The sequence below is a fragment of the Ixodes scapularis genome, unplaced genomic scaffold (genome assembly GCF_016920785.2).
Source record: "Ixodes scapularis isolate PalLabHiFi unplaced genomic scaffold, ASM1692078v2 PGA_scaffold6__148_contigs__length_123643588, whole genome shotgun sequence".
Classification (NCBI taxonomy): domain Eukaryota; kingdom Metazoa; phylum Arthropoda; class Arachnida; order Ixodida; family Ixodidae; genus Ixodes; species Ixodes scapularis.
In genome coordinates, this window is record NW_024609881.1 from 88,529,189 (window position 1) to 88,601,277 (window position 72,089).

Below are 72,089 nucleotides of genomic sequence, written 5' to 3' on the forward strand. Positions count from 1 at the left end.
TTTTTTTGACAATAACTTATACACAATATGGTTTCCAATGTGCAAATACAAAGCTTGACAAAAAAAAGAAATCTGACTTCGCAATGACGTTTTAATTGTGTGTGGCGTTGCTTCTCTGCTCTGCGTCATAATATTGTATAAAGTCTAGTTTCTAGAAATATGGCGTCGGCAAATCTATTGACAAGTGCGATAGAAATTCGACTTCATTTCCATCGTCTGTACTCTAAAGATTTTGATTCAAAGAAGTCTACAAAAATTCGAATGAAAATTGTCGACCCGACGTGACTGGATAACAAGTTCAGTCATTAAAATGTGGATAAGATTTTTATAAACTGCATGACTTTTTTTTTGTAAGGGCATTTATAAGATTTATGCAGCGTGTGCAGCAGAACTGACATGGAATGTGTACTTCCATTTTACTAACAGTTTCTTCAGCCGTGCTAGTCGTGCGTCACGCATATTTCTACATTAAACCGTGTCCCGCAATACTTATCAAACACGCAATACTTAGCAAGAAATGTCTGAGCTGATATTTAGGGGTATATAGAAATTTCTGAGCTGATATCTAGGGGTATATTTAGGGGCAGGATATTTAGCTGATATTCATTAGAAATAAAAGGTAGCTCCTTCAGGATTTACGCTAAGGAGTGTGCCAGATGACTGAAGTATAATTGACAAAGGCGCCACAATCAAATACAATATATTTTTCTTTTATATTTTACCAGTTGTTGCTAACACAAGGAATTTTTTGCGAATAAGCCGATGGATCGCGCATCCAATCCATCTTTTCATCGCCTTGGATTCCTAAGTAGCGATATAGCTTATCCAGAGTATGCTCTGAGTGCTCTGTGAAATATCTTCCACGTGCCGACCTCTTCGGTGCCCCAACACCAATAAGTTGTTGACTCGCCTTATCCAGAGATTATCTTTAACGCACTTTTTTTTTCTACCGCCTAGCGTGATCCTTATTTTTCTTTTCTTTAACCTCGTCTTTTTTAGGACACGTGTGTTTGCGGTACCACTGTTCAAACAAGTATAAATGCACAAACAGTCGAAGAGTTAGGTAACGTGCCATTGGTCAGCTCTCTCCATCCCAATGGCGCATGAGCGCTTTCCTTCCTATCAAAGGGCCGACTGATGCCCGCCCACCTACCTCATGGCATGCACTTACACAGCAAGTCACGACGGCAGTCCAGCGGATCTTTCGCCGCCGCTATTCCTACACCATGATAAGTTGACGGCGCCGTTTATGAACAACAGAAATATTTAACTTGATGTGACTGATTCGTTTCTTCTGTGCACACGTGCAAACAAGCACTATGATAGGTTATAGTATCCACGCGTATTACGCCGTGGAATGCTTGCAGGCATTATTAATACGCAAGCATTAACTGCCCCATGGAGCGAAGCCTGTGTCGTCTGTAACCCTCTGTAGCAGTAAAGTGGCCCCTAACTTCCCATTCCCAATAAAACACAAAGAAAAGCACAGCAACTCGGTTGCTTCGTCACGGAAGCTGGAGGATGCGCTCAAGGTCAAAGCGGACGCACTTCAGAAATAAAACACAAAGAAAAGCACAGCAACGCAATGCTTCGTCACGGATGCTGGAGGATGCGCTCAAGGTCAAAGCGGACGCACTTCAGAAATAAAACACAAAGAAAAGCACAGCAACGCAATGCTTCGTCACGGATGCTGGAGGATGCGCTCATGGTCAAAGCGGACGCGCTTCAGAAATAAAACACAAAGAAAAGCACAGCAACGCAATGCTTCGTCACGGAAGCCGTCGTGAAGCCGACAGGGCTCGCCGCGCATGCGCAGTGGGGGAGCGTAATGTCACCGCCGGAGCGCCGTGTGCGAAAGGAAGAGGCGGCGCACTGCTTGTAGGAATGCTTTCGCATTCCTACACGTAGGCAATCTTAACTGTCTCTACTGCATTTTTTATTGGATAATACTGTCATCTTATCGGCTGCAGAGCGATCATAAGATGAGATGGGCTAACCTCGCCAAGCGCTGAATAAGCTGTTCGTGGCTAAAAAGCTCTACAACCCTGGTGCGTATCAGTGTGGTGGGCCGGAACGCAGTCGAGCTAACTCTCTGTCGTCTTCAAACGCTTTGTTTTCGAACAAGTCAGGCTTGCCGGTCTGCATATGTGAGTCGTGCTTGAGCAGAAAGCGCTGCAATGCAAAACGCATTGCGCCGAGGTGTTTGAAAAACTAGCACTAGGGGAAAGATTCAGATGTTTAACTTTCTAGCATAATGAAAACAAAAACTCAAAGAAATGTCACCATCCGAATCACTTTACACCAAAATACTAAGCAAGTAAAACGTTTCAGCGTGTGCTTCATTTCTTTTCATGTCTAGGTTGTGTTGTAGAGCTAATGATATATCATCGTCCCGTTTCTGTAAAACTGCAGCTTGCTTTTAAAATAATTGAAACTAAACACAATAAACTCAAACATTGTTATCAAGTTTATTTTTTCACTGCGATTACTCGCGGTTCCAGTCAATTTCTAATATAAATAAAGTTATACAAAATTAGTTTCTCTTTCTAGAGCATTTGGAAAAGTTTTTTTTTCTCGAAATTTTCGGATAGAGGGCGTTTATGATAATCCAGGCCTTTCATGAACAATTCTGAAAATTTGAATTATTCATGATGTTTTCCATTTCAAAATGAACACATTGGTTGCATTCCGATATCATCTTTTCTCGCTTTGTAATCGACGTTCGTTTTTCATTTAGTTCACAAGATTTTTCGTGAACCTAAACAAATATGTTCAAGTTGCTGCCTAGTGCAATGTTTTGACAGCAATACACTCTAAGAAATGCCTTCGCGTCTAATTACCCTTAAACACTCGAAGAGCCAATCTCTGCGTTCTACGAAATCATCTCAGCGAATGATGACACAAACGAAACATTCGTTTAGAGCTAAAAATGAAGTCTGCGCTGTGGCATTACGCAATGCAGAGCGTCAGACTTGCACTGCGTAATGCCGCAGCGCAGGCTTAATTTTGAGGTCTAAACGAATGTTTGGCCTAGCATTCGCTGATCTGATTTCAAAAAAATGCAGAGATTGGCGATTCAAGTGTTTCGCGGGTATGTTGACGCGCAGGCATTTCTTAGATTGTACGCCGAGCAAGTTAACCGCGACACTTCCCTTTGCGCTTGATGAGGGAGACAAAATCTCGGCCTTCAGTTTTTCGGTCGTTTTAGCGCGTCTGGTAGTTCCTTGAAAACAACCTATCCTTAAAAATATCAGGTGACCAATACAAATCGTTGGGCCTTTGAAATGTACGTTTCTTTGCATGATTAAAAAAAACGAAGTTTCCCGAAGATAATTATTTTTTGTGTATGCAGAATTTTAAGAATTTTGTCTCATACTGTGTGAAAGAAAACAATTGAGAGCATAAAGACGTTGCCTACGGCAACCGTCTAGAACGAAGGATGTCTCTGATTGGCGAAAAAACCGACAGATGAAGTCAGGGAGCAAAAGGCGCGCAAAGACACATCTCTGATAGCAGACGATGTTTTCGTGCAAATGCGGCGCGGGCTTTCTCAGTGCATGCTTGGTTTTGTTTTCCTTAGTAGCAAAACACACTGAATCTACATAACGCAAACGCGAAAGATTCGTTTTGTGGGCTGTTTCGGCGATGTGTCAACAGCTGCCGCCCCATCTCGGCAACTCAGTCCTTCAAAAGTATTTGCCTTGCAGACGGCGGCCGTAGGCATCGAATCCACGCGCCTAATTTTCTGCTTAGAGTCAAATAATTTTAGTCTCTCCATTCTTGATACGAAAAACAAACCATGTTAGGCCATCTCTGTGCAAAATCCTTACGCGTTTTATTAGGAAACCCCCGACGCATGCAGTTTCATTAAAAGGTCAACAATCTCTTTCACGGTGTAATCAAAAACGCACAAAAAACAGTGCAAAAAAAGAGATTACATGTACCACACAAAATGTCTTGTGCGTCGTACGCGTTTTCCCCCTTTGCCTTGCTTTTGTTTAGCTTTTTTTTTATGAATCGCTACCGATTAGCCCAGCTGTCAACCCTCTGCAATTTCTTTCCCTCACGCAGTATTACTTTTCATTTCTTCACAAGCTAGGCTAAGTCTTGGTTTGAGAAGAACCGGTGTATTTATGAAAAGTGTAGAAAAGGCAAGACAGCCATTGGCACGACTAGCAGCCGATGCCGGAGCTCGCTAATTAACCGTCGGCACAAAGATGGAACTAAGTTGGTCACTTTGATTGGTGGATACAAATGGCACACCATTGTAGAGGACACACAACGGTGTGTCCTCCACATACAAGTGGTACACTGTTGTGTCTAACCGCTATGTCCTCCAATCAGAGCCAGGCATCTTGACGTCACCTTATCTTTGCGTAAGAGGAAGACAACATTGAGCACCGTAGAGTGTGCCACATAGAACAAAGAAAATATAACATAGCTTTATTTCCATGAGTAATGACGTCCAAAATACAACTAACTAGCCAATATAATCCTGAGGGGCTTGTGCACGTGGCGAGGTCATGGTATAGTTCAAAATTGGGTATATCTATTTACCCTCGAAAACATGCTTCAGAAGAATCAAACAGTTTTGAAGCTATAAAAGGGGAATAAAGAACACTACATTTTATACATTAAAACAAAATGAAACAGAGAATTTCAACTCACTGTTCTAAGTTTCGCAGTGCTTTTTTTAAGCTTCTTTTAGATGTTATACAAAGAACTGACTCTTGTGGGTTGTTGAACACAAGTTACACAGAACATTCGCGTATGCTCTCCATACCTTGTTCTGGTGCGCAGTACTTTGAAACGAAAGGATAGTCTCATTGGTCGCCGTTGCGGGTATGGCGTTTTAATCACAGAATACCAAAAGTGCCTTAGGATGACCGTTTCTTTAGAAAGTTCCACGAAAGACAGGAGTTGAAGTTCGTGAAATATACATGTCTTTAAAGAAACATCTGGCCCATCAAACGCAGCACTTTTCCGAATGCCTTTTAATAAAGCATTTCCTCTAGCGCGCCAATAAAGGGGGCAGGCTGAAAAAAATTGGTTATAGCATACCATAACTATATGCCAAAACTTTTGTCATCATTTTTCTAACAGAAATGGGCAAGAACATTTTGACATTGGAAAGACAACATGACACGCTTCTTAGCAGACTTGTACGTAGTTACACTACTCAACTCAAGTTACTGAAGTTTAACTACTTTTCTAGGTAGTGTAGTAATTTTTAATTACACTTTTATTTCGGAAATCAGCAGTTTACTTTAATTACTATTTCCGAATAACTTCTACTCAAATTACAAATTACTTTCCGATTTTAGTGGCAGGTGTGCTTATCAACAAACATTCCTGCACAACAAGATATAAGATTGTAGAAAAAGACAGACGAAAAGCGACTACGTCTGTCGCATTCCAAAATCTAACTGGTCTGCTTTTTTAATTGCACGCGATCTCCTTTTTTCTGTGGCTATCGCCACATAGCCCCCCCTTTGGAGGCGGAGTCGTCCCAGTGAACTGTCCTGGAGTGTTTGATGCGGGTTGCGGGTGCTACTGTGGAGCTCGAGGTGGCTTGCACACTTGGAAGATGAGCCGGCTGAGCGATTGTATCGCTCTCAATAAATGCTGGCTTGAGGCGGTCAACGGACACGACTGTCTCGCGGCCATTAACTCGCAGCCTGGATGTTTTTTTTTTTCGCCACGTGCCACGACGAGGTGGGGACCAGTGTAAGGTGGCTGGAGCGAGCGGCGGACGCTGTCGACGCGCAAAAACACGTAGCCACTGTTGTGCAGGTCGCGATGGAAGAAAGGAGGCTTGCTCTGGCGTGTCCGCGTCGGTGTAGCGCGCACGTCACCGAACAGACGGGCTGAGTCCTCCACGTAAATTAAATCCTGCAGTCATCGTGGGACCGCCGTCAAATCGGAGTGTAGGGTTGACCAATTCAGCTGGGAGTCGCAGCCATGTTTCCTTAACTAGATGCGATGCGGCACATCCGAGGTCTTCCTTTATGGCTGTGCGCAACCCTAGGAGGACGATGGGTAGAGACGTGGCCCATTTATCTGGTGTGGCGTAAGCCATGAGGGAGGCCTTGAGATGGCGATGGAACCGCTCGACTAAACCAGTTCGATTTCGGAATGCGTCAGACGTAGTCGCTTTTCGTAGTCGCTTTTCGCTTCTCTACATTGGCGACCCGGACGTAACCTTCTTCTTTTCTCAGTGGCTATCTCCACAAGATCCTCGAAGATCAGCTGATATTTGAAACGAGGGGGAAGCATGTGGCGTAGGAAAGTGGGGAGAGGATTGTTTGAAAGGTCCGAAACCCCCAAATTTTCATGAGCCCCCTCCCCACTGCAACAACTTTGTTTCGAGGCACGGGGAGTGGACAGATATGTCGCAAGTGAGGCCGAGTAACTGCGGGATAAACGCCAAAGGCGGGCGTTTCTTTGTGTCCCGAAGCTGAAGGAGACATGACGCCTTTGAAGAAAGGGCTTGTCCCCGGCTCTGTGTGATTCCGGATATGCAGGTCTTCGAAAATTGAAAAACCGTTCGATAAATATTTATAATTTCCCCGCCGTTTTTTTTTTTTTTTTTTTTTTTTTTTTTTTTTTTAATATACAATAGTGTTGGAAAGTCCTATAAGTACATGGTACTTAAAGTGCTACCTCAAATAGGTTTAGAAAACTACTGCTTTACTTAAAGTACATTCTCTGAGCATGTAATTTACTGAAGTATATTTTCTGATACTTTCCGAAGACAGTTAAACTACCGCCTTAAAAATACATTCCCCAAATTTGAAAACCAAAAATGGCGTATTTTGTGAAAACGCGCTGTGGTCTTTTGAGACGGCATCTGGCCATTTCGCTGAGTGAACTAATGACGGCTGTAAGACCGATAGAAATAAGTGCCCTATAAGTTGCTTGCGTTAAATAGTTCGTCAGCGACAGTAAAACAATTAATTTGTGGCGACTTGACGTCATCCGAAATTTCCCGCCGTTTCCGAAAAAAAAAAGCTGATGCACCTCCAATTACCCCTAAAGCAATGCATACCAGATAAAATTTAAAAAAAAACTTGCACAGCGGATGAAAGGGCTTCATAAAATATTGCGTTAAAATGTACTTGTACTTTACATTAAAAGAACATTTTATTTATAAAACGGCAGAAAGATAGCCAAGCTTCTCAACCCAGAGGGCAAGAATGATGCAGGGGACATCCCACCACCCGCACCCCCATGGGACCTCATCGACCTCACACAGTCCCAGCCAATCCCGCGCAACATGGACGCGCAGAAACACGCTAAACGAAGGGAACACTACGCCCGAAAACACGCAGTCGAAGTTCGAACGTTACTGGCGGACCCGTCCATCACTATCACGTACACTGACGCGGCGATGAAAATCGCCGGCCCAGAGACTGCCACGACAGCCGCCGCCATCTTCTATTCTACAGACAACCCAATGGGGACATCGATCCCGACCATAATCCAACCACGAGGAACCGATCCTTACTCTCCCGAACTCGCCGAAGCCAAGGCAGTGCTCTTCGTGATGGAGAGCCACTTAAGACACTTAGAGGTGACGCAAAGACAGCACGACGCAAATCAACTATACATATTTACGGACTCGCAGCACGTCATCCGAGAATGCAAAAGACACGGAGCCACGACGTGCAGAACCATCAAACGCATTTTCCACACGGCTCTGCACCTATTCCGTGTACACCAAACAAAGGTCTGCATCCGATGGATCCCGGAACACACGGCCATCCACGGCAACGAGGCGGCGCATGACGCGGCCGCGAGGGAGCTAAACAGTCCTCACCCCTCGCGTGTCGACGGAGAATCCGACCCCTCATCGACTAACAGTGAAACTGCCGATACAACATACGACCCGGTTGAAGCTCTACGAATGCACAAAAAAGAATGGAAGCACTGACTAAAGAATCCTGGAACCCCGAACCAAATCCCATTCCACCGAACCACTTCAAACGCAAGGAAATAGTGATATTACGACGAATTCGTACGGGTGGCGCAATAACACCATATATGACTCAAATATTCGAGACCATCAAGAAACGCAAGCTGAACCCTGATTGCGAACCCCCCGACCAAAGATGTCAACTATGCAAAGGAGACGGCACACTCCCAAAACTTTACCACCTGATTTGGGAATGTGAGGCCCTCGCCGCACACAGAAGCGATGCTTGGGCCCCGCTGGGCCAAGACACTCCTACCTCCTACGAGGAGCGGATCAGGCCATTTGGCGACTCTGAAAGACGAGTCCGAATCTTACGGACACTGCTTGATTATACGATGTCGAGCAACCTAAGTCAGGACATTTAGAAGGGAAGGCTTTCTAAGGGGAAAGTCTCGAGAAAGAAGTCACGCGTAAAATGCGACCACTTCCTTTTTTTTTTCTCATTATACGTTTTACACACACACACATTTATAAAACTTTACTTTAAGTACATGCACCATGTGTACTTACTACTTTGCATGAAGTGCATAACCTGTCATTTACTTTGTATTTTACTTGAAGTACTTGTTAGATGTACTTTACGCAACCCTGTAAACAAGCAAACACTATCTGGAAAATCAAACTCAAGCAGTGCTAAACCTGAAAGCAGAATTAATACATCCGCAGCACATCGTTCACCAAAAAACAATGAAGTGCAAACAATTATGCATGCAAAAGTATAACCAGCTATTAAAACAAATCTGTAGAAACACAAGCTGCTTTATATTTGGCTTGCAGAATTTCGCTAACAGATCAAAACCTATTTACTTCCCAGCTTGTTACCATAAAAATAAAAGTAACTTCAAAAGTAATTCGCTACTTTTTTACGGTAGTTAGTAATTTACTAAATTACTTTTCATTTGAATAATTCTACTCTACTCAAATTACGTTTGAGGCCAATACTCAGTAACATAACTTTAATACTTTTTTTAGTAACTTGTTCATGTCTGCTTCTTAGTCGTTTACATATGTACGTCACATCAGTAGACCATGACAAGTCACTGTCGAAGTAAATTCCCATGTATTTTACCAATTTCACATACTAAAGAGGTTCGCGACCACAAGAACTACAGGTAAAAGTATGCAGTGCTACAGTATCTGAGAGATCCACCTGCCTCAGCGGGTGCCTAAAACAAACAAATGTGTTCAAAGCATTCACCCTAATGAAGTAAGCAGGAAACCAGTTCACTGAGGAAATGATATATATATTTTTCTTAATTTTTGAACGGCAACGGTGATAATTCGCGTCACATGACATCAAAACCATGTCATCTTTATTTATTTGTGTTTAGGATAAGGCAGAAGGAACATTAAAGACAAATAGACAACACGGGCATTCGACTTTTTATGGTATATTCGGAGACAGCATTCGGAGGATAATTTACATTAAGGTTAAACAACAAAGGCGACAAAACTGGGCCTTGCGGCACCCTGGCAGCGAATTTAAAGTCTTCTTTTGAGGGTTTTCTAAGATTAGCAACAGCTGTGCTTGAGTTGCGTGTTGTCACATGTGGCTGGGCAGCCCTAAAACGATGTCGTCAGGGTTGCTGGTTCATGTGAAAGGAGGGGGGCAGCATGAATCATTCGGGTCTGTCTGAGTGTCCGGCTTTCGGTGATCTAGTGGAGAGGAGGTGCTTATTTTCTTATTTTTTGGTGGTTAGGGTCTTGACGTATATACGAGAGCGTTCGTTGTTTCAATAAACTAGAAGCTGTGTTTGAGTCATGTTGTTGTTTTGTCCCTTTTTTTTATGGCTTCGCATCTCCGGTTACTATCTAGGTTCTAATGCTTTTACGATTTTCAAATGTCACTACTTGGGATCGTCCTGAGAGGTAACATTTTGAGACCGAAAGCAATGGGCCCCTGAAACCTAGTGTGGATAATTTAGAACACTGTGTTTCGTGATTTATGCTATCAAACGCTTTTGACGCATCCAACAACACTGCACAGGTGTAAAAATCATTATCAAAACATGTGTGCAAGCAGTCGGCAAATATAGTTAATAACGCTCCAGTTTCCCTTTCTGAGACGAAACCATATTGGTGAGCAGATAATAAATCAAACCGTTCTGAAAAAAACTGCTCATTAACTTTATCAATTGTTTTTCTAGTAATTGTGCAATGCACGACAGTATACGTATTGGGCGATAGTTTCTCGCTGAAGCACCTTTATACAGGCCTTTCAGAACAGCTGTTTTCATTCCTGCTGGCCAGTTTCTTGTCTCAATGACATTATTCAGCACTTCTAAAAGTGCATGTTTCAGTGCATGAAAGTTTCTTCGTAGGCGACATATGCAAATTTCGTCGAAGCCCGGTTAATTTCTTTCTCTTAATGAAAATAAATACTCACATAGCTTACGTTCAGATATCAAGGAAGAAAAGTTAAAGCCTCATATTAAGCACACTCACTCTAACATTAGTTGTGTCGTGACTATCGTGGACTGCCCCGGAGATACGATCAAAAAAGTGTTGAAGTCATCAATCGTTTTTTGCGTACCAGGTGCAAATGAATTGCATATCATCTCATCAATGGAAAGACGTTTTGTTCCCCCTCGAACCCGACAAGGCTAACTCCCAAGTTTTCGCGGTATCAAAACGATTGTTTGAACTTTATTTTTGAAATATCTAAGCTTAAAGGAAGCAATAAACGTGCACGCTTTATTTCTCGCTATTTTAAACTCGTGTTTCAATGATAAATTTCTTGGTGAATGTTTGCAACATTTCCAGGGAAAGTCCTTATAATTTATTGCAGAAAAAACGTCTCGTGTCAGCCATTCTTGGTCAGGTTCACGTTTGTTTATTATCGCTTTTTTTCTACACAGGGATGAAAATTTCGAAAATTAGTCAACTAACGTATCGTAAAGCCTTGGTGTCTCTACTGAATTAAAAAAAAAAAAAAAACATTCCTGTCGTAGGTATTTATTATTTTATCGAACTGCACTTGATCTCTTATTGCAATTCATTTCATCGATTTACTTTAGCCGTTCACTTTGTTGTTGGAGCTTATCTGGCAAGCGACAAAGTAGTAATCCGCTAATGTTTCGAATATCACTGCGGATTTCGCGGTACTCTTAAATATTCTGATATTAATATACCTGTGGTATACACATTTCTCTGACACTGTTAAACATTTGTCATCTAGCGCCCTTTAACACTTCAAAATAGGCTGTTTTTTACTTTCAGTATACATAAGTTACGGTATCTTCATTTCCTATAAGAGGGCTGCACTTCTTTTCACCTTAAGTCTGTAAGAGTCTAGCGTTGTATAAGCTGATTGTATAAATTGATCAGGGTGGAAGCACACCAACACGTTGTTCGTGATGTTTCTGTGCGTTTTGTCGTTGTTGAGCCAATCATGGAGACGAAAAGCTCAATGCTTTGCGACTTCCACGATGTTAGATTGGTTCCATTTTTCGTAGCGTAGGAAACGTCCAGTCTTAAGGTGAAACGAAGAACAGCTTAAGAGGAACGTACCATCTAAGTTCTTAAATTAGTGCTCTATCGACGGAAGTACGGGACGCATGCGGACCTTCCTTTTTGTCACGCTCTCCATACAGTTGCGTTCATTTGTGGAACAAGATATCTCATATTATAAAGTAGACAGGAAACACGTCTGAGCTTTTTACATACAGTTATCATGTGCGTACTCCATGACAGGTTACTATCGATTTCAATACCTAGATATTTCACATGGTCCACATAACCCACTGGTGTCCATTCACACGAGGGACAGGACACGAGGGATGTAAAAATAGTGGCGTATCTGAAATTGAGCACTGCACGGGCCGGACTTTCTAGGCCCGGCCCGACGCGGCCCGGTAGAGGCACGGCCCGGGTCCGGCCTGAGCCCGATAGAATATTTAATTTCTTGGCCCGGCCCGACCCGGCCCGGAGGAGAAACTGCCGGGCCCGGCCCGGGCCCGGCAGAATTTAGACAGAAGCTTGAACCCGGCCAGAGCCCCACACACAAAAATATTAACATAAGCCTGAGCCCTGCCCGAGCCCGACACGTTATATACATGAGCACAAAAAAGTTTGTAGACTTTAATCTAAAAACTGTCAAAGCATAAAGACAGCATATTTGACTTAAATTTATTTTAAACTTAAACCGAGTTATTGTTGCTGTTATTTTTGTTTTTTGACACGATAAATATTTTGACTTTGACGACGTATTTTCGAGAATAAGGGCGATATACGTACTTCATAAGTGATTTAGAGACAAAAAAGTGGGCAATATTTTATTTACTGTATGCATTTCTTGAAGAGATATTGGACTTTTCGTCGTTGAATTCGTTTCACACCGAACTTCCCACTCTACATGTTTTGTGAAGAAACACTCAGAATCCCGCTAGTGCATCTTCAAAAGGCTGTATTAGCATAAAAGTGTCTATGGCAGTTAGCCTATGTTTGGTGGCATAGTAAGGCCCCCTGCACAAAGTGAAAAGTCAATCTCACGTTTTTTTTTGTTTTTTTTTTAGTGTGAAAGGCAGAGGAAAAGGACACTCCTGTTGCACCCTGCGATTGGAATACCCTCGTCTTGACCGCACTTTGTCACTATGCTGGTGGAATCCATACGTTTCTTTTTATTCAAGTAAAGGCCTTCAAAAAGCAAAACGTCTTTTCTTTTTTGAACGGCGCCAAGTTATTTTGCATTTCGCTTGTTTCTAAAACGTCTTTTCTTGGTTGAACGGCGCCATAGTTACTTTGCATTTCGCTTGAACCTAAAATATCAACCAGAACTCCTTTTGTTATGAACAATTAAGAATTTGCAGCGAACAACTGCCCAGCCAGGGCCCGGGCTGGCCCGGGCCGCCACGGCCCGAAAAATATTTTGTTCAAGCCCGAGCCCGGCCCGGGCCCGAAAAAAGTTCGTGCTACCCGGCCCGAGCCCGGCCCGCGGGCCGGGCCGGGCTCGGGCTTTCGGGCTGGCCCGGGCCCGTGCAGTGGTCTAAATTCTGAAATAAAAACTTTTAACAGATTCCGGAAACACCCCAGACGTGTCTTTGTGTTGTTAAAATTAATGCATTTTGCTCAAACCTCTCAATCAAATGGGTGGTTGCACATTGGAGAAGAAAAGTTGATTTTTCGTTTTCTATATGGTGTGACAAGAGTACGGTGTCGTCAGTATACTTATACAGTTTGCAGCTAAGTATTGAATTTTACATGTCATTGACAAACCCATTAAAAAGTAACAGAGACGAGAGTGATCCTTGTGGATCTCTGCATTTCAAGTCGACCTTTGAACTTTTTTGTGGCCTATGTAACCATTTTGAGAGCGTCCAGCTAAATAATATTTTAGTAGTTCCGGTAATGGACCTTGGAGGCCACTATGCTAAAGCTTTTGCAATAGAATGCTAGGGTTGACGCTGTCAAATGCCTTTGAAGCATCGACAAAGAGAACACATACGACCTCGTTTTTTTGTTTGTTTTTTTAATACGTAATGCAATTCATCTGCAAAATATTCAAGTGATTGCTGTGTACCCCGTCCGCTGACAAAGCCATATTCATTATTGAATATGATGTAGAACTCATAAAGGAACTGACTCATCACTTGGAACAGATAGTTCTCTAAGATATAGCTTATACGAAACAAAATCAAGATGCGACGATAACTTTCGACCTTATGACGATCTCCTCCTTTATGAAGAGGCTTTACTTTCGCATTTTTCGGGTAATTAGGATTATTTTTCTTTGCTATGAAACTGTGTAACATCTGCAGAACGACGTGTTTAATTACATCAAAATTGGAGATGAGATCATTTCCTCTGAAATTATCAACTCCTGGTGACTTTCTAAATTTACAACTAAAGATCAAACTTTTCCGATCGCATTCTGATAACTCAGAAAGGAAAGGTGACGCCATGTTTGAATCCCTCGAATTAATTGAATAGGCAACATCATTCTGCGAGACGCCCGAAAACTGTGCAAAAGTTGCGTTAAATTTATTGACAACTCAGCATGTAAATGGGCCCAATGCTTTTTTAAGCCCCTCATCCACTGATTTTGAAGGCTTATTTCCGCCGAGTAGGTTGAATAGAGGCCAAGCGTTTGGTGCACTTAATCCTGAAGGAAAAAAATGTTTGGAAGTGTCTCCTTTTGGCGGCCTGGAGGAGCGCATTTGCACGATTCCGAGTGCAACGAAATTCCGTTTTAAGTTTTACATTTTGGGGAGAACGCTTACCTTTTCTCCATAAAGTATCCGGAATGGCTTGTAGAATATCTGCATCCAACAAAACATACTCCTCGCGGCGTTGTTAGATTGTAAGAACAATTTCAGACTCTCCCGTAAAGAATTTCAACTTAATTTTATATTAAGTAAGCCTGGTCGTAGTTCCACGTTCCGTAACAAGTCTTGCCACTGGTAAGCCGACACAAGTTCGTCAAATTTTTTTCATCTACCATCTTGATTTCCGTTTTTATAGAACTTGTGTTGTTATCGTCTTTTCATAAATAACTTGACACGTTGTGAATTAATGATCCGCAGTTTTTGCAATATTACTACTGACGTAATAATACTAGATGACGCAAACAAATGAATATGATTTATGCATGATGATAGTAATATATCTGCCATTGACACTCCCCGTGTTAACGAGTTAGTGAGGTTCACGAATCCTACGTTGGAAAGCAATGTGAAAGTGTCGCAGACAATTCAACTGGATTTTTTCGAAGAACTGATATAAAATCCCCTACTAGGCAATTTGTTTCTGCTGATGAATCCCGCTGGTATGCTTTTAGCTCGTCCACGATAATAGTCCGATTTGGGGAAGGGGGACTATAAAACACCAAAAGAGACCAGGAGGAGTTTCTGATCCTTAGGTTAAGAGAGTGACTCTGAATGAACAAAATAAATATCGGTATCCTCACTAACCCAAACTTCCCTAACTAGAATACCTATTCCACCACACCTGATGCCTTGTAGTGCACGACAGAAAATTTTGTACCTAGAAAGAAAAAAGAAGTATCACACAGGTTATCGTCGATGTTAATTTCAGTTGAAACCAAAACATCAAAACTGTGCAACTCTACTTAAAGGGACAATGAAATGATTTTAAAATCGAGTTTCATCCACCGCACGTCGTAAAAGGTGTGAAAAGAAACACAAAAACACAAAAATAGGGAGCCAAAAAAAATTATTTGCTATAGAACTTTTAAAAGAAAACTGGACTCTTTTGCGCCTTCCTTCCTTCGCCTGTTCACTACGATGCATCCGCGGAAATGGAGCACGTCAGCCAAATCCAGGTCGCCTATTGGGTACGAACCTACCTCACCAGCACCGCGATCGTAAACAGTAAATAGCCGGCGAATGTTTCCTAAAAGTTTTGTTAAATAATATTCAGATCCACATTTGTAGCATAATTAGAGATGTGTGGCGAAAATTGCCAAATTTGATAATGCTGAGAGCCAAGCGCCATCTATCGTGTGGTAAACGAAGCAACTACTGCGCGTGCGCAGTAGGGCAGGGCCGACAGTTACTTGGGTGGCGTTGGCCAACGAACATTTATTTTCTTTGTTTTCCTTCCTCTCAAAACTCTGACTGACTGAACGTTTATTTTTCTACGTGCTCTTCCCGCGCGTGCCGACTTCAAGCAGCAAGAAAACAGTACTTAAAACAGACCACGACGAACAAGAACGCTGGATCCACCGACTCCGACGAAGCAAGCTGCTCAGAATATAGGCCCAGCAGGCATTCCGACTCGGCGCTGCGTTGCTTCGTCGCAAGACCGTCTGCCTACGACCGGCTGGCGTGCTAAATGGAATATGCCCGCGCGACCCTTGTGGACCCTTCCCGTATTATAGTTTGATCACTGACCTCAATTCTAGATTAAGAGGTGAGGTCAATCTCTTCCCCTTGTTTTCCGAGGCAGTGTTGACGAACACTCGTCGAAAAGGGACTCTCGTCGATTCTATCTTCTTGTTTTGTGTGATATAGAGCTGAAATAAACGCCGTATGGATTACCTTCGTAACACGGTATGTACACTTTGTTATTGGTATGCCATTTTTATTCTGACAGACTGCACGTCACTGTCGAGCTATAACAGTTCGTGGGAGGTATACGTACAACCCCGGTCCAACCTTTCTTTGCCGAGTGTCGCGTCAGTATCGAGTTGCAATCGTAAAAGAACGGTCCCGAAGCGCTTACAAACAGCGCGAATACAGCACTTCCATCAAGCGCGCGCATCCGCTCCGAGTGTAAACAGGTATTTGCGTGGCTCTTGCTGACACACGTAGTTCAAACGTATCTTTTTTAACGTCGGCTCGCTCCTGCATCTCCGAGGCCGCGAAAAACGCCATCTACGTCGCTTTGCAAACGACTGACACGGGCCGGCCCTTCTGCCAACAATGACAGGGTGGTTGACTTCTGGAGTCTTCACCAGAAGAATCGCTGCACTTCCCAACGGGCATACCGGCGTATGGGACTAGTCCCATGCTGTCGCTGTAGCGCAACATATCTCATTGAATTTCGCTCAGCTGCGATGCGGCGATGAGAGGCGCCGATTCAGGAAATACGTCGGTGACATCAGCGCAGTAAAACCTACCGGCGCACCCCAACTCGTTGCCGCTAACACTCCCATTCTCCTACTGCCGAGAGAACTTCCGGTTCCGGAAACGGCCTACGTCACGGCTTGTTTTGCGGTCAGTTGGAGAGAATGAAAAAGTCGATATTTCAATATTTTTTGTGTAGAAGTTAATAAACCGAGACGAAAACGGATGCCTGTTCGGCATTTAGTGAACACTGACGGTTTAATGTAAAAGGTATCTGGAAAAAGTAAAAAGGTCATTTCATGGTCCCTTTAACGAGTACCGAGAACTGATCTTACTATTTTCTTAGGCTTCTGATTTTTACATGCAATAAGGCAAACGCCTCTACATAATTAGGGCATAACTCTTGCTGCAAAGATAATAAGTCGGGACATTAAACAAAAAAAGTTCTTCCATCACTCTGGGACATCTCGTCAATGTTATCAACGCTGTTGGTGGGAGTAACTGGAGCACCTTATCTTCTTTGCGAAAACCTTACCGTTTTTACCACACGAACTGATATTGCTTCTAAAAATATTAATAAGAATAACAATAATCAGTAAATCAATCAATCAGTCAGTGTTTATTATATTGTCCAGGAACAACCAATAGGTCTCACTGCTAACACACTTTACAAAAACAAACAAAAACACACATTCAAACACACAGAGGAGTGCAGAAGGCGAACGTAGACCGCCAGTCTGAGGCTAAATATATTAACAAGTAGGAAAGACACTCAAATCAACAAGGCGAATGAAAAGCACAAAACAGAAACATCGCTAGTTGTGTGAGCGAAAAGAAAATGATTGGTTATCTCAGAGACAAACATTAATCGTTCAACTGATCAGCCCTTTTCTAGCACGAAGAAGCTTCGAACAGCGTTCCCGAACTTGCTCTTGCATGAGTTAAAAATATCAAGTGAATCAAGTAACAGTTATAACGCTCAGGCGATCTTTGGATCGGGTTCAAATGGCTAAAATGTCGAACATTAAAAAAATATGATTTAAGTCGTGTAGACACACGTGGAACTTTAAGGCTCACCTCGGACAGAAGGCTGGCAGAGTTAATCAAGACTTGCAGGGTCTTAAACAAAAGCAACAGGTCTACCTTCACCCGATGCTGCTGCAGGCTCCACAGGCTGACGAGTTGCGAGTTACACCCGACGTTTAAATAATTATCACTTTTCTCGTGGTAACGATATCTAAAGATGAAAATAAATATGTTTCGAACTTGCTCGAGAGATAAACTTTTAGCTTTTGAAATGCCGTTCCAAACAACCGAGGCGTACTGTAGCGGGGATATAACTAAGACAACAGGACAGCGTGAAAATCACGCGTTTTTTTTTTTAATTGCTTCGTTATGCGAGACGTTGCACCTAACGCAAGGCCGATTGAATTGCTCTTGTAACGTGAGTGACAAATTTCAGGGTTCAATCAAAAACAACACCTAGGTTCCTCGGTTCACTTACACGTGACAGCAGTTCGTCATGATAACTGTTTGGAAAAAAATATATCGTGGGTCTTGCGAGAATATGTCATTACTATTGTTTTAAGAATGATTCAAACGGAGGTGATTGTCTGAAAACCAATAATCAAAGAAATATGCGTCATACTGAAGAGTGATGCAATCCTCTAAGGTAAATATATTTTGTGAATTTTATGTCATCAGCGTACTGGAGAAATGAAGAGTTTGATGCAACCTGAAAGGCGTCATTTACAAAAATATTGAAAAGGAGGGGAGACAAGACAAATCCCTGAGGCACTGGAGAGCTTGCCTTCTACTAGGACGAGGTAGTATTATTGATACGGACATAAGCTTGCCTATAGGATTTGCGATGACATCAGAAAGACGCCGAGCTCTGATTGGCTCTGAATGAAGGATAGTGGGTAGACCTTAAAGCAAGCTGCCTTAAGGTCAATCCACTATCCTTCATTCAGAACCAATCAGAGCTTGGCGTTCTGACGTCACCACAACCCCAGCAAAAGAAGCAGACGAACTTGCACTCGGCATAGCTTTTTAACAAATTGTATACCGAACCACATACTCAGTAAGAGGAAAGCTTGAATAAGCGGATGTTGTGGCTGACTACGTCGAAAGCCTTACTCAGGACAAAATAAAAAAAACCTCAATCGTGTGTCTACTGCAAACTGCTTCAGATGCAGCAGTCTTAAAATATAGGAGATTGGTAGTTATCGATCTGCCATACAAGAAGCCATGCTGATTATGAATGATTATACTACAAACCTGGAAGGAGAGGAATTGATGGATGGACATTTCAAGGAGTTAAGAAAAAGAAGAGAAGAGAAATCGGTCTGTAATTAAGCACGTCATCATTATTTCCAGAGTACAGGGCCGGAACAATCTCTGCCACTTTCCAGTCGTCAGGAAATATTCGTGACGTCAATGAGTAATTAAAAATTGTGCACAGTATAGGCGTAAATAATTCATGATAACCCTCAACATATGCAGCGGGTATCCCGTCATGACCTGCAGAAAATGTGGGTCTCATTTCTTAATACATAACCTAACACACTCCTCATCGACAACAACAGAATCTAATGGATCCCCAAATTCATCCCTGCAGTGAGGCGAAATATTTGAGGAGCAGTTATTATTATTATTGGAGACTGACTCAAAGTATTCCGCAAACAAATCTGCATCAAGGTTCAGAAATCTGCCTCACAAATGCACTTGGGTGCTTGTGCGTGAAAAAGGGCATCCATTCAGATACGCACTTGTATAAAAGAAAAGGTAAACAAAGACAAGAAAACAATACATATGGATTTAGTCTTTGCTCGCCATTCAATCTTGAACAATAGTTACAACGGACACTTACTTTGTACTCCTACGATCATTTCCTTCAAACATTTATCCCACATTAGGTCTAAAATAAACAAAGCTGTCTGCATTACAACGCAAACAGCACGTTGCAAAGTATAGCATAAACGAAATAGTAGGAGAATCGTAAAAGGGATCCATATACCAAAATATTCGAAAATTTCAAAAGAGCAGTCACGATTCCCAACAAATTACACATGTGAGAACGTGCTATCGCAAGAGACAACGCAATGGCAATCAATATACTACCACGTTTAATCGATATAATCACATGATAATTCGTAAGTAGCTATGTGATACCTTACTAAGGAAGTTTAAAGAACGCATTAAAATTTCAATTCCAAGTGCATTTGTTTATAGACTGAAGAGACGTAATAAATAAAAAAAATAGTGAGAACGACTTGTTAGTCTTCATTTACTTGAGTACACCATGTTCTCATTTTATTTTTACTGAAGTTAAGGGGTGGAGAGTTCGTAGATATTCATAAATTTGGTATGTGGGTACAAAAAAATGTCGCACAAGTGTGTAAATAGCCTTGAATGATTCCTATCATCAACTAATCTGGCGGTTTTGTCATACATACGATTTCAGATCTGCGCATTAGCAATGAAAAATGATCGCTGATAACACTGCCAGAACATTTCCCAGATCGTATTGACAGAATGATAGTAAAAAAACAATACGGAAGTATACTTAGACCTAAAGCAGGACAACGTTAACCAATAAACGGCGCCGGTGTGTTATCTCGTAGTAAGCGGTAAGAAGCGGTCATAACGCACGATTTCACATTCAAACCGTAGTGCTTGAACCAGCTTTAAGTTAAAAACAGTGTAGAAGGTGCAAGAATTCTGTAAAGCATCGTCCAGGCTCCAACGCTGCGTTCGAGCACACGCGTGGTAAGTTAATAATGATTCAGAGCCGCGTGAATTTTATCCAGGGCCCATTGCCGGGAGCAGCCATCATACCCGAAGAACGCATCTCAATGACACCCTGAAACGAAAATAACGGCATGTCTTACGTAAAGTCTTCGGAGCCGACCAAATGCTTGAAGCTCATGAAGTACTTTATACGCATCTTAATATTTTGTACATGATTTAAGATGATGAGACATGAATTGCAGTGGGGTTGTCTACTGCGTTCAACAGAGATCATTAAGGCTAGGAGCAGGCTTGTCTCCTAATTTGGGCATTTCTTACTGCCCTTTTGCGAATCGCCTATAGCACTTCAACCTACTTGGTTGTGATAGCTGTCAAGCGGGATATCAGATAGATTTATAAATGGCGACTGTTTTATTTTATGTAAGGTTCGCCGGCTCCCTGATTTTCTCACGCATATCGGGTAAGCACATCTAAAAAATCTTGCCAGTCAGGATGCCGAAATTGGCCCGTTGACTAACTTTTCGAGCGTTTCCGAGTACGCGTCCAAGAGATTAGGGCTGATTGTAGAGTGTAACACAAAAAAATACCTTTTGTGCTTCTCCAAGTTCAATCTTAAAGTCGGCAACCATCCTCGCCGTGATGTACAATGCTTGCACGAGAGCCAACTTGTAGCCGACACAACATCGTGGTCCAACACCAAAGGGTTGGAACGCGTTCTTGCGGTAACTTCCTTTGTTTTCTGGACTAAACCTGCAAATTGTGATTACGTTCAGGACGCGACACAGTCTCCCTCAGATTAAGTGATGAAAGGGTCTTACTAAACTCGAGTATTTTACGATCGCTCGCATCGGCCGATAAGAGTAGCAAAAAGAATCACGAAGCAAGAGGTGTGAACATGACCCACGCCTTGCGTTTGATTTACGGTGTCTGCGACTATAAAACGAACTGGTTTCTTTTTTCTTTTGTTTGTTCATGTCTAAAATTTGGTCACCAGGCATCATGAGCCGTTGATAATACATGTTTTCACTTTAGCAAAACTTTCAAATGTGAGGTTCGATACAGAAGATAAACTATATATAAACAACATTTTAAGGGTAGAAAGAAAACTACAATAAAACGTGCAGTAATATTTTTTAAGTAACATTTTGGCAAGTAGTTTATTGGCTTTCAAATGTCCGGATTGGTATGTCAGAATCCTTCCCTCCTGAGGTTGACTTATTTTGTTGGAATAAATAATTTTCAACTTGCCGGCACCACCTAAAATGTGAACTTGTGAACACTCGAAGGCGTTCAACTCAGTTCCACTTCCTGTCACCATATCTGGATTCCAGAAAACTAGAACTTTATAATGAAAGGATGTGTAGAGCCAGTTTTTAAAAATCTATGCCTATATTTTCTCTTTTTAAATCCGCTGTCAGCTTGCTTTCTGCATTTTTGTGGTCGTTTGTTATGAAAAGCTGCAGTATTTTCAACCTAAAACCTGCAACGAAATATTTTTTTTTTCATTTTTTTTTTTGTTTTATAAAAAATGGTGCAATTTCGTTGAGGTGATTGCGAACGCACACCGGGGTAGAGCGCCATGACTATGCGTATTTATAGCTGCTTGCTTAGCTCGACGCAGCGTCGGCAGCGGTAAGGCTGAAAGTAAAACAGAGGAAAGAACAAATAGACTATCGTAGCTTTTTTTTCCTGCTTGCTTATACAACAACTTATAAATCAAGCATCATGTGCTGATGACATTAAATCATATCACCTCTTTATATGCGGCAAACTGTGCCGATCAATACTTAAAAGTACTAGTAAAATGTGAAGAAACTCAAAATGTCTTGTTTCTTCTAACAGTGGCGCCCTGTGCATATGGTCATATTCGAGTTAGGAGGGTTAAAAACCGCTTCACTTTGATTAGCGCTCGCCCCCTTAAAATATTTTAACCTGGTTCTAGATCAACCAAAAAAAATATTTGCTGAGTTCGATAAAAAAAGATACGAAGGAGTAATGAAATAAGTACATATTGCAAACGCTAAACAGTACGCAGGGGAGCTAATACTAGAATGTATACAAGTAGACGGTGAACGTAACGGTGAAACACTTGTGCACCTGTCAGGGTCAAACTTGTTTGGCTCGGGCCAATACTGCGGGTCTCTATGTATTTGGCTGACGGGAGCAAGGATGCAGGTCCCGGCCTTGAACGTTGTGCCGTTGTATTCAAAACTTTCTTTTGCAATTCTTGTGTGAAACCTGTAAACAAGAATCATGGTCTGGAAGAATGTAGTAATTGTGTGCACCCACTGGGTGTTGAAACGGAAGCAAAGGGATGCTAGAAATACAGCGACTTGAAATTATAAACGTTAGGAAACAAGCCGATTTTAAGATTGCCAAATACCTACACCAATCATTCTTCTCACTTTCCATTTTTTTCTGTTTGGTGAGAGCGCGACGTTATTAATATCGAAAATGAATCTGTTAGATTAGGTTTAATTATGTTAACCAGTATGTCTTATTTCTTATTTACTAAAATATACTAGTATCTTTGAGTGTATAGGACAATATATATTTTTGGGGCATAAATCCTACCCTAGATGGTGTAGATGAAAAGTATAGAGTGGCCTTCGTGCATAGTAGACACGTAAAATATAAATATGCGTGCAAAGAATTCTAGTTTTCGACAGTGTCAGAATAACTACACGCATAATGTATACAATGCTTCAAGATATGTCATGGCTACATTTACGACACACCCTAAAGGAGCAGAAATTAGAACAATATGATAAATTGATCTGGAATAATTGTGCACCCTTTTGTTACATTTTCATTATAGCAAATGGGACGCCTGAACTCTGTGTATATCTTATCACTTTAAAATTCAATGTTGAGTTCATGAAGTTGTTTGATAGGATTTATCAAAAAAGGAATATTAGCCTATTAATGCCAACTCACGTGAGTGATGGTGGATATAATCTCAACGTCTCGTTCATGACCTGGGTTGTATATTTCAGTTTGTGTATAGTGGTATCGTAATCCCAGCATCCCTGTTTTAAAAACAAAAACAAAAAACAGTAGTATTAGAAGATTGCAGAAATGTTCTAATAGGTTACATAACGCTAATGTACCAGCGCGAGATAATACATCAGGAAGAAATATTATTTTTATTTAATTTTTTTTTGTATATGGTTATCCTCTAAAGTAATTCATCTAGGTACCCACTATCAAACAAGTGAGTAATAGGGCACGCGTTTCAATAAGAAGCCAAGAGAGGCTGAATCAGCATTAATGTTACCCAAAAGACAAATGTTACAATGATTGAAATACAGACACATATACACTTACAGATATTGATTGCTACCCATTTGGGAGAAATTTTATAGACGTATGAATTGCATGCTTTATGTGATTTTCAAATTTTGTACACTAAAGCGGAGCGAGCGATTAGTATATGTAAACGAAATAAAATCAATGGTTTAAAGAAAACACAACAAAAATATTCAAGGTGTCAAACGAGGCGCTGGTAAGACACCGCGTCATGTCCAGTTCTCCCTTCGTTTTCGTCATGTTGTTTTGGCGTATTACACCATGATACATTAGTTCACTTCAGTAACATTATAGAGTATTTGTTGATGTAGATTATCCTTAGACATCTTTTCTGGGCACCCGAGTTGTATGCCTCTTATAAGTAAGTTACGTAGGAATTTCAAATTTACATGGAAAACATGCAGCCCGTTCGAAACCTTAGACATTTTAGATAGGTGAACGAATACACGCTATGATGTTGTTTTGTTTTTTTTTTTTTCTTTTTTCTGGTATTTTATACTTTTGAAGGTATGGCGCATTTCACGGCATCAATAAAAATAAGCGGAACAAACGCCACAACTATAACTATAGACAAGAAATTTCTAATTTATGCGCGTTAAATGAAAGACCAGAATCACGCTAACATAATCTAAACGGAGCAGTTTGTGGCGGATTTAAAGGCGTTGCGACGAAAGAGGCGGCTCTAGCGCACCGCCAGAAGGAATCGTGGAGCGAAACAAATTAACATTAAACAAATTTAATTTAGAGCCCGCGGCAGTTGAGCCACGGCGTGGAGGTCGCTTAACATCGGTGGTACTCAGTTTTATATTAGATTTTTTTAGGCAACTGTCTTCGGGCGTACAGTATGGTACGATGGGCCCTTCGGTACGAACTGTGCTTGTGCTATATACCGCGGAAAAGTCGCACACGCAAACTTTCTAATAAAAAGCTACAAACCGATGAGTGCCTTGACGGTTCCCTTTTGACGCTGCTTTTTAATTGGCTCCACTAGTACATACTGTGGGTTGTGCTCGGAATTGAATTAAAAGGGAGTATTGCCTTAAACGATGTAGTTAAGGCATGCCTCGTCTCTCTAGACGATGGGGGGACCATGTGTACCTCAAGTCGCGCATTATGATTTTTTTGTTCTTATTGTGCGGAGAACTAATAGAACAGCATTACCGAAGTTCCAATGGCAGCCTTCACTTCCTGCCTCACTTTCTCTTGAACTTCCGAATGCATAGCCAGTAGCAAGGACATGAAGCTTAGCGTTACCGACGTGGTCTGAAAACTGCGGGAACAAAATACTTTAGAACGAAATTACTATTTACTTAAGCCTTTAACATTTCAGCATTAAAAAAATACAGGCTTTCAAAATTCTTTGCAACTTTGATTGTTCTCAAGTTTCATAAATTTTGGGGATTTGAGCTTTCGATCATGTGATTTTAAGCTTTCAAAACTTTTGCGCGGCTACTATATTACGAATTTGTGTATTTAAACCAATGTAAGAAAGAAAGAACAAAAGAACTACCATCCTACTTTTTCTCGGAAATGTTTTAATAAAAGGCGCGAGTTCAAATGGTAAAACATCGAACACCTCTTTGAAAACGGGGTACGAATATGCCATAGTTTTGAATTCATGAATTTACGCAAGGCTGAAATGTCGGTTTTGTTTTAGAAGCAACCGGACCATAGTCACTGATAAATTAAGAAGAGCGGGTTGTTTTGAAAATCTGGTGCATTCTAGTACAACCCCACTGTCAATCACTCTGCCCTATTGTGCGATCAGTACGATCAACAACCAATCAGGAAGCAAGAATCGTAAACCTAACAGGCCCCATCCGGCGTTTCTTTTCACGCAAGGAACAAAACAGTTTATCAACGTGCTTCATGCGATACACAGCTCATGATTCTGTACAATACCGAATTTCAAGCCGCAGTCGATCAATCATTGAGTGCATTTCCTCGTCTGCGTTCTCAACCACTGGCTTTAAAGTGGTTTTCATTTCGCAAGCAAATGTATATAGTCACTGGCTGCTTAAAAGATGCGGAGCGTGGTCTCTCGCGTATACGTCGCTCGCTTCCTGATTTGTATTCTGGCGTTCTTATTTGCTGATACCAAAATTTTCATTAGCTGCGGAGCGACATTTGCTTGAACGTGTCACACGCCTCTTTAACTTTCCGTAACAGTTTTCTTTTTTAAATAAATTTTTTTTTTATTTGTGATTGTCAACGACGCATACAGAGGGCACGGACACTGGCAGATTGTGTTTTCTAGATTTATCTATCAGGACTTTCCCAGTCCATATAGAACAATCGAAAGGACAATTAGATTTGATTTCGTCCTGATAGAGTAAAGGCTACATGAAGATTTTCCGACGAAGAGGCAATTTTCTCGCTACTGGATCCGTGCACCGTATGTCACTTTCATGACAGAGTGCTAGATAACTACAAAATCCAACTTAAATTAGTCGGCTGCGGCTTCACGTTTGGCAATTTCCGCCATTTTTCATTTTCATTTAGACGTACGCGTAGTGTTTGTTGGTAGTAGAACGCTGAAGCAAGCAGGCGGCTTTGTTGACGATACGCCCCAAGATGTACGATCCGCAAGGTTTTTTTGACGCCAGATATAAGCTCGCCTTGTTCATTTTCTGTTCGGATTTCCCCAGCGGCATTCACAGTGGGTGATTTCGTCACCGACGAGCCGACTTCTCGACCGCCGTCTCGGATGAAATCCAAATAAAGACCGATGGGTAGATTAATAAACAAACCGACCTGCAAGAATTGGTAGTAGAGAGTCGATTGTAAAATAATAATAATGGACTCCTTCATATAAGTAACGTCATCTCATTGCAACCGCCTTCTAGCACCTCTGGTAAAGACACCATGAATTGAAAAATGTTAAGAGGAGTTAAACAACCACCTTTGCTAACACGCCGGACTATAGGTATTTCATAACAAAATTGGTTACTTTATATGTATTCCCAGGTACACACTTGCTTGGTTTAGCTAGGGCCGGGATTGTCACTTATTTGTGATAGCTTGGCGACGACTGCCCATCCGCCTGTATGCCAGCCTGGCGTTTCAGTCTTTCCTTGCTCCAGAAAGCCACGGAACTACCAGCGAACGTCTTTCCTGGTTCACCAATCAATTTCCTTGGTCATTGATGGCCAGGGTAAACAGGCCGCTGCCAGTATTTGATGCACCCTGGCTGTCTATTGATTTTCCTCGATCAGAGATGGCGAAGGTTGATATGCCTCTGCCAAGCTTTGAGGTTCCATGGTGGTTCATGGGTATTCCCTGGTCCACTCAATACGAGCAACAGCCATTGTTCGGGCATGTTGCCAGATAAAAGATAGAGTGAGCCAAGGAATGGCAGGGAACTGCCGCTATGCAATGTTCCTTGGCTCAAGCTCGTATTTTATTGGACCCAGAATTCCCGCTGAAAGCTACTGTTACTCTATAGTTCGTTTTACTTTTTTTTACTTTTTTTATTCGTATGAGCGTTCTCTTAACATATTTTTGATGCTTTGTGGCACGAGCCCTCGCACTAGAAAGCGACGTTTCAGTGCAAGAAGTCTGTTTCAGCTAGAGACACAAAAATGAACACGTTTTTCTCATTGAGAAAAACGATTTGAAAACGGTTTGGATATGAACAGGCCAAACCCGAAATGAACTGGTTGTAGTGGAATCGTGCCGGGAAAATTGGAAATCAAACTATCGATATTGGTTGAACTTGTAATATGAACAGGCCAAGGTGGCAGCTGAGTTGGCTGAACTGTCAATTGTACAGTTCAAACTGGTAGTTAGCCAGGCAAAACTGGTAGCTTGAACTGGCGACACTGGTGTCATAAAGTTCAAGTTGTCAGCCAAACAGTTTCAACTAGCAGTCGAACTCTTCTAACTGGCAGTCAAATATTTACCAGTGGCAATAAAACTGGTTTCATGGTATCTAAAGAAGTCATACCAGCGGAACTGGAGAAAGTGCTCGTTCTACTGGTCAAGCTAGTAGCATGTCGAGTTTAAAATAATTAACCATTGGAATCCATCCAATTGGCCTTTTCCATTGGGATGGAGTTGGTGTCACTCTTTCAAATCTAACTCCCAAGCTGGAAAACCACATTAATCACATTTTTTCTCCATGAACGAATTGTGCTTTTACACTCCAAACGGCTCACACTGAAAAAAAAAAAAGAAACAATCTGACAAAACAAGTTTTTACCAATTCCGCAGGCAAACTTGTGTTTCTGTAATGAAGCATGCCACAGCTACCAGAGAAAATGTCTGGATTTTACAGTGCATTTCTTCTATGCGGATGTCGCATCACAGATTAATAGGACAAATAAAAGCTTTATTTTGACGCATGTACAGTTGTACGCAGCTTGCAATAATAGTTGGTGAGGGGTCAAGAATTCAGTCATGCAGTCGCTTCATAGGGGTTCATATTGCTCTCTGCAAATAGTTCCCACTTGAACTTCATAACTTTACCGCTTTTACCACGGCCTTTATCCACCCTGGCTTGCACCGAGAAGCCGCTTCCAGCGCAAGTGCCCGAGGCGGGGAGCCTCCCACGTGATGTTGGAAAAGCGCGGGAAAAAGCCCGCACCCCCAGATTAGCCAGGCGCCTGGAATGCGCCAATGCCCCGGGACCGGAGATGATGCAGTGTCCCCGCGCGGAGCCCGGATGCCTTAAAAGGGGAGAGCTGCTCACGTGCCAGGACAGGGAGCGCGCGGGCCAATCAGCGCGGCCCTCGCGCCCGCTCGAAGCGCCAGTTTTGAGTCGGCGGCGGCGGCAGTTCCGGGAAACAAAAAAAAAAAAACTGATCTGGCGCGACGGTTGGGTCTTCTTTGTTTGCGATTTTGTTCTGCTTGGGGAGCTTACAAGTTGTCTTCAAGCTGTGTTTGAATAAGATAGTTTGCCGGAGCCTTGAGTGCTGTCTCTGCCGATGGTTCCTGTCACTGGTGACGTCATCTGCCTGAGTTCCACCCGCTCGCAGGCGAAATGGCTGCATCCCAGAACGGCGTGTTCGGACTTCGCTCCGTCCTGATTGCAGCGCGGGTAATTGCTGTCTCTAGCCTCGTTTACATGAAGGCTACTTCAGTGCATCGGCTCCACTCGTTCTTCTAACGAAGCCGACGCGGCAAAGTTTACGTGAATGCGCACCAAGCCCTACACGAAGGTGGCGCCACGCCGTGTCAAAGCTCGAAGTTATGCAGTGCCGGCACCAGCCGCACCACGTTTCCCGGGTCATCGCACGTGGAGGCCTTTCAACGCGTTCAGTGAACAAAACATCGTTCCCGCTGTCTTCGGTGCTGTGGAAGAAGTTACGAGACGGAAGAAACATCAAAACCCAAGCGTTTAGGGGTCCAGGCTGGGCCGCCGGGTCACTCTGGACCAGAGGCGACGTGTGTACCCACGCTTTGAGGACACGCGCTTCGCCGCGCCAGACCTCGCCGATCGCGGCCGGACCAACCGGACCCCGAGTCCGAGAGGCTCTTGCGCAGCCAGGAACGCCACCGAGGTAGGAGCTGCTCGTTCTGCGCTACCATGCAGTGCTGTACAGTGCTCGGAGCTCTCGGTGTCGTTCGTGCTTGCGCCGAAGCTTTTGGGACCCCTTCGGACGCGCAAGTGGTACTTCGCAAGGCTAGGACGGGGGTCACCCTCACCGAGTAGATCGGCTATATTCCGCTTACTTGTGACGGCAATAAAAGCTCGCGTTTGTTCTCGGGAAAAAATTACGGGCCACCATACGGGACCGCTCTCCGCGCCGCCGACGAGGTTGGCCGCCGGCTTGTTCTCAGCTGTTCACTCGGTCCCGCAGCGAGCACCTTCCCATAATCCTCCCGTTCCAAAATGCGATGCGACCTCCGTCTAGATGGGCTGAATGAATGCGCACTCGCCATCTCGATCCATCTCTGTCTAGCGACTTGAATGCGATGCGCTTTCTTTGCGCATTATGCCGTTTACATGACCGCATTGAATGCGATAACTGGATTCGATGCGACTAAGTCGCATTCATGTAAACGTGGCCCCTGTCTCCGCGCCAGCGAGCCAGGTAAGCAGGCTCGACCATTTGGATTCATTTTCATAATCACGTGCATGTGGAACTGAACGTTTCTGCAACCCGATTCGGAACAGCTATGCTAGTAATACAACCGCCAGTGTACATGCAGCTTCAGAGATCCTCTACCACAGTGGTTGCGAGTAGCACAGCGGACGACAGACTGGGGAGGCAGGAAGGGGGGTAGCAACAGCAGGATCTTTTCATTCCTAGGCGTTGCTTTGCGTAAAGGCTGAACCGCTTGTAAGCGATTAAGCGAGCGACGAGAGTCAGCGACGAGCGGCGGAGATTTCCCCCGGCCGCTCGTCGCGTCTCTCAATTTTTGGATTTCTAGAAATCGTCGCTCATCGCCTTGGTCGCTTGCTCCCGTCGCTTTCATGTGGTTTGCCGCGTCGCGCGAGTGACCGAACGACAGCGAAACGGATCGTCGTCGCTTATCTCGTCGCTCGCCAAATCGCTTACATGCGGTTTATACTTAATTGCCGCGAGACTGGCACCACACGTACGATTGACACACGCTTCCATATTCCCTCTAATACTGTTTCTGATAATGCATATTTTTTATTTGTGGCATTAGTTTTATGCTGTTTTAGAACAGACGGGTGCAAATAAACCTGCCATGGTTCTAATTACTGATGTTTATTCTTATTTCAGATGCCGTGGGGTTACTATGTTTGCCGCCACCGGAACCCCGACACTCCAGAAGGCGTGGAGAATCTCGCGAACCGACTGGGACACATGAATAGTATCATGAAAATTTTTTTGCGTTGTAAATATGTTTTATGTTTATTTTTGCGGTCTGCAGTATTATTTTTTTGTTGTTGAAATAAAGTGAAGTTTATTAGTTGACCACCTGTGTGGTCAATATGACCGGTTAAACTTGTTTAAGTGCATGGTGTGGACCAGTGTATACAGTTGTACAGTATTACCAGTATGCACATTTTCGCAGTAAGACCGGTATGCACAGTTTCGTTTCATAGTAAGACCAGTGTGCACAGTTTCAGTTTGTCCAGTTCAACCAATTTTACCAGTGGCAATAATTTCGTTTGAAGTGGCCCAGTTTGCAAAATTTTGCAATAGGGCCGGTAGCTGCCCTGCTGGTCCGGATTGAATTTCTATTGTCTAGCCAAGCTTGGCTGACCACTCTGCCACTAATCTGGCCCATGCTGTATGTACAATAAAGAGCCAAGCTTGGGGTACCACTGGACTTCCCGCCTGGCCCAGGCCATAATTCCAGCGGTGAGCCAGTCCATGGCTATACGGGGAACTGCCGGTGGTCACCAGACTAGTATACCAGGATGGGGCTGCCTAGCGCCATGGGGCAAAACAATCTAGGCCCAGTGAAACTTCCCCGGCTGCCCAGTCTGGCTCAAGCTTGAGCCGGTCATAATGTGCTGCTTGGGTTCTTATTGTGTTACCTTTTTCAATTGTAATTTGTGTGTCCTCCCCCTCTCTATTGCACTATCGGTCCTGAGGTTATTTAAATAATTAAATCCGTCACTATTCGATGCTCGCTTCTCTTCGCGATTATTTTGGCTTGCGACGATCGCCGTGAAAAAGTACTCGGAGGATCTGGAAAACACTGCGCCCGTTCATAGACAGATATCGGACGGATGTTACGGACAGGCATATTCCGGCAAGAACTCAAACTGTATGTTGCGTGGCATAGGAGTCTCGTGCGGCTCGAAATATCGCTGTACGTCATGTTGTTGAACGTACGCCCTACGAGTTTCTATGCGCGGAGATTGTGATATTTTTTTTCCTACTCACTTTAATTTTTTGGAGTCGTGGTTGACTGTGTCTTGAGGAGCACTCGGCAACACAAACAAGCGTAATATGGATCCCTATATTTATAGGTGCCCGTCTTTATTAAGAGTCCAGACGAGCTGGGTCTCGAGAGGTCGACCCGCCGGTAACCCAAGTAGCAACACTATAGTCACTGACAAACTTAGAAGGGAAGGGTGTGTTTCTAGCGCCAGGTCCCTGTCACGAGCTCCAAGTATTCCGCCGTGCTATGTCTGCGTGCGCACTATTGAGGTACCGTGACGCCGCAGCGTTATAGAAGGCAGAAAGCTCGGAGCTGCAGGTGGCTAAACAAAAGATCCATCCTGCCGTCTTCAGCTTCTCGCGGTGATTATAAACCCCCCTAGAGCGACTCCAAAATCAAAAGGAAAAAAAAGGGTAGTTTAAGCGTGGGTTCAGTCGGGCCGAACACGTCGCTGGTCGAACTTATCGAGCTTTGCCGTCGACAGAGTCGCTTGCCCGGCATCTGCGTCTCACTGACACCAAAAATGACGCCAATATTTGATCGTCTGCATGGGAACTAAATGGAAAAGTCGGGGGAGCTGTTATTCAACATGGAAGAACATGGCTGAGTGGAAATAAAAACACGTGCAGTCAAAGCGGTCTATATATTGGTGCTTACCCTCCGAGAAAAAGAACAGTCATCAGCAACACCACCTCTTCTTCGGAGAGACGACGAAGGTTTTCTTGTCTGCCTGTTGGCAATGTTTTTCATGTATGTAAGATAAGTGCTTTGGGTAAGGTCATCAGTAAGATAAAACTGTTGAAGCAAGATGGTGTGAAACTCCGTGCAGTGAACTCAGCAAAACCAGCGGGGCCTATGTGAAAAACACTGGTTTCTAGTTTTCTCTAAAAGACTACCACCTTTCTTTCTTCGTCCTAGAGCTGTAAATATTGACCATTTAAAAGGAACTCCGAAAGCAGTGAGAGGGCTTAGAAAATTATGTGAATACCTTAACATTTTCAGTGAGATCAATTTCAAACTTACGAAGGTGGACAATCTCTGATATATAAAAATTTTTAAAAAAAAATTATGTTTTTGTTGTTTGGACATAGAACAATTCGGAATATCGAGCAAGTCTTTACCACGCAACCATCTTATTTCAAGGTATATATTAATTTGATTAATAAAAAGTGGATATTTAGAGGGAAACGCCATGGTTATTCGAGTGCTTCCCAATTATCATTCGCCTGTATCATACAGACATTTTTTGTGAAAATCAGCTTTTGTTTTCTAAATTTTCAATGGCCTCAAAAATAAAACGAAAATTAAACTTGCCTTCATCATTATGATATCCCCTAGGAACACAGAGACGGTGGTGCCTGTATTATGCCTGAATTGTGATTTGCTGTGCTTCGTTGCAGGGAGGTTTGGGTGTAGTAAACTCGTAAGCTGGCCGAGTTGGTGAACGTTGAACATAACGGAAAATTGCACACAAGAAGACAAGGGCACACGAGGAAGGAACATTAAACACAGGCAGGCCCGCACTCACAAGTCTGGTATATTAGGTGAAGAAAGGAAAGATGAAACAGGATTCATTCATGACAGGGTGGGCACCAAGAAGTATACAGTTGAGTCACAGTCAAATGTTCGCAAAAAGGCAACTTCTTTTTCTCTGAATGCAGCCGACGTCTGACTAACGCAGCGATCGGCCAGACTCGAGATGGTAAATGTCTAGAGCACCTCGCGCGTTTGTTTTTCTTTAAAGCGCCCAATGATTGAAGATTTTCTTTAAACATGGCGTGCACGTACAGGTCTTACAACGCACTGAAAGTTGACCTCCTACAGTATATGTTAAAGACAGATCGTGCTCTTACAGCCGGTCATTCAGACACCGCCAAGTCTGTCCGACATAGCTTCTTACACAGGAAAGAGGAATGCTACATACAACCCGCGACGAACAGGGCACGAAACATGATTGTAAACCTGAGACTGGGGCAGAAAAGAGAACACAACAGAAGGTAGTAAAAGAGGAGGCAACGTTGCCTCCTCTTTTACTACCTTCTGTTGTGTTCTCTTTTCTGCCCCAGTCTCAGGTTTACAATCATGTTCAACTTACACCAGCTCGCCTGCACTCTGACTATTTTTTCGTTAAGGGGACGAAAGGCCGCACATGTTTTTTTTTTGTGTGTGACACGTGTTTTTTGACAATTTGTCCACTTTGGGCGAACCTTTAAACAAATTTGTCGCATGTGTTTAGTGGCTGAGGGTGCTACGGGCACACCATACCTACTTTCCACTTAGATTATGCGATATTTTGTGTAGATACGGCATAACCGCCACTCGCTTTTCGTCAACAGGGCACCTAGTTTTCCCATCCCCTTTTGCCTTCTTTATTAGCGTTCCTATTACTTTCATTAAGGTCAAATCGATAGACTAAAATCTTCAGGGTTCCTGAATAACGTCTTAATGGAAGTGATTGGAACGCGGGTAAAGAAGGTAAATGGAGGTGAAAAAACCAGGCGCCCTGTTGAGAAAACCGTGTGCTGGTTATGCCATATCGACACAAAATATCGAAAAATCTAAAAGAAATAGTAAGTAGGTATGATGTGCCCGTAGTACTGTCAACCCCTAAAAAATGCGAAAAGTTTGTTTTAAGGTTCGCGCCAAAGCGGAAATATTATCAGAAAACACGTGCCACAAAAATATGTGCGGCCTTTCGTTACCTGTTCATCGGGCGTTGTATATAACAATTTCCTTTCTTGTGGAAGATGCTATGTCGGACAGACTGGACGGAGTCTGAATGACTGACTGCGAGAGAACAATCTTTCTTTAACATCAACTGTCGGATGTCACCTTTCAGTGAATTGTGAGACCTGTAGTCCACACCGCCTTTAGAAAGACATCAATCATTCGGCGCTTAAAGAAAAAAAACGCGCGAGCTGTTTCTAGGCGTTTGCCATCTTGAGTCTGGCCGATTGCTGCGTTAGTCAGCGCTCGGTTGCTTTGAGCGAAAAAGAAGTTGCCTGTTTGCAAAATTTTGACTGTTACTGAACTGCATACCCTCTTGGTTCCGGTGTCCCCTGTTATAAATGAATCGTGCTTCAACTTTCCTTTCTTCACCTAATATACAAGAGTTGTGAGTACGCGCCTGTCTATGTTCTGTGTTCCTTCCTCGTTTGCCCTTGCCTCTTTGTGCTCCATTTTTCATCATGTTTGAGGTTTGGGTGGTTTCGAATGAGCTGTACACACAACACACTCCTTTGATCTCTGGGTTCTTCAGAATTACCCAGGCAGGTTTTAGCTTCTTCAGGAACAGTGTGTGAAGAGCATGTCTTAATGATAAGTTCTTAATAGCTTCTGTTTCTGTGTAGGACTTTGAATTCTAAGTACTCTTGCATTTTTAGGAACCCCTTGTCACAACTGGAGTTAATCGCAAAGGGGGAAGGTTTATCGTGCCCTTCACTTTATCACTTGATTTTTTTTTCGGAAGCTGTGAAGTCATAGCCCCGCTGCGCTATTCCTTGGCACGTTATGATTAAGGTTCCGTGTTTTGGAGATAAATGCGATTACCTCAGGAAAACACACGCCGGTAAACTTTTCGTACATTCAGATTTGTCCGACAAACTGCGAGTTTCGATGCACCAATGCCAGTCAAAATATAAAAAAAAAAATATGCCGCATTTTAAGTTTGGCCAGTGCACAGATCAATGGTCACGACAAAATGCCACCCCAGTTAGTTTTCTTTCAAATCTCGGACCATTGACAAAAGGGGACTTGCCGCTTATCTCCTCAATGTTCATTCAGAACAACAGGTACTTTCTGGTAATGACAAAGGGCACTGTTCCGGGTCCCAGTTTAGGCCCTACTATGTCTTCTTGATAGGAAGGACGAGTTGTGTTTCTGTACCACTGAAAGCTATGATCGAAATATCTTACAGAACGGGGAAGATCGGTTGGACAGTTGAAGCTTCTACATTACACCCTTTACTACACCACCCTCGAGACCGCGGAATAGGTACATGGATAGGATGGGATAAATATAAGGTTCCCAGCGACTATCACGAACATTTTATTGCTTTTAAGATATCGACATTTATCGAAGTTGCCCTCGTGCACAACTTTTGTCGTGGAACAAATTACTATTGCCAATGGGAATGGCGTGAACGCAAAATCCATCTAAAACCAAATTGATACAAGCGCTTTCTCTTGAATGTAGCATACGTTTACACCCGGATATTATTTATTCATACTGAAACGAAATGACCAAACACGGCAAAAATAAACTGAATTTCGGAGAATTGGGAATCTAACGAAACGTAAACTCCGATGGACTCCAAACTTTCGCCAAAAAACGAACTCCGAAAAAGCACCCTCAAAATCGAACGGTATAAAAATCCCGAAAACGCGGAATCCTAGTTATGATTCAACCCTTGATGTCGCTGGTCTACAGTGGAACTACTGTAAACGACTTATTTTTCGCGGGCTGAATTTTTCGTGGTTTAGGTTGTGGGGTCATCCCCGTCCAGCTCCCCACGCCCCGAGTGACACAACACCACTCTCGATATAAACATTTAATGACTCACATTGATGAGTTGTCGTGTCTATGCTGGTCGCACCCCACAATCCACACGTCCGTCCAGCATGCAGTCCGTCGAACCACTCCTAGTCCCCACTAACCCTGCGAGCACCGCCGGTTTTTCCCTCGCACCCCTTGTTTCCCGGCGCCAGGCTGACGGGTGCCTTCATCCCGATGTGGGTGTCCTGCCGGCTCCCTATTCACGCCGTCCAGGCCCTCAGGGGTCGGGCTCCTTTGAAGGGGGGGGGGGGGGGGCGAGGACGTTTGCCGCCGCCACCAGCCGGCCACGACAAGCTCCGATCGGTCACCGAGGGTGCCAACGGCTCGCCCTTGAGCCGCCCTCGGGCGCCGGCGTCTGGTAACAATCAGGCGGCGGCAGAGTGGGTCCTCCCCCCCCCCCCCCCCTCAATCCTCAGACCCTGACACCGCCAAGAAAGAGTCCAGGTCATCTAGGACGGCGACGGCGGGTTCCGAGTAATAGGCCCTCCGGGCCCGGCGGCAGATGAGTCCGCCGGGGAGGGGCAGATGAACTTGGCAGGCCGGACTAGCTCGGACTGCCTCAGCGGCGGTAGCTCCAGGGCCCGCGGGATCGACGCGGTAGGGGGCACCAAGACTGGGGCCGAAGTCAGAAGCTCCGGACGCTCCCTCCGTAGCAGCTTGAGGGCCGCCTCGATGTCCCCCGCGGTGGCAGCGGCCATTGCCGCTGCGTCTTTCTTCCACTGATCCCTCTCCGTGTGGAGCTTGCCCCCGGTGTGGGCCTCCTGGCACACCACCAAGACGTCGCAGACCGGACAGAAGGCCGCCCCCTCCTCCGCCCTGTAGACGGCTGGTGGCTCGCCGTCCAGGTCCGTCAGGGTCAAGCCGCGGAAAGGTGGCCTCACCTCGGACGGGTTGGCCCCTCGGTAGGGGCGGTACTGGTCCTTCTATCGTGCGTGGGACGTGTAACCCACTGCCCCCTCCCGGAGACCACCGTTCACGTGGCAGCCGACCGCATCTTCTTCTTGGGCTCCTCCAGGAGTTTAGGCCCAGCCGGAGGCGGTTGCACGGAGTGGGAGCTTGAGCGCCCTCCCCGCCCGACCGGACGCGCCTGAAGTCCTCAGGCGTCCGATTGTCGTCCCTCCGGTTCCAGGACCCGCGACCAGCCCTGGACCGTGGGCGGGTGTAGTAAACCCTCTCTGTAGTCCATGAATGAGTTTGGCGTTCGCTGCGGTGGGGCGGCCCCGTGCACCGCCGGTGGCAGACGTTCTGTGCGGGAAAGAGAGGTGGTTAAATTATGCGATACACTAGCGCCTTTTGGCCCTGAGATTGTATCTCCGAGGACTTTCCCCAGGGTTGTTTGTCCCGCCTGCCTCCCCGTCGCTATCTTCGGGATCGCGGAGGCAGTAGGTCTTCAAGTCGCCCACGTGCACCGAGCCGGACTCTTCGCCCGTGTCCAGGCGAGCAAGTCGGCAGGTCAAACGTGACAGTCGTGCCGCGACCCGGTACGGCCCTTCCCACCTGTGTGCCAGCGACGCTACACAACCTTGCGCCGCGCTGCTGAGAGGGTGTGTTCGCCTAAGGACCATATCCCCAACGGCGTAAACCAGGTGGCTGTGCGTTTTGTCGTACTGGGCGGCCTGCTCCAGCCGGGCAGCGTCGAGATTCTCCCTGTCCGTGCGGAGGGCATCCTCGAGTCGGCCGCGGCGTTCCAATGCGTAGCGAGAAATGGGGCGGAGGTCAGCATGCCCACACTCTCGGAATCTGTTTTCCAAGGGATACGTCAGCTCCTTTCCCAAGTTCAGGTACGCGGGTGTCAGTCCAGTCGATCGTTTTACCGTCGTTCGGGTTGCAAACCCGAGCTCGGATATGTTCGCGTCCCAATCCGGTGAGTGTCACCAGCATCACCTTCAGGTTCCGCTTCACCCGCTCGGTGATGTTCGCCTGTGGATGGTAAGGCGTTGTTCGCTTGTGTTGGATATTGAGTGACCGGCACGAGTCCACAAAGGCCTTACTTGTGAACACCGACACGTTATCCGTGATCAGAGAAGCAGAGAAACCACAGCGACAAATTGTCTCTAACAGTCGTTCCCACATTCTTGCAGACACTAGCTTCCTGAGTGGGAAAAGCTCGACCCACTTCGAGAAATGGTCCGTGACGACGAGTAGGTACTGGTTTCCGCGTGGACTTCGGGGCAGTGGTCCGATAATGTCACACGCGGCTATCCGCGTCCAGCTCCCCACACTCCGAGTGACATAGCACCACTCTCGATGTAAACACTTAATGACTCACATTGATGAGTTGTCTTGTCTGTGCTGGTCGCAACCCACAATCCACACGTCCTTCCAGCATGCAGTCCGTCACACCACTCCTAGTCCCCACCGACCCTGCGAGCACCGCCAGTCTTTCTCTCGCACCCCTTGTTTCCCGGCACCAGGCCGACGGGTGCCTTCATCCCGACGTGGGTGTCCTGCCGGCTCCCTATTCACGCCGTCCAGGCCCTCGGGGGTCGGGCTCCTTTGAAGGGGGGCTGCGGACGTCCGCCTCCGCCACCAGCCGGCCACTACAAGCTCCGATCGGCCACCGAGGGTACCGACGGCTCGCCCTTGAGCCGCCCTCGGGCGCCGGCGTCTAGTAACAATCAGGCGGCGGCAGAGCGGGTGCCCGCAAGGTCAAAGCTGAATTGTTCTTAAATAATTCACCGGTTCTAATTTTTGCGACGCAGTGGGATCTTAATATAGATTCCAATCCGTTAACATTTTACCGGAATGGTTCGCGGGACCTATTTTTCGCGAATGGTATGCGATTCGCGAAAGTTGCGGAAATTAGTTCCTCGCGAAAATTAAGTCCTTTCCAGTATACGCCTCGTCGGGAACTAAAGCACTGGATATAATGACTTATCCAAGTACCGCAATCGTTCGATCGTGCCGCGGGCGCTCCCATTGGATGCCGGTGATGCGTCGCCATTTTTGGCCCATGGCACACCCACATCCAGACCCGCATGCTCCCATCGATCTGCTGTAACCGCCGGTGACGCGCCGATGTTCGCGAGCACTCGTCCGTTGGTATCTTTGTAGGTGACGACGCCGCGCCGCCGCGACTAACACAATTGGCGGCGAGGCTCCGCTATTTTTGACTCGAATGCGTCCCAGCATGCACTAACTTGGCGGTACATGTTTATAAAATTCAAACTCATCCACCGCTTTGGTGGGAGCTAAAGTCACTGGATCTGGGAAAATAGCGTCCTTGCCTTCCCACCTGCTAGCCGTACACAATCAAATACCAACAAACAGACGACAAAACCTCTCAAGGTTATTCGCTCATCGCTGTCGGTCGCCATGATGATCGCCATTTTGAACCCTTGCGAAGCTTCGAAAAGGTCGTTAAAACCAGTCGCACCAAGATCGCTATGGAGCATCAAGCTACTGAAAGTGTTCCTCGGGCGATGTGAGCGTCCTTGGCACAGTGCATCCAATAAACGAATCGCTCATGCTTATTTCTCCAGATCTCTTTCACTTATGTTGCTCTGCTTGCGTGTTTCAAGACAGTAACATTATTTTTCAATGCCTTGAAGCACTGACGTTGTGTGTGATGGCTGTAAGAAGGTGTACGGCATGCAGAGTCCCGTACACCTGTGCATGCACAGTGCCAAAGACGCTCATATCGGCCGAGGAACGTTTTCAGTACGATGATGCTCCATAGCGATCTTGGTACGACTGGTCTTAACGACCAGTCGTACCAAGCTTTGAAAATGTCCAAAAGGGCGATCACCATGGCAACCAACAGCGACGAGTCAATCACCTTGATAGGTTTTGTCGTACGTATGTTGACATTTGTTCGTGTCCGGCTAGCAGGTGGGAAGGCAATGGCGCTGCTTTCCCAGATCCTGTGACTTTAGTGGGAACCAGCTGCGCGCACCGACGATAATCTCGCTGCGAACTAAGGATATGCTGGACAAAGCACCATCACTCGCCGCCGACAGTCACTTCCATACCATGCTCCGTTTCACGACCGCCGCCGACGCTACGATTCGATGGAGACAATGAAGGAGTGGCAAAGGTGCGTCGTCACGGCGTTAATCTTCTTTGAAGATTTGCTCTCACCGAAGAAACCAATCGCGCACAACGAAGGCGCCATCCTTCTGCGTTTTTTTCTGGTGTGATTTATTTGGCCGGCGAAAGCAAACACAGAGAAAATAATCGCCGGACGTTGCGCTTTTGGCGGTGCTCGATTAACTCGATCTGTTAAAAGCGTTGGCTGCGACAGGATTTAGGCATAAATATCGTCTGGGCTAAGCATTAAGGCCCGTTCACACTCTTGCGACCGACTACGACTGAGAGAGACGAGATCTCTTAAAACTTCTTAAATGTTTTTAGAATGAGGGAGCACACTGGCATTGTGGCGCCATCTATGCGGTGACCCTGGAACTGCATTTCACAAGAGCGAAGGTTTTGCGGGATTTCCGAGGTCAAATGTGCGTAATACCCATAGAAAGGCTCGTTTATAACATTGAAAAAAGTTTTTACAGCCAAGAAAAAAAGGATAATGCGCGAGAAATAAAAAAAATATGCCGGACCGCCGAGTTTACACTGCTCCCCAATAGATGGCGCCAGTGTGTTCTCTGGTTTAAGAAGTTTTAAGGAACCCAGGTTTAAAGGCCCGTTCACACTCTTGCGACCTCTTAAACCTAGGTTCCTTACAACTTCTTAAACCAGAAAACACACTGGTGCCATCTATTGGGAAGCAGTGTAAACTCGGCGGTCCGGCATATATTTTTTTTTTATTTATTTCTCGCGCATTATCCTTTCTTTTTTGGCTCGAAAAACTTTTGTCAATGTTATAAACGAGCCTTTCTATGGGTATTACGCACATTTGACCTCGGAAATCCCGCAAAACCTTCGCTCTTGTGAAATGCAGTTCCAGGGTCACCGCATAGATGGCGCCACAATGCCAGTTTGTTTCCTCATTTTAAAAACCTTTAACAAGTTTTAAGAGAACTCGTCTCTCTCAGTCGTACTCGGTCGCACTTGGTCGCAAGAGTGTGAACGGGCCTTAAGAGGTCGCAAGAGTGTGAACGGGCCTTTACTCGCTGCCGCCGATCGTCTACGGACTAAGTGCGATGAACAAAGTACGAGTTGTCGGCAACTGTCACAAACTCGGTACGCTGAACAAAGTATGACTCGCCGCCGACGGTCCACTGCAAACCAAGTATGCTGGACTGGGACTAACACGCCGGCGAGCCGGCAACTGTCGCCTGCGTACTAAGTATGCTGTACTAAGCACCCCAGACACCAACGGTCGTCCGAGGACCAAGTACCCTGCACTAAGTATGAAAAACCGCCGATGGTCGACTGCCGACACAGTATACGCTGGACAAAGTATAGCTCACCTGCGACTGTAGCCTGCGGACTAGGTATTCTAGAGTAAGTAGAATTCGGTGCCTACTGTCGACTGCGGATTTAGTGTGTCGGACTAAGTACAACTCTCCCCCGATGGTCGACTGCGGACTAAGTATTCTGGGCCTCGTATATGGTGTACAAGGAATTACTCGCCGCGGACAGTCGCATGCTACCGCAGACGACCGTCTGCGACAAATCCTACTTTGTCTCGTTGCTTGTACTCTCGTTCCTCTCTTACTTGTATCGCCGAGCAAATGTGTCGGACTGCGCGTAGTACGGGATTCTAATTCCGCCGAGTTCATCGGTTAATTTCTCTGGTTTAGGTGTTATTCCTAGATATGAACATGGATTAAAGTTTTTGACTAATGATGCATTCTATATGCCTTGGATCAATATGCACATCCTGCGACGTCCTGCCTTTGATCAATATGCACATCAATAAGCGTGTAACATTTTTTCGTCCCACTCAAGCGTTACACGTATCAATTGAATCTAACCCATAAGCACATTCTCTAATAAAAAAATTACTTTCGGTGTTATAAAGTCAGAAGTTTGGAAGAACAATAGACTGCTTTGTGTTCATCCTTAATGTTGCATTTTATAACGCAACATCAAGGAAGCTGTTTCAAAATTAACGTAACTTGAACAAGCCTAAGCGAATAGATCACTTCAAGAAAACCAAGGAAGATCTTTAAAGACTCACGCCAGACAAAAACAACATCTCCATACTTTGAGTAAACTCAAGGCCAGGGAAGAAATTCTAGTTAAAACCCGCGCTGTTCTCAAATTTATATTTGTACTTTTGTATAGTATTCAGACTTCTGTGAACGATCGTGCAGTTGAAACGTTAGAGTCTTGTTTCTTGATAAATTATTTCTACATTACTTGTTGGAACCTTTTCCAATTGAACTTCTAGTATAGCAGCGATGGTAAACAGTTTGAATACCTAAGAATCTAGTGCCATGAGCCACATTCGTCATATTTATCGTGTTTTTTTTTTATTTTGCTTGATATTTTACACACTCGGATGTTAAATTGCTCAAGAAAGGTCATTGCTCTGTGATGTATTTATTAAAAATAAATATTATATTTTACCTTCTGAGTTCTTGGCGTTCATTGATGCGATTTTATTGAAGGGGTACTTGTTAATCACTTCCGCTTCCAAGAAATTTTGCAACATATCATTTCTTTGCATCTGCAAGGAATATCGCCGTTTATTACAAGTGCTCTATATATTACACTTAGGTAGAAAACTCAACCCGAAAAACTATCAACCTAGGTAAAAATGCATGTAAAACAATTACCAGGTTATACACAATTAAACTAAAGAGATTAGATGATCCTTAGTTAAAAAAATACAATTTACAAGTATCAGGATGCTAAACAGAAATGAAGTCGACCTGCATTTGCTTGATTTGCGGAACAAAACGTTTTAATTGGTACCTATAGATCATTACATTTTAAAACTGATAATTTAGCATATGAACATTTATGAAGCAAAGGATTGGTGGTGAAATGGCTTAATCTTTTGTTAATTTAGGAGCGGCTTGCTTGTCTCGGCTATAGCAAAAATATATTAAACTGTTAAGACCTAAACACGTTTGGGGTACAGTCGCAAGCTCCTTGATAACGGCAAACCAGACATGGACGTAGTTCGACTACTCTACTCAAACTACTGTAGTTTAACTACTTTTCCGAGTAACTTGGTAACTTTCAATTACAACTGTATTTGAGTAATTAGTAGTTTAATTTAACTGCGTTTTTCAGGTAATTTATACTCAAATTACTAACTATTTTCGAAATGTAGTGCTAATGTTGCTCATCGCAAAAGTTTGAGTGCAGAAATAAGTAAGACGCCGGCAGATGAAGTGGCATTCCCGAGCATGGGGCAACATCACATTCCGTTCCCACGCACTTAAACTCGGCAGCCGCAAAAACTGTATCACAAGCGTCCTTGGGCCAAGGTAGCGACGAGCAGCCAAAATATAACACCGGCGCGCACGAACGCAGGAAGAAATGCTTATACTTCGTTTCAGCCTAGGCCCGAGCGCGGACGATGTTATGAGCCGAAGGGCCAATCAAACAGCGCAAAAAGCGCAACGTCATGGCGTGCTCTCCGCGCTTGATAGGACTAGCCGGTGGAGGAGCACTGAGAGAGACGGCGAATACCGGCTGGTACTTTTAGCTGCAGAACACGCCATGACGTGATGCCTCTTTCGCTGTTTGATTGGCCCTTCGGCTCATAACATCGGCCGCGCTCGGACCGGAGCTGAAACGAAGTATAACAAGCCTTGGTCGGGTATTGACCTAATCCGGTAATGCACGCTGGCGCCGCGGCTCCAGCTGCAACCGTGAAAGACGGGGACACTCCGAGGGTTGTTGTTGTTTTCATGTTGTCTGCTTTTAGTGAGTTCTGCCTCAAGCGGTTTGGAGGTTCCACGGGAAGCGCGACTGAAATGACCTCGCAGCTGGGCGCCTGTTCCCATGGTCGCCTCGTCGTCAGCGCATACTCCCTTGCAAAGCCGGACTCCCCGCGCACAAACGCAGACACGGATAATCCGTTCATGGGAGCACGCTCCCGCTTCGAGCTGCAACTGTACGAGCGACGGTGCTTGTTCACATAATCCTTCGCGTCCTTCCGACCTTCCACTCCAGGGAGACCTCCTCTTTGTTGAAACAGATTTACTTGTCAGGAGTGTCAGGATACCCTAGTCGCCGGCGAGGCTTGCGAGCCACTCTTGAAAGATGCTTTTGTTGGACCCGGCGGCAGCGGCGAGGTGTACTTCGTTTCATTTTCTGTTAAACCACAATAATTTTCTTTTTAAAGTAGCGTAGCACTATCACTGCAACGAGACGCGCAGTCGTCCGGATGATCTCATCGTCATGGCGTGAGACTTGAACCCTTGACGGTTGGGTGCACTCGATCAGCGTAGTCTCCGAATGTTGTAAGATTAAAGCGGGGCCAGTCATAACAATTTCAACTTGCCTAAGAAAAAAAAAAGAAAAAAAGGAGGAGAGTTTGTTATAAAGACCCTCTAGCCGAGGCAAACCTCAAATGTTTCGTGGTGGACACCTAAGATGGCGAGACTCGCTTAAACGACCCTGCACAGCCTGTCTCTGAAATTCAACGCTGCCGTTCCATCCTGTGCGTCGGTGGAACGTCTTTTTAGCTTGACCGGGGACGTTTTTAGGAGGAAAAGGGAAAAACTCTCCGATAAAATCTTTGAAAGTCAATTGCTTCTGCGAGCGAATAAACTATTTTGGTAAAACCGTAAGCCGTAAAATGACTGCATTTATTTAGGCTCGCAAGGTTTTTCAAAGATCAAGATTGCTGTTCATTTTACAACCCCAAGCATATAAAAAAGTAACTTCGAAAGTAACTTCAAAGTAACTCGGTACTTTTTTACAGTAGTGAGTAGTTTACTCAATTACTATTACAAATGCGTAATTTTTACTTTACTGCGATTACTTTTGAGGTCGATACTCAGTAACTTAACTACCTTTCTGAGTAATTTGTACATGTCTGCAGCCAACACATCATGAGTTGTCAAACATATTTTAGCTATTAACATCGAGGTTAAACAATCAAAGTGCATTTCAATTTAATTTAAATTCCGTAGACCTCTCAGGTAAAAGCTAAACACCTTCGATTTCCAAGTCTTAAAAATAAATTTTAATCAGTGGTGCGACATCTTTAACTTATTATGCATATACGGAGAAAAAAGAACACATGCAGCTAGATTTCGCGTTCTTAGTTTCACAACCCAATTATTTTGCTGATAACAACAAATATACTATATTAACTTCTTAAGTATAGTTAAACTATTAGCATATATTAAATTGGCCGACAGAAGTGACTTCAGATTTAATGTCATTACCATAAACTTTATCGTTTAAATAACACACGCCTCTATTTGGTTATTAAAAAAATTCAAGTCTTTGGTGTCACATATTTGTGACATTTTAAATATATAAATGCCACGAAAAGGAACACATACACCGTGATTTTGCGTTCTCAGTCTTACAACCTTCTTCATCTCCCGAGCAAATATTTCCATGGTGAAACTTCCGAGTATTCGATTCAGCCATGATAAGGGCTTAATTAATCGTCCAAATGTTGTCGTGCACTCTGAAAAAGAAAATGGATGCAAAAGAAATTTATCGACGGAACGTTCTGATTTTACACGGCTAGATACAACTCGTTTTAACTTTCTTAATACCCTCTGTAAAATATTGAGTGGTATAAATGTTAAAAGCCACATAGGCTTTTAACCTTTGTTTCTCGGAATTTTCGTTCTAGAATAGCACGTTTTTACAATCATTCATCTACTTTTCAAGTTACATGCTCTTTAACATCGAATAGCGTTAATCATGCAGATAAAGGCTTTATAGCTTAGCCAGAAGTGCGACAAAATTTGAGATGAAAGGAGCATTTTGTTGCACGATCGGTGCCTTAAAAGTGTTGAACACGGGTGATGGAGAATTGGGTAGATTTTGTTAACAACCAATTTTAAGAATGTAAAAAAGCAAGTTCCTAATCATCGCTACAAATAAAACACTATGTTTTAAATAGGAATACCATAAAAGTTATAACAGAGGACGAGAACGAATGCGAATAAACACGAATACATGAAGGGATAAAACATAGAGGACGTCCTTGTTGTCTATGTTTTATTCGTTCGTCTATTCGTATTTAATATACCAATACGCTCGTTTTCAATTGATGTTTTAAACCCTTCTAAACTCAAGCGACTTCTCGATCAGGTTCGATTTCACTCATTACCTGTACTTAAAAAAAATAACTACTTCAGGATAATTTAATTAATGTAAAGGTGCAAGGATTTCTGGAAGAGAATGACGATATTAATCTCTCGAGAAGTGGAACAGGGGCCAAAGACAAACACAAATTTCCGAACACAGCTATGTGACTGGAGCGCGACCGAAAAAATCCGTCTGGTCATGGTATCGAAACAGGGACCTCTCCCAGTGGAGTGGTCTGCCGACTGAGCTAGCCAGGAGCTAGACGTCAGTAGAGCAAATAGGTTTTATCAGCTGCCCCCTGTCTAACACTAGCAAGTGTGAACGGCCTGTGGTTTAAGGTTATGCGCATAATGCATTTAATTCAAAGGTGCAGAAGAGCTGGATAAAAATAACAATATTAATGACGAAAATTTAATTGCATTGCATTCATAACCTTAAAATGCAAGCATTTCACCCTTGTTGGTGTCAGACAGACCGGTGGCAGCTGATAAAACATGTTTGCTCTACTGACGTCTAATCCCTGGTTAGCTCATTTGGTAGAGCGCTCCGCTGAAAAATGAGAGGTCCCTGGTTTGATACCCGGACCAGGCAGATTTTTTTGGTTGCGGACCAGTCACCTAGCTGTGTTTGGATATTTGTGTTTGTCCTTTGTCCCTCTTTCCACCCAACAGAGATTACTCACCCAAAAGTTTCACCCAAAAGAGATTACTTATCCTTGGCACTTGCGCAATAGACAAAACATTTTTTTTGGCTATGTCCTGCCACATAAAATGTAATATGGAGGAACAAGGTGCGTATGCCTAAATAAAATATCTTACGTGCTACGGCGTGAAAAGGGCCTTTCATCATCCCTGGAATAACACCTTCAGCTTGGACGTAGAAAGGATTTTTGATGTTATGCTGAAAGTCGGTGTCTATTCCGAAAGCGGCTCGACATATGAAGTCCATGGAAAGAGCTTGGAAAGCGTCGAGCATTGATTCCTCCCTTCTTTCATCGGCAAGTTTACCCAGGTCATTGATGAATATGTCTCCTTGCTCAACGAGATAAGGCATCATCTGAAAATGAAGATGGAGAGCCAGCAAGTCTTCACATCCGGTATGACGTTACGGGTATTGCTACCTGGACGTGGAAGAGTGATAGGGAGAAAATATACTGATATATATCAGTCTTATATAAGTAAATATAATGACGCGATAAAGTAAATATACCCTGCTCATCGACTTACATAAACAACTGAAACTCCGTGCGAATATAAATCTAGCGATTCTGATAAAATACGAAAATTTTAGAAGACTCTACCTGTATGAAAAATAAGAGAAAAACAGCGGTATTTATTTTTGAACCGAGGTCCACCCAGGTCCAATATTTGTCGACACAAAAAAAAAAAAACGTCACATTGGAAGAACGTTACATATGTTTTGATAAAATATTCGTATCACAAAGAAAAAAGAAAACAGGACGTTTTCCTTGATGAAATTTGGTTCACAGAAAGAAATGCCGCTTGCGCCAACAACGCAATTTCTTTGTTTCTCAGCACTAGATCTATGTGGACGCCGGTTCAGAAAAATTATATTTTTCCTATTAATTTTTTGTCGGGGTGGCGTCATATTCTTAAACATACGAATTGAATAACCACAATTATCGTAATAGTCAGACGGAGTTAAAACTTCTGCATTGCTTAGTCTATTTACGAAAGCCGCAGAACTGAATATTATTTCCGATATTGAACCAAGTAGTTCTTCTTCGTTTCCATCCAGAGCGGAGGTCTTCTTTTTCCGCGTGGCTTATGCGATGTCGTTTCTTATAACCTGGACATAGGAAATCTACTTCTGCTCCAGATACCTGTTTCAGTTTGTGCGAAGTAAACTCCGGCGAGGTGCAGCTTCGAAGAAATCGCCATTGCAATCCCTTGGCGTGAATCAAGGACTCTCCAAGTGATGAATGCACTTGATCCGTTCTCATTGTAACCTGGAATAGAAACTTTCTTAGGTAAAGTATTTAACACTAAAAAGGCAGGGTACGGCGAGTCTGGAGCATCCAATTATTGGAGCTTAGCCAATCAGGTTCAAACACTAGCCGATAAGGACGCATAAGGACGAATCGCGATGCAAGAAGCGCGATCATAATGAGCCACACTCTCGGTTTCTTAAGTTGTTGGTGACTCTAGTATGCGTCTTCGGAATGTTTCAAAGAGAAGAGTTGATCTATTGCATCAGAACAAATGTGGCAGCCATCTTTACCTTCAAAGTCCTATGCGGAGAACAAGTCGTCTGCTTCTTGCGGAAGAGTTTCGGTGACGTCAGAAAGACACCGAGTTCTGATTGGCTCAAATCGAACGATAGTGGGTAGACCTCGAAGCAAGCTGCCTCTAGTTTTACCCACTATCCTTCATTCAGAACCAATCGGCGTTCTGACGTCACCACAGCCCCTGCAAAAGAAGCAGACAAACTTGCGTTCCGCATAAGGCACGAAAAGCATTATATGGAATTGCTGCGGGAATTGGTCTCTCACGTTGCGCTATATCTTCCCACTAAATTTAGCAGGGATTTCGAATGGTTGTTGTTAAGGTCACGCGACGCCAGGTCACGTGATATCCATTTCCCCCGCTAAATTTAGCGGGGAATCTGAATAGGTGTCTAGGTCACAAGACGTGTAAAACATCAACTGAATTGACGTTTTGCCATCAAGTCATAAATTTCCCCGCTAAATTTAGCGCGAAAGCTGAGTTGTCGTATAGGTCACGTGACCTCACGAGACATTTCGTAATGCCCCTTTCTCCGCTAAATATAGCGGAAAGCGCACGAGTGGACGGACGGACGGACGGACGCACAATATTCTCGGATTGGCGGTTAGCGTTAAAAGTCATTTCTTGGTTGAAAAAATGCTCTCCTTTACTCTCTGTTGTGTGTCTGACGGTTTAGGAATCTTGCAAGTGGTCGCATAAGTAAAGTATTTTTGGAAAAACATGCGGAGGCTGACAAATGATGGTGATCATACCAAGGACAACTTTCCTAAAATGCCGCAATAAATGATGACAGGATGTTTTGTTCCGTAGCAACACAAATCCAAAGGGACGTGCGTTTTTTTAAATATATTAAAACTTACGCATATAAATATAAAGTTCAAAAATAATTACACATCCCAAAGGACATGATATTCAATTATTAATTTGTTCTTATTTGGCATACATCCCGTCAACATATTAATTATTGCTGTTCAAAGGCTTTCGTCGTTATTTCGATTCGCCGTATTCGATTCGCCGCAGCACGTTGCGGCGGTGCCCTAGAAATTTAAAATAAAGGAGAAAATAAAGTATATCTAAACTGGCGCGTGTAATATCGCACTTAAAAAAATTAAGATCAAATAATAAGTTGAATTAAGGAATTTGGGAGCTTACGGTGGACCGAAAATAATGTGGTGAAGTTACTAGAAGAAAACAGGAATATATATTCCTGAAAAATTCTCTCCACTCTTCATGAACACAAATTCCCAAACGAACCGTTAATATCCATCAAAATAAAGTAATCAATAAAAATAACAAATTGAACTTCCTAACCTATTTTCGAAACCACTGTCACTTTTCCGTCTCAAAGTACGTGAGACGAATGACGTAGTAATAATGCAAGGTCATGATAGCTGTAAAGTCTTTTATGTTATTATAAAAACAAACGCCTACATCGGTCAGAATTCTAATCATAATTAATCTAATGACAAAAAAAAATCGCATGGTGACAGCTATGCTATCCGTGCGCTCTACTTAGTGAATACTTAGAAATACTGCTCTTTAATACCTTTATGATTATGAATTTCTTCTTAAGAGCGTTTTACTTAAGTCCTTTTCAAATAGAATATTCGAGCGTGATCTGATTTTTTTGCACAGGGTGGTAAATAGTTGAACTGATGCTAATCAACTTTTGAATTCTGTCGGCTACTATGTTCCTTGTCGCGTTACCAGAAATTTTACTGTATTTTATAATGTAATAAAAGAACAGGCGAGGAAACAAAGAATAACTGGGGAAACTGAAACGTTTAATGGGGGCAAACTTGTGCCCAAAAATAAAAAGGAAACAGAAGATAACAGCAGAGCGTCGCGGGCGTCGAAGTCAGCGAAAGATCAGATTCGCTGGGGCGAAAACTGACTCGACAAGGTCACGGGCGGCCTCTTATCTAGAGTGAGTGATTATCTCGAAGATTCGGCGGAGAAGGTTCGAGCGTAGCGCGCTCGGGGCGAGAATGAACACGCACTTTCTAGAACAACAAAAGCAGGGATAAACGATAGAAGTTATGTCCTCAGCAAGAATAAACGACAACCTTCTACAACTCTGTGACCCTGCGCGCGGCAATATTCAATTCATGTCTAAACTTTCACCACTGTCCCGTATGCAAATTTCATTTAATACAATCGCATCGTCTAGCTTGGACATGTTCACAAATCTCCTAGTTTTTCTCCAGAACTTGGCAAGTCTAGTTGAATCTTGAAACTCTATTACATTTTGTGTGAAGTGTGCGACCTATTTGTAGTCATGTTAATTTGTACATTTTAAGCGGTGCGTGTGCCGTGTTTCTTCTTTTTGTCTTTTGTGCGCCAACATGAAGACCCGCGTGGTTGTTTTTAGGCACGTTAAATAAACGTGCCTTATATAACACCAAATCGCTTATGCCTTTTTCTGTACGTAAAATAATCGCCCACACACTTGCATATAGCGTGTTAAGGTATGGGATTACAGTGTTTGGAAACTGTTCAACCCAGTGGCATGGTAAAATAGATAGCATTTAAAAAAAATATTTTGAAAAGTGTATCTTACGGCTTGCAAATACCTGACGACAGTGACCTGTTTCATTTCCTGCAATTCCCATGTCTCAGAAGTCTTTTTACTCGAACTGTTGTCCAACGTTACTTCTGGTCTGATGATTTCAAGAGAGAAAACGTACCTACTCATTCCCTTCGTTTTCAAGAAACATTTAAAGTCCCTTTTGTCCGTACTCGATATGGTAGGAATACGCGCGAATATTATGTGCCTGAGACGTTTAACAATTTGCACTCTGAAATTCTGCAGGCTAATTCTTTGAGCCAGCTGAAGAAAAGTATGAAAGTTCATCTTTCTGGAGGAGAGACTACATAATGTTTATATTTAGTTGCGTATGTATTTGTGTACATATTATTCATGTTTTGTGCACTCCTAACTGCTTTATTCTTGTTTTTCACGTCCACGTTGCTTTATTTTTGCGAATTTTTGTACTGACTTTGTTCTTGGTCGTTTCACAATTGTGTCTATATTTACTACATTTGCATTTGTGTATATATTAGTCATCCTGTCTTGTGCACTCCTAACTGCTTTATGATCGTTTTCTTTCCCGTTTTCTGCTTTCTTTGTGCTAATTTTTTACTGACTGTGTTCTTGGACATTCAACCTTTGTCTCTTTCTTTTTTCTTTTTTTTTTTTTTTGGGCGGCGTCACACAAGCCACCGTTGGCTTTGATTGCCCCCGCACTCCTGTATGAATTTATGAATGTTCCTGAATACAAATTTATTATTATTATTATTATTATTATCATATTGGAACGGAAAGGCAGCGACATTATGTACTGTCGGAATATTCATTAAACATCCTAAACCTTGGTTCATGTATATCGACCGGCTCTATTTTAACGTAGTTAAAACAACTTACCCCGCGGTCAGCGAAGTTTTTGAAGTTCGTCACAAAAATATAATCCAAAAAATCAATGTCCTTGATCACGAGAATTGGAACATCACCGTTGTAAAACCTGTAGAGATATCAACGTTCAGTGGTTCAAAACTATCTATGAATGAATGTATACAGTCCATCCTGTGAGGCATTACAAATAAAACTTATATTTATACAGTCTATATCGTAATTACAAGTGCACAACCATTAATGTATAAAAATTAAAACATGGCACTTGCTTTGTATATTAAAGTAATAAATAAAACGTTATTGCTTCGAAATCGTTGCACTTACCCAAATATATCACCGTATTTATCACACCACTGTTGCAAAGCATAGTGACGGCCCTACCCAAAGAAAACAGTCGGATGAGTAACATTAAACTAATTTATTAATTTAGAAAAGATATAAGGATTCGTAAGGCAAAGCCTCGAAACAAAAGCATTCCGAACTTGTATCAGGGAATGGTACAATGCATTAAGGTATTATTTGCTTGGTTGCATATACGAAACACAACAGAGAAATCGAAGACTCCATAAAACATATTTGCAACGCGAATCGGTCAGACTCCAAAAGAAAAGAGAAGCTATGGTCAAGAAAGCCGTAGTTCAGAGCTTAATGTCATCTCATAAACTTTTATAAATAATTTCCACTAAAAGAATTGGCTTTTTCTTTCGACAGCCAACTGACAATAAAAATAAAAAACTGTTTTTATTGTGCATTTCCGGGATTCGCGAGTCGCCGACTTCGCATAGGACATATTCCAGTATTGATTTAACAATTTGGCGCGGATGACATTATGTTCTGAAATAGAGGCATGTTTTTCAAATGGTTTGTTCTAGACACAAGTGTATCCTCAGCGTTAGACTATGCGTCGTTCACACCAGCGATTGGCAATAAAACGCGTTTCGATTATCTCGACAGACCCTGGAGTTTAATGGATACGACGAATAGGTTAAGCATTCTAAAAGCGGCTCTACGCTAGGGTACAGCTTAACCCTTTGAGTGTGCTATAGGATGTGCCCTAGGAAGAGGCTCTACGCAAAGGTACAGCTTAACAATTTGTGTGTGCCCTAGGCTGTGCCCTAGCCCAGAGCTAGGGCACAGCCTAGGCCAGTTAAGCTGTGCCCTACCTCTACGCTAGCGCACAGCTTAACACACGCAGAACGAAAATTTTGATCTCAGTAAGGCTGTAGCATAATCTGTGAAAAAATATTTATTTATTGATGACAGACTATTGTGTGGGCAAAAAGTAAATTAAGGTCTGTGTGCCTCCAACCTAGGCCATATTTCTCGTATTCTGCTTTCCAAGACACGGTACTATAAGCAGTGGCATTTCGAACTCGCACCTCTTGGTCACTCTTTTGAGCGACCTTACTGGGCCTTTGTTTATTCGAAACTGTAACTTCCTAGTTTTCACAGTTATGGGATGCCGAGTTTATTTCTAATTTGAAGAAATCACTGTCCACCATATGGCGCGAGCTGGAACTACACAAATTCGTCATTCTGTAACAATGAAGGCCCATACGAAAATAGAAGTCGGCCAAAGTACGCCATCAAAAAATTACACCCGAAGATAACCCATTGTTTTTATCGCTTGTTCATACGTGTCACTACACGTAGAAAACAAATGTGACAGTTCAGTTGGGAAGGGGTAGGGAGAGAACCAAAACAGAATCCACACGAGAACGCGCCCGAGTGTACTCGTGCCTGGCACTCAAAGTGGTCGGAAACAGTTTTAGATTACCTACTTTTACGGGTTCTTTTTGCTTTTTACGGCAGCGAAAGGAGTTTAACAAATTCGACACTCGAAAGGAAGACATTGAGTCTACTTTCCTTCAGCACCTAAAGACAGCTGAAAAGGTGGACAGCAAAAGGATCCCAGCGAGTAAAGGAAATCAGAATATGTTTAGATTTGACCAAATGCTACGTGCGCGGAGATAATGAGAGAGAGAAAGGCCATTCTCCTGCTGAACATCGCATCGTTTTCTGTCTAATCGTATTCCAAGCTTCAAAATTCGCGGGAATCCTCGATTTGTTCGCCGTGATCGGTTGCCTCCGTGTTTTGCAGCAAAATGAACTGACACACGTTTTGTTTATAGGGTACGGTTACTTGGAATAACGTATACAAACGAACGTAGCTCACGTTTCTGTGGTACTCTGCAACTTTTCCCCAAATAATACTCGGCTCAGGTCCAGGTATTCCGAGGTCCTTGAAGTAATCAAAGGTTTTCTTCCTCCACCTACAAAAGAGAATGGGTTCGGCTTTTTTTAAAATCAAGACGGCATGCGTGCTTCACATAATATACATTATGAAGATAATACACTGTTAGCAAAAATAACACGCCCAGACGTGTAAATCGTTGTCCCACAGTGGACAATCAAAACGTGTTGGTTTTATACGCGGCCATGTGTGTTATTCGCCTACGCACGAGGTGCCGTGTAAACTTTACACGCTACACAGTGTCCTGCCTTCCGCGAAACACGGTTGAGCGTGTTGGCTGAGCGTGCTCATAAAACATGGCGGCCAGCAACCGAGAACAGGCGAGAGACGAGCCCAGCTAGCCGCGCGCCTTTCAGCCGAATTTAAAGCACACAGGACGCGTTTGTTCTTGTTCGATGTATTTTATACAAAGTAAACAGCCTCGAAGCGCGGCGGACGTATCTACGTGCAAAGGTACGTACGTACGTGTGTCGTCGGCGGTCGGTGGCGTTGGTAGCTACGACGGAACCGCTAGATAGAAAAACGAATACCGAACTTACATGGATAAATAACTCGAGCAAACTAGTTAGAATCGGGCGGTAACTTGCGCCACCTAGTGAGGTTTCTAGCGGCCAGAAAAAAAAGCAGGTGTCCGGTAATACGCTGAGAACGATCACAAGTAACCCTACATATATCGAAGACAACGAGTACCACGTATTACACAGCACCAACACATACACAAACACAACAACGACACGCCGCACGTATTACACAGCACCCCCACTTTCTACATCCTCTTCTCCCCGCGGCGTATATAAGCTTGACATGTGCGGGCGAGCTCTTTGGTCGCTGGCCGTTACAGATTTATATAAGAAGACACAAAACACGGCACATTTAACAGCCGTATGTAAAAACTGTTTGCATTTAGGAAGTATGGAAGCAAAATCTATAATGATAGTCCGTTGCGAAAAACAACAATCTATTAACAATAAATCTTAAACCTGCCATGCAAAAGTTCAAATTTTTATTATTTTCATGCTCGACCAATGTTATGAGCAGTCCGACTAGCTTGAATGAGATAGAAAAACAAATTATTGGGATTTTATCATTATGTACTCCATAATCAATAAAAATTATCACTGCGCAAAGCATTTTTTACATATTCTTGTGTAGGACATCCGCCCAACACTTCACTACCGCTAGTTGCAGTACGCGTACGGGAGCAGACACCTTCACTTTTGGGGCGTTTTGATGCAGTTTGTTGTCGCATGTCGTGACGGTGTCAAGTGGAGCATTGGGGCTTGGGAGTTTGTGACCGGTGTTATTCGTGATCACTAATGTGGCTCTGATGCGTTTTTTTATATTTTTTTTTATACCGCCACTACCCCGAACATTGAAAATTCACGCGCCCGTGGAACTGCATTATGCCGGATCGCGAGCTCCTTCTCTGTTGACGTCGTTTTCCTGGTACCACTCGTGGATACTGCAAGCGTTTAAACAGTGGGCGCCGTCTCGCCTACATCTGCGGTGACGTACTCGACCTGTTGAAACTTATTGCTTCCGTCATTTTGGAGTACGCAAGTCAGTTATCTCGCTGCTTTGGTTTCGGTTATAAAAGCAAGGCTAAACGCTCGTACTTCCCACCCTCAGTACACGTTGGACATCTTCCACACTTTGACACGGATAACTGGATAAACGAGGATTTACACTTACTTCAGAGGGCGCTCTCACCGCTTCCTCACCGTCGAACAGCAGGATCAGCTGGCGACAAGCCGCGAATGAAATGCTCAAGCATCAAAAGCCCAAATGCACTCGGTGCCGTTGCGGGCGATGCGGGTTTCTGTCAACCGGTAGCCCAGCACAAACCGTGACCGTTCCAGCTCTTCATCATAACCCGGTGTTGCAGAGAGCATGGTATAATACAACTACACGAACTACCGAATCTTGGCTTGTGATTGTGCCTTTGTTGGTCATCTTATTCGTTTTGCTGGAAACGCAAACGACGGGCATAACAAAGTCGTTTGCATATTCCGCACACCACGCAAACGCATTTACCCAGTCACCTTGCGAAAAACGCAAAACACAGAGTCCGCACCGTCCTGACTTCCCCTGTCTTTTACCTACTTTAGAGCAGTTCGTACCTGCTAGTAGGTATGCCTATTAAAACTGAAACTTGAAACTAGGGCCAGTGCCAGCAAGAAAAGAGACAAAGTTGAGAAAGCTTGCTTGATCTCCCCAATTTCTCAACTCTCAAGTGATTGTACCATAATAAATGCACTAACGCCTCTTCCTAAAATAAAGAAAAAGCACTATGTTCAGTACGTAAAAAATGGTCTCAGTTTATGCATCTGTGGACAGGTAGGAAATCTTGCCCTAATTTAGTCACGCCGCATGATGGGCGCAACAAACTCGCACGAGATTTCCAGAAAAATATCGGTGGTGACTTAAGTTTCCTTGAAATTCTGTATAACCGCTCGTTTGCAGGACCGAATCACCTACTTGAGCGGTGTGCGTCGCTGTGCAAAGACGTCACTGTGCAAACGCAGTCTAACAACACGAAGCATAAAAACGGCAGATTTAGGACAACAATCCGAAGTCCATTGTTGAATTAAAACGACGTAATGTTTTTGAAAACGCCCGCAGCTTTTTACTCACGGTATGCGTCGGGAATCTTCTACATTTTGAAACGGAATGAAGGAAAATTTACTTTTAAAAACGCTCGCTGCGCCCTCTTGGACCAGCTGGACCGGATAAGCTGACGACGACGGGACTGAACCCGTTGAACCTCAACCCCACAATAACCAATTTGAGCTCCGTGTTATTGTGGGTTTATACCTCCAAGCACCACACCACACACCACGAAGGTTTCGGCTCTTTGTCGAATCGCCGTGTTGCCCCAAACAGAACGAGATAGCCGAAATCAACATAGCGCTGTCGTGAACCTTGGCTTGTGGTTGCGCACTCGTGGACCCTGTGGCTCCCTTCGCTTTCAAAGCACACACGACGACAACGAAAGATACTTTCCGTCTTCCGGGAACATTACAGGGGCACTTCTTCGGTCACGTCTTCGCTATGTGCTCGCAAACTGCGAAGCTTCTCGCGTCCCCTCAATCCAAAACAATAGCGGCGCCATTTGTTGTTGCCAGATATTCTCCGGTCAAACAAAAACAACGAAAGAAACCGGCTCTAGCTTCCAGCGTACATCGTCGTTGCGCCGTGACCAGATTTTCTCTGTCAGCTCTAACTTAAGATGACCTACAGATGCAGCAACACTGGCAACATCCGGACACAGAGCGAGTTGCGCGGCCGGAACACGGATGGCGACACCATAGAGGTGTACAGCAGCGCTCGTGTGGTCGGAGGCGCTCATTACTAAAAACCAGGGATGGGCAGTATTTTAAATACAAGTATTTGAAATACGTATTTCAAATACTTTGTGTATTTTGTATTTGTATTTAATTACAAATTGGGTGATGTATTTGACGTGTGTATTTAGATACTAAAACGTGGGTATTTCAAATACAATTGTAATTAAATACAATTTTGAGGGCGAAAATACATCCCTCAAATTTATTGTTACTGTCCAGAGCAGGAAGAAAGCTACGTCCTGCACCGAATGCAGTGTCTCTCAGTCAAGCACAAGCGTTTAGTGACTCTGATTACGGTGCTAGTCAAGGTGAAGAATTGTGACGAAATCGACGTTCACAGGCAGACTGGCTAAATAAGTGCCTGTGACAACTTGTGATGCTTTCCAGTCTGATTTCCATCCATATTTTTGCCTGGAACATTCTAAATGCGCGGGTCGTACAGATTTTCATACCTGGTGCGAGTTGCAACAATAAAAAAATTCTCTAGCTAGTGCTGCGCGGCTTGGTCGTCTCGGCTCTCTGTTGGTCTGTACCAAAATGTAATCGACAAAAAAAAAAAAAAAAAAAACACTGCTTGAATTTCTGTATTTCTTTAACCAATTACGACCAAGCTGATTACATTGTTTTGTGATTAAATTTCTATTACGTTACTAAAGCCTCGCACACTAACTCCCGAGTGTGCGATGCGAAATTAAAATGAGATACCCCGAAACCCGTTGCAGGTGCCCTGAAGTCGCTGACGCAAATTTTGAGGATTGTATTTGGAAAAGTATTTGGAGGAGATCAAATACATTTGGTTGTATTTGTATCTTGTACTTAAATGCTTTTTTGGAAATGTAATTAGATTTGTAATTAAATACATTTTTGACGAAGTATTTTGTATTTGTATTTCGATACATATTTGCATGTATTTTGCCCATCCCTGCTAAGAACTAAACAAAACAACATAGAGTTATTACAATAAACGCTCTAGGCTCAGCTGGCGCTAGTGTGCTGTTGCAATTTGAAGCAGACAGCATGCAGTCAGAAATTGACTTCCGGTAATGCATTTCTATGGGAACAAGCGAGTGCATTTTCTCTCTGCGCTCGATTATAAGAGCAAATATGACGAATAATTTGTGCGTGCTAGGCACATTGGAACATTTCTCAGTCACGCAGATGAAATAATTGGTCAGTTACAGCATTTTTATTTGAAATTCGCGGCAATAAAAACGGTGTTAAAACCGCTTCGTACGTGTATTTATATGCACTGTCGGACACTGTTAGCGCGAACACGGCGTCGACGCTTTCCAGCATGGGGATATACGCGCCAAACGAACGAAGGACAAGTGGGAAACCGAGAAAGACTGCAAGAACTACGCAGTAACACTGAGTAAGTAACTCCTTGTGCTTGCAGACGATCAAAATAAATTGAAAGTCACGTAATATAGTCCGATTTGCAATAAATAAGTACTGCTTTATTCTTTCTGCTCATGAATATGTGCCAAGATTCTTGTTCTGTGTTCAAATCATCACACGCACGCGGCAAATCTATGCAAATGGGGGGGAAGCCAGAGGACAGGTGCGCGATAAAAACTGCCCAACATAGCAAATAAGAAGAAAACACACCTTTCGTAGTCCACGTCCTTTATTCTTTACGCTTTGAACGTTTTTTTTAACAACTCGTAAATATACACCACGGGGTTATTTTCATATAGTGAGAGGACAGGCATATTAGCAATATATAAGCACCAGCGGAATGCTGGCGAACTTTGAACACATCCTACATTCCTTTCCATCGTTATTTTGCTTAGAATCGTCGCTCGTTCCTACGTACCTGCCATGGAACAGAGGTTTGGGCCTGAAATAAAGCGAAGTTTAGCATCGTTCAGTGGTAAAGGAAAAATGCTGTAACTAAAGCAATTACACTTTCAAGATACTAATAAAGTTACATACTACCCGGTACAACCAAAATAACAAAAGTTATTCATGTTATTTTCCGGCGACGAAACAAAATTCACGCGCGTTTTCCCATAGGAATACACAGGAAGACTGGAAAAGTAGACTGCGTGCTGTCTGCTTCAATTTGCAACCGGAAGTCTCGTAGACACTGGCGCCAGCTGAGCCTCTAGCGTTTATTGTAATAACTCTATGCAAATCAATAATGAATCAATCTTCATTTAGCTTTAGTTATGACTGTATATTATTTCACTAAATACAAAATACGCATTCCCAAAAATATGACATATATATATTTTTTTTAAAGTTTATGCCAGTATCACACTCTCAAAATTTTGTATTTTCTGTTTATTTTTTTTTTTTTTTCGTTTCTAAAACAATATTGCTGCCTGTGCGCATGCGCGCTTGCGCTCTGTCCGTTCTGAAACCGGTGGACCGTTGTGGAGGCGTCCGTTGGTCTGCTCGGTGCTTTCGCGCTTTCGTTTGCCTTAGGTGCGTCAAGCGTAGGCGCCTCGATCATCGAACTGCGCGAGCCTCCTACTTTCGGGCGAGTGGAAAGCTTTTCGTATCTTTGAACTACCTCATTCGTGCGGTTACGCAAAGTGGGGCCCAAGCAGCGTCGGGGACAAGAAGCACCCGTTCTTTCGGATCCCAACTGACGACGGTGAGTTTGAAATTTTTCACCCGAATTGAAACTCTTCCTAAGCTGATCTTCCAGTCACGAATTGCAGCATTTGAGGGTGTTGTACTTTTTTTAGGTAATTGAATACATCGTTCCATTCTTGAAATTTACAAAATGTCGCCGTGATTTCATTGCGAGGCGCCCATTTCGGCGAGCGTTCTTAGCACGGATTTGTGGATGAAGACCGTCCTGCAATTATTTTATGATCTGTAGACTGTTAGCGAATTAGTGCCTTCTCTACCTCTCCGCGATTTTGTGCACAGCAGTGTAGATCCCTGTCGAGTAAATTGTAATCTATATAAATATATTCTTCTTCCAGTTTTATATTATTTCGGAGTTCATATCTTATACTATCTGCCCGTTTTTTTTTTTTTTGTTTTTTTTTTTGTGCAGATTTTTTTACAGCTTTGCGACTGGTTTGCCACGTTTTCTTTCTTTCGGAAATAAATAGAAAGCTGGATAGTAAAATAACTTAAAAATCTCAAGACATTTTTGAAATCTCGGAAGATTTACGCATAGAAGGGCGGAATGCAGACAGCAGAGCTTGATAGAGAGATCTGCCATCCGTCCTTCCATGCGTAATTCCTTCGGAAGTTTTTGCACCTCCCAACGCACTCCCCTCAAAACAATTAAAACTCACGCTAGGAATTTTTTTGCTCGTTTGTTGCACATAAAATAGCATCATTTGCATTATGTGTTATTTTTTTGTGACTCCATACAGATTTTCAATGCATGAAAATTACTCCAACAAGCCCGGGACAGGGAACCCCAATAGACAAAAGGTAGTGTCCGTGGTAACTTTTTTGTGAAGTGCACTTCATTCCTGGCCAACCTATAAAGCTGAATATGTAACCATCAGCATGCTAGGTTCGGCCATAGTGATTTATGCAGTCTAATCTACGGTCAAGTGTAATGTAAAACGAGAGTGGCTGGGGCAAAAAGGATTATAACAAAAACAAAACAAAAATAGTAGGAGTAGGCCTATGCAATGTTTCATAGCCCTGTTTCTCTTCTGCAAATGTATATGTTGTGAGGAGACAAACTAATCTGTTCTTACATTGCCCTGTGCAGATCCTGAGAGGATAGAGAACACTCATACAGTAAAAATGAGAAAGAATAATGAAGTGGCTGGTCCATCCCATGGGCATCATAGGATCTCGGTGGCCACACCAAGAAAACCTGGTTCAACTCGTGGTTCAACTTGACGGCCCAAGCGACAGGTTTCGGAAGCTCATCAAGAGGCCAAGAGAAATGAGAAATACCAAAGTGGTCTACAGAGAGCTAGGTCTACACATTATTAATGGTGAATTCCGCTCGCAGATCTCGAGCGCTCCAAAAGCGCTCCATTTGGAGCGCGCATATTCCGCTCGCAGATCTGGCTCAAGTTGGTCATCTTCCGCTCGTAGATCTCTGGCAGCGCCCGCTCCACGGAGCGCCCCAAACTCCGCCGAACTTGCTCTGCGGGATTTCACAGATCTCTCCGGAAATTGACAGAGCGGCCCACGTGATTTCCGTCTAAATCGGCGGTGCGCATGCGCGGCGAGGTTGGAGAGATCGGCGGGCCGGTCGGTGGAGTTGGATCTGTTCGGGTGCGTCGGTTGTTTACTCTGGACTGTGACGGCTCGAACGCTTCTACCTCGCGTAGATCAGGGATAAAAAGCCGGGAATGTGGAGCGTGGCAAATCGTAAGCGCTGACATCTGTGATCACCGAGGAAGAACGAAAAAAAGAACGACAGAAAAGCCGGAGGCAGACGCAAGGTTAGGCCTATTCATTCTGCAGCCAGTGATGGTTTACCTTTTTACACTGCATTCCATCGGCGTTTTCCCGTGAAATAAAGCAAGATGTGGTTAGGCAACGACCGCGCAAGTGATGGTTTGTTACCTCTATGTTTATTAAAGTCGTACTAGCAATCTGAACTCCACCGCTGGCAATCGCTGTCCGTGCCCCGCCGCTTCGAGGCGGCCGAAAGGTATGTGACGGTGCCGAACGCGGACGTCTTCGCTATTTGTGACATGGGCGCCGTGGTACGTATAATTCCGCCCGGCCTGTGTCGCGTGTTACTTCTGCAGCTAAGCAGTGACAGTCGTCACTGGTCGTCGGAAAGATCAGCCGGCTGAGGCGTTGGTGGGCTGGTCAAGTTCGAGCAGCGGCCATTTTGAATGGCGGAAGGAGAAGGGGTGTGGGGGGGGGGGGGGGGGGGGTCGCTCCAAAAATGCAAGTTTATCTTCCCCTCGTCGATACGGAGCGGGTCCCACGGAGCGGAATTTTGCCTCCCTCGCGGATTTTGGAAAGCGCTCCAGATCTACGAGTGGAATTCACCATAAGAAATATGCCTCTAAAGATTTTGGTTCAGGACTGTAAGTCAGCAACGAATAAGTTGGCCCGATTTACAATGCATTGTGTTAAATTTTTATTTGCATGGACAAGTCAGAAATCTTTTGGCTGCGCTTCTTGAGACCCTTGAGAGACAATGCTGTCCACTGCGTCAGCAGGTTGCCTCTTGCATGATTTTTATAGAAAAAATTCCATATTTTCCATAAAATTCCATGAATTTTATGGAAAAACAAGAGAATCCACTTTGTTCAGCATCCACTTTGTTTAGACATGTTGTAAACCTTCTGGTGGCCAACAGCCTCTAGGCAGTTTTTTTTCTTGGGGGGGTTGGAGGGGAAGAGGGGGGAACATCTGTTGCTTCGAACCAGCGATTTCAGGTCCTTTGGCAGCTGGAACTCAAAGTAAGTGCTTGGAAAGTTTCACTCTTTAAGATATCAAGTTTTGCTGGACAATATCTGCACCACTAAAATTTTGGGTTATTGTCTTATTACACAGGTTGAACAATTGATGTTTTATCATAATATATGTTCAGGCTGGTATTTGAGATTTCACAACCAATAACCATTTAAATATCTTCTTAGACATACCTCACCAATAGGGCTGTTTGCATACTATACTCCTGCGGCGCTGCATATTTACTTCACACTGGGTTTGGCTTAATGTAACACATATCAGAAATTATGAATATTGTGTTTTCATGCCACAGAAACGGACATTTCTGTTTGTTTTTACAGTATTTTTCTTTAATATGGACATCTCCGGTTTATCATGAATCAATGTCAAGATCACAAAGAATAAACAATGAAAGTGGTATGTTGTTTATTTTTGTCATCTGCAACTGGGAAAGAACTGCAAGTGATTTAGGGTTCATTTAGGGTGGAAACCGCTGCAAATCGTAACCACTAAGTCACCATTGTCATATCTGATAATGGTGAAGCTCTGAGTAAATTCTGTAACCGAAGAACTTTACTATTCTTTTTCGACTCACTAATATATTTCCCTCCTTTTTTTGCGTTTGTCTTTACAGAGACCCCAATAAAAAGATAAAAACATGTATTTATCCATTTCTTTCCCAAGCTAGCTGTCCATAGTACGTACTTCGGGTTTCTTTTTTTAACGTGACGAGTTAGCATTCTATGGGGACACATATCAGTCCCCGAAAATATGAAGTATATAGCGGCGTGACCAAAATGATCGACCATGTTAGCGAGACATGACTGTATTGTGTTCTTCAATTGCGAAGACAGATATTCTCGTGCCATAGTTGCATCTGAGGTTTACGAAACTTTAAACACTCACTTTGCGAACTATAGCAGTAATACTTAGTGCCCACCTTTCAAAGTGAAAAAGCACTATGCTGTGTTCGCGCTAACAGTGTCGCATATTGTGTCTTCGCATGTAGCACCTCTTGCTAACGTAGATACTGCGCGCATTATTAATTTTTCTCCGCATAGCAACGCTTGTTTAAAATGACAGCGTAAATGGTTTTTCGCTGTCATGCAAATGACTGAATAAATGCGTCAACGAGTACGAAAATTGCTGCATCTGTTTCGATTCCCTGGAAGACGCCAACGACAAGTAACGGACTGTCAACTGCTGGACACAAGGTTGGCAAGCAGAACTTACAATTCTTTGCCATAACAAGTGGCATGGCACGCGCGAACCGTAAATTTCCAAACAAAAACCTACTGCGCTACCGGCGGTACCGCGGTAGGGAGCAGCGGCAGGGCACGGCTACCACCAAGGAGGATAGAAGGGTAGGAGAGGGCATGACGTCGGCCGCGCCTCCACAAGTCATGCTCCCTTGACGCCTTGCCTCTTTCTCATTTTCCTCCTTACTCCCCTCACTTAGCATGCCAGCGTGACCACATCACGTGACCGTACCTAGCCTTCGTCTTGCTACGGGGTACTAGAACACACCACAATCTAGCCTTCGATCTGATAAAACCTACCGGACGGAGCGCGCGCAAGCCTGCAAGGAGTACTTCTACAATGAAACATCCATCTCACACGTGACATGTCACGCGCACCAATCGCCAGAGAGATCTGTGGTCACGCTGGGCACAACATTGTTTAAACTTTTTATGACTAGGCTTCACCAATATTGCAACGTGCCCCCTCCTTGTACTTATAACTAGGGGTGTCGCGAACCGGCCGAGGTTCGAGTTCGACCAGGTTCGACTTTTTCGACCTTGTAGTGGAAAGTTCGACGAACCTTGTATTGAGGTTCGACTCGTGTGCGCATGCGCGATAGGCTGGCCAGTTGGCTTCGGATTGGATGGTGATGACTAAGGGAATTAAGGGCAGCGCTGATTGGTTGAGTTAATACAGTACAAAAAATTGAGTTATTAACTTCTTCAGTGATTAGAATTAGTTTATTTTAATTGCGGATGTTCACAAAATTAAAATATCTGTTTGCATAAAAAAAAAATAATTCTCCAAACCTAGACATGCTTGTATCAAGGTCTGGCCACACTGTCCACAAAGTCGAAACGGTCGATTCTGGTGAAAAGTTCGAAGGTTTGTCAAACCGGTTCGACCCAGTCGAACCCCGAAAGTTCGACCTGAAAATTCGGTTCGACAGAAGTTCGCGACACCCCTACTTATAACGTCCTTGGCTACCACGGCGGAAGGTCTGCGCCATGTTGGATTTTGAGCGGCTTCGCCTTCACAAGCTGCTAAGAACCCGCTCAAGCTAGCTCGACGGCGTCAAAAGTAATAATTTAAACGTTAGCGCTCCATATTATGAGCATGATTATTTTATCTTATTTTAGCTTCGCAGTCTATCGATAGAGCAATGAGTCCCCGATTCGTTGCAGTAATGAGCGCCTCCGACCACAGAAGCGCTGCTGAGCGCCCAGTTTACCCAGAAATCGACTCCATTGGATCTATTGCAGTAACTGGGGTATAAAGTTTTAATATGGCAGCCACCACGGAGCGCCGTAAATTCAGAGGAGGGTGCATGGGAAGCCGCATCACCTCCCCCCCCCCCCTCCCCCCCCCCCCCCCCCTTCCTGGTGTTACACGGCCGTTTCAATTGCAGTTGAAGGTTGAAGCCAAAACGAAACCAACTGCAATGTCACGTGTTCAGATCGGGGACACGCTTTTTATATCCATTTTAACTGTTTAAAACGAGTAATTAGACCCATAACTTTATTTGTGGTGTGCAAGAAACTATATTCAAGACCCCTAAAATAAGTACATACATGGGCGGCATGAGGGAAGCCACATCGACATCGACTAAAAAATGGCAGCGAGCACGGTAAGCGCGGGCTTCGCCCCGTCCTGCGACATGGCGTAATTGCTTCTGGTGCATATCTGTCTCCGAGACGTGTTTCTTTCCGCAGCGTTTGTCTCCACGGTGCTTTCTAGGTGTGTCTTCAAGCATTCCGGTACTTCGATAGCCGGCAATGCTGCGGTCGTCGCCGGGGGTGATGCGTGGTTTCGAGGTCGGCTACACGGTTATGCTGCGGGTGTGACCGAACCAAAACACGTTTCTTATAATCTTGCATGATTTTTAAACGAATTATCCGTTACTCAATGTGTAAATTTATGTGAATTTGTGTAAATAGCGTGTTTTTAACCCCAAATATTCACCAAATAAACGGGACTTGCTAGCAGTGTATATACACTGTAAGAAAGTCGGAGCGTCAACCTTGCCCAAAGCACTTGAAAGAGCTAATCGCTCGAATACTCCGAATAAATAGCGGAGGGTAATATTGGAGTCTCAATCGCTGTTATGTAATTGATTCGTGATTCATAAATTAAAATCCGTTTTTAAACAACACACCTAATGTAAGGAACGCATATCATTATTACGGAAACCGCACCCCCCCCCCCCCCTCCCAAAGAGAAAAGTTTAACTGGGACGCTTTTTTAGGTTTAGACTTATTATCAGAGAGCATCTCCGCACTAGAGGTTAAACGTGTTTCAGTGAAACACTAGTAGTGTTTCAGTGGTATGCTATCTCATTTAAGAATCGTATTGTGGCTTTGCCTACGATGGAATAAAGATTTGTTTACATGATCAGAAGGACGATTAAGACCGCGGTCAAGGTGACGACTGTTGCAAGCAAATACATACTATGGTACCCCAGATTGTTTTATAAGGAAAATCCGGTTGCGGGCACTGTGATACACAGTAACATCTAGGAACAAAAAAAAAGACAAAAGAATACTTGGTTTAGAGAGATTCGCAGCGCCGCGATATTGGCGTGCACGTCTAGGTGTTTCTAAAACGTCAAAAACAGACTAAAACAATTCGTTACCAAATTTAGAATTTTGTTCCCGATTTTATGCTGATGAGTCCTGGATCATTCGTGATGTTACTCGTTTTTTGCTGACGTTTTTTCTTAAAATCCAGGCACGTGCGACGCACGTATCTGTTTTAAAGGGATACTTCAACGAAATTTGAAATATATCCGTGTTCAAAAATAGGTTGAATATGATCCACAATATCCGTAAATGACAATCGCACATTTGTATTTTGAGCCTGATGGCTGTATTTTTTGTTATAAACGACCCACTCTGGCAAGCATTCGGAGAAGGCCCAGCTTAGAGCACGTGACATCCGACGCAATCGTGACGTAGGTCGTCTCGGGACGAGCAAAGCTACGGCGAGGCTGACGCCGAGGAGATGCCTAGTCGTTCCAGCCACCGAAGCGGCTGCTTTTGTACGGATTTCGAGTGACATGTTAATCTTTTATAATCTTGTAGGGGGACAATAGCTACTTCTGGAACACACAAAAGGGATTCTCGGGAAGACGGGAGTTCCTCCTTCTTCTTTTCTCTCGTTGTGGCGGGAAGCGAGACACCCACCGTCACTAGCTGTCAAGGTTCCTAGACGGGCATTACAAACGAGGCGTTAGCGACATCCACCAGGTGCTCTTTGCTAATCGCTTAATTCGTTTTAAAATTCCTTTTTGTGACTTTTTAACAAGATATTGGTGTGTTCGATGTGATACTGCTCCTTTGAACACACATGGACCATAAAATAAGCGCCGAAATTTTGTTGTATTATCTCTTTAAGGTTTCGGAAGAGTTCGCCGTGCTGCGTATTTCCTCTGTGTCAGCTTCGAAAGGATTGCGTCCTTCCTATTACATTTATCATTCTATTTACGGTAAATTTTGCTGCGCAGTTTGGAGCACTCACTACGCATCGAAATACAGCAGACTCGAATGTTTTCTCTGCGCCTGCTTCTCGGGCATCATTAAAACAATTTATATTATTTACGATGCCATTGTGTTTCCAATGGCGGTCTATTTGTGGAAAACAACTATGCCTGCTTGTTTTCCTATTTTGACCGGCGGCCACCGCAGTAGCATTGTTCGCTCTATCATGAGACTTGCGTCAGATAATATATAAGGTGGCTGAAGTGACCAGGCTCGTCTTAAAATGGACCGTGAAAATTGACGCCTGCACGAAGCAATCTAAATATTTCGTGAAAGGTCTATTTCACATCTCCGTATATTATTGTAAAATTACAAACCATAGCTACATTTCTGTAAAAAAATAGAGCCAAAAACCTTGCCAGAGTCAACGGTAGGCGGCGACGCAGACGAGTGGGTCCAGCGGTGGGGCGCGTGTTGCGCACGTATTGATAGATGGCACTACCTCCTTATCGAGACTGCTCGCGACGACCGTGATTTTAAAATTAAGATAGTTTTTTTTAATGCACCTTTGGTTTACAGAAAAAAAAACAGTGCAGACAATAAAAACAAATTTTTAAGTTAAAAGGAAAACAACGCGGTTGCATAACGACGGCGTTTTTGCTGCCGGCGGATTTGGTCTGCTAGTCGTCTGCTTTCTTTTGCTGGTCGGATACAACTTCGGACGCGGCTCCCGACGCCATCTATCAATACGTGTGCCAAACACGCCCCGCCGCTCGACTGAGTCGTCTGCGTCACCGCCCGTCGTTGACCCTGGCAAGTTTCTTGGCCCTATTTTTTACAAAAATGGAGGTACGCTTTGTAATTTTACAAGAAAAGCAGACTTGTAATATACACCTTAGGCGGAACGTTTAGATTGCGTCGTGAACTAAACATCGCACAGAAAACAAGTTAATGCCGTGTTGGTGTCTGTCCAAGAGCCTATTTAGAAAAAATAACGTCTGGAAAAATAGCTTTTCCTTTGTTTTTTAGAAAGTAACTTTTTATTTCTTCATTTTAAGGCAATATTTTGAACTATAAACTTACTGGGCATCATCAATAACCCCTATATTAACCTTTTTTAGATAAGTATAAAGCATGCCTAGCCTTTTACCTTGAAAAACCCTTCAATTCTGACGCGTACTCTGGTTTGGGATTCTTATCCAAGCCCATCTGGGCGGCAGCTGTCCTGCCCTCCTACGGCTAAAGCACGGAACCAAGGTCAGCCCAAAAGTCAAAGCTCAATCTTGCGATGTCATGCTCCTTCTAACAGCGAGGCGTTCCTTATCGCCTGGCCGCGCGATCGCGCTACACTTCTTCGTTTTTTACGAGAGTGGGAAGGGAGGCGGGCGGCCGAGACTGTACTTCGTCTCGTCTTAGGTCCAATCGCGGCCGATGTTATGAGCCGAAGGGCCAATCAAACAGCGTAAATATGTATATATATATATATATATATATCGGGGTGTCGAACCGGAACCGAACCAAACCGAAAACCGGAACCGAACCGGTATTTTTTCCGGAACTGAACCCGAACCCGAACCGTTATATTGTTATCGCGATGAACCCGAACCGGAACTGAACCGTAAAAAAAATAACGGTTACCGGCTCATGTGAAAACGGTTCGGCCACGCGCTGTTGACAATAAATGTGCTATCAATGCCATTTGTTTTTTAAGTGCCGTCAACTGACACACACCTCGCTTACATATTTTTCTTCTACACTCAGTCTTAGGGATATAAACGCTGCATCCATGAATCTTGACAAACGCTGCATCCATGAATCTTGACATAGGAACCAGTATTGCGCTGGTCGCGGCTTGCACGGAAAAAAGAGAATTGGAAGGCTGTGCAAAAAAAAAAAAAAAAACAATATCGCGTCACGGGATTTCATTTTCCTACAATCTTGTAAATCCTAAATGCTGCTGTGTGCTCATTTCATAACACGTTTCTAGAACGTGATGTTGCAATTTGTTTTTTTATTTTGATGTTATTTTGATGTTATTTTGATTTTTGTTATTTTGATGTTATTTTGATTTTGTTATTTTGATGTTGCAATTTGTCATTTATAATTTCCGAACCGGTTCGCGAACCGGTTCAGCGCCCCGAACCGGTTCGCGAACCGGTTCGCGGATCGAATTAATCGAACCGGAACTGAACCGGAACAAAATAAATTTACCTGAACCTGAACCGTAACCGAACCCGTATTTTTTTTTGGTTCGACACACTGACATATATATATATATAAGTATATATATAAACCGTCCGGTTGTTGCTGTTTTCACTAAGGATTTTTCTTCTCAGTTATATATATATATATATATATAATCACGTTTTCTGATCTTCAAAACTGCCATTTTAGAAATAAATGTCTGGATAAATGAGGAAGGCCGTTAAACGTCTTCTCTCTAAAATGTAAGTAAGCGTGTCAGTAGACTTACAGAACAAACAAATCAGGTAAATCAGGTCATTAAGTACTTGTTTCATACCCGAATATTTGAAAGTGATAAAGTTCCTGAATAACTAGGAAATTGCCTAGTTTCTTAAGCTCCTCAATCTTGAAACGCTCTAATTGACGAACATAATTTTATTTTAAGATAGGTTAAAACAACAGAGCTCGCTGTAGTTGATTTGTCTAATTCACAAAACAATACTATGGCACATCGACCAGGGAATAGATTTTACTTTACCTGAGCAGAACGATGACTAAAACAGCAGTCAGAATGATCACGGTAGCAAGAGCATACATCCCTCCTGTTCTCCAGTAAAGCGAAGTGATCAGTCAGAACTCTCCGTTGCGGGAAGACATGCGCGAACTTAAATAAAAAACGCAAAAAACCCATGGTCGGCCTTGATACCATTATCTCTTTCGAGTGTTGTGATGCTCGTTGTCACTCTCTTGTTTGGCCAAAATGGCTGAGTACGAGTGCGCAGCGGGAAGAGAAAGGGGGGGAGGCTTAATTTCATCTACGTAGCTTTTATAAGCCTTCTCTCATATCGCTCGCCTTGATGTCATCCTCTTTGCCAATTCCTCTTTATCATTTGATCCACACGTGGCCATTGAAGGGTACCTTGTTGCGTCGATGAACTGAGTGCCGTCAGATTCTACCATGGCTCTGCTCGTGATCGCGGCAGCTGACTGGGCCTGCTTCCTTTTATTTGTTCGTGTAACAAGAATAGATTCGAGAAATTATGTTTTTTTACTCTCCGATACCGTCGTTCAAGTGGATACCAGCGTTCTAGCGAAGTGTTTAACTCCGTTCACCTTGAGAAATATGTTTTGGATCGATAAATTGCAGATACTCACGAATTTCGACTGCGAATATTTTGTGCACGCCCGTGGAAAATGTTTTGTGCAGCGCACAAAAAAATTTGAAATAAGTTTGAGAGTGTTTTTGGTATGCATCCCAACCAAGGTTAAAAACCATGTAGTTGAGTTTTATTGCGGTGTTTTGGTAATATGTATCATGATCCCCGAAGTCATCAGATTTGAAGCGAACGAAGCTGTACTTCAATGAAGTACAGCTTCTGTCACTGTTGCAACAAAAGGCCGAAATCCACCGTTTTCGCAGCTGCGTTTCTCTCAGAAATCTAAGAGAACCATTTATACGTGCACGCTACTGTGAAGTTCAGGACGTAATCCAAGAGGGATTCCGGTGAACGAAACTCACGCGGATGGTTTCGTCAGCCGTTCACACGGTAAATCCCCATCTTGGTCTCGGCAAAGCCACACAATTTCATTTACTCAAACTGCTGTGCGGTTCAGGTCATCCTGCTGTTATGGTCCCTCGTCCGCCAATCAGGGTCACTCACATATTTCCTGTATTTTTTTTTTCGTTTTTTTTTTTTTTTTTTTCTTTTTGTCGCTCTCGTTGAACCTACCAAACGTAGCGAGCGTAGAAACTCCGGCGCGCAAAACTCACGCATCGCACACCGTGTTCGCTCCTCGAGTTTTGTCAGGTAAAACCAAATACGATATAGCTTCGCCAACACTGGAAACTACCTCCGAAAAGCCGTGGGTGAGGCGGCGAACGCGATAGTGGCGCCTCTAGCGGACTCGCAGTCTACAGAAGCAGACGACGCAATGGAAAAGTATAGGTTTCGCGACGTCCTCGAGCTTTGCAAGCCCCGTTTCGTCACCCCAACAGCCAAGACAATTTATTATGATCAGTACGCTTGCACAGCGGGATCCACTGATCGCAACTGCAACGACAATCAAATAACAGCGCCCGCAGAAACAAAAATAAAGCAGTTTATTTAGCGGTCTCAAACGCCACTCAGGGGATCAGTCGCGTTTGAAGCGCATCCGCGAAGCGAAGCGATGAGCCGTTTGAAGCAGAAAAAAGGCGTTTAGCTGGTTAAACTATACGTCGTAAGAGGTTACTGCTGATTCGTTACGAAATCCGTTGTCACAATACTGACCTGAATATGTGATCATTAAAACATGCGCGAACATGTTAAGGTTAGCAGAGTAAACGCACCAGCCGCTGCAGCATAATAAAAACAAAAGGTAACGAGTTTTTTTTTTTAATGCATTGTGACACAGTTATTTCTAAATGAGGTTATATTCTACAAGATAATTGTGTCATTGTAATATTTACATGCATTTACTAGTAATTTTACAGTGCCTTTTTGCAGAAGTGGTGTGACAACGAGGCTCGGTAGTAGC

At 43.7% G+C, this 72,089-nt stretch overlaps 2 protein-coding genes across 2 annotated transcripts; both read right to left on the reverse strand.

Moving 5' to 3' along the window:
- Nucleotides 1-19,700: 19,700 nt before the first annotated feature.
- LOC121046361 (cytochrome P450 3A24-like) lies at nucleotides 19,701-54,269 on the reverse strand. Its single transcript, XM_042294582.1, has 12 exons — nucleotides 53,897-54,269; nucleotides 51,733-51,829; nucleotides 47,906-48,030; nucleotides 46,881-47,118; nucleotides 45,300-45,430; nucleotides 42,397-42,496; nucleotides 32,029-32,101; nucleotides 24,724-24,832; nucleotides 23,191-23,282; nucleotides 22,351-22,491; nucleotides 20,841-21,003; nucleotides 19,701-20,365 (listed from the first exon to the last, which is right to left on the reverse strand). Exons 3-12 carry the CDS (start codon nucleotides 48,023-48,025, stop codon nucleotides 20,288-20,290), a joined length of 1,245 nt encoding a protein of 414 aa, XP_042150516.1. The 5' UTR covers nucleotides 48,026-48,030; nucleotides 51,733-51,829; nucleotides 53,897-54,269; the 3' UTR covers nucleotides 19,701-20,287.
- Nucleotides 36,321-38,482, reverse strand: LOC121838380 (translation initiation factor IF-2-like). The gene is made up of 2 exons (XM_042294583.1): nucleotides 38,195-38,482; nucleotides 36,321-37,170 (listed from the first exon to the last, which is right to left on the reverse strand). Exons 1-2 carry the CDS (start codon nucleotides 38,252-38,254, stop codon nucleotides 36,331-36,333), a joined length of 900 nt encoding a protein of 299 aa, XP_042150517.1. The 5' UTR covers nucleotides 38,255-38,482; the 3' UTR covers nucleotides 36,321-36,330.
- Nucleotides 54,270-72,089: the final 17,820 nt, after the last annotated feature.

Bases quoted from the DNA above. Each gene is read 5' to 3' on its own strand.
- LOC121838380 (XM_042294583.1), bottom strand. From the start codon at position 38,254: ATGCTGGAAGGACGTGTGGATTGTGGGTTGCGACCAGCACAGACAAGA. The intron at 37,171-38,194 runs GTGAGTCATTAA...TTTCCCGCACAG, and splicing joins AGACAAGACAACTCATCAAT to AACGTCTGCCACCGGCGGTG.
- LOC121046361 (XM_042294582.1), bottom strand. From the start codon at position 48,025: ATGAGAACGGATCAAGTGCATTCATCACTTGGAGAGTCCTTGATTCAC. The intron at 32,102-42,396 runs GTAAAATATAAT...CATTGCCAACAG, and splicing joins GAACGCCAAGAACTCAGAAG to GCAGACAAGAAAACCTTCGT. The intron at 20,366-20,840 runs GTATTTTTTTGT...TTTTCGTTTCAG, and splicing joins AACTTGGAGAAGCACAAAAG to GGTGTCATTGAGATGCGTTC.